The sequence below is a fragment of the Strongylocentrotus purpuratus genome, unplaced genomic scaffold, assembly GCF_000002235.5.
Source record: "Strongylocentrotus purpuratus isolate Spur 01 unplaced genomic scaffold, Spur_5.0 spur5_scaffold_5, whole genome shotgun sequence".
In the NCBI taxonomy this organism is placed as follows: domain Eukaryota; kingdom Metazoa; phylum Echinodermata; class Echinoidea; order Camarodonta; family Strongylocentrotidae; genus Strongylocentrotus; species Strongylocentrotus purpuratus.
Window position 1 is genome coordinate 4,964,545 of NW_022145611.1, and position 72,089 is coordinate 5,036,633.

The window sequence follows — 72,089 nt, forward strand, 5'->3', positions numbered from 1 at the left end:
TACCCGCTCTACCTCCCTACGTCTACTACCACCCTTTCTGTTCTTCCATTCTACCTCTACTACCATCCTACATCCACTCCACCCCCACCCTACCCATTCTTCCATCCTACGTCTACTACCACCCTACCTGTTCTTCCATCCTTCCTCTACTACCACCCTACGTCTACTACCACCTACCTGTTCTTCCATTCTACCTCTACCACCATCCTACCTCTACTACCATCCTACATCCACCCCACCCCCACCCTACCTGTTCTTCCATTTTACCTCTACTACCATCCCACATCCACTCCACCCCCACCCTACCCATTCTTCCATCCTACGTCCACCCCCACTCTACCCCCACCCTACCCCTTCTTCCATTCTACCTCTACTACCATCCCACCTCTACTACCTTCCTACATCCACCCTACCCCCACCCTACCTGTTCTTCCATTTTACCTCTACTACCATCCTACCTCTACTACTATCCTACTTCAACCCCACCCCCACCCTACCTGTTCTTCCATTTTACCTCTACTACCATCCTACATCCACTTTACCCCCACCCCATCCATTCTTCCATCCTACATCCACCCCAACCCTACCCATTCTACCATGATACCTCTACTACCATCCCACGTCCATCCCCTACTCTACCCCCACCCTACCCCTTCTTCCATTCTACTCTACTACCATCCTACCTCTACTACCACCCTACCTGTTTTTCCATTCTACCTCTACTACCATCCTTCCTCTACTACCATCCTACATCTACCCCACCCTCCCTGTTCTTCCATTTTACCTCTACTACCTCCTACGTCCACCCCCACTACCCATTCTTCCATCCTAACTCTACTACCACCCTACCTCTACTACCACCCTACCTGTTCTTCCATTTTACCTCTACTACCATCCTACCTCTACTACTATCCTACATCTACCTATCCTACGTCTACCCTATCCTACGTCTACCTTCTACTTGTTTTCCCAGCCTACCTCTATTACCACCCTACCTGTTCTTCCATTCTACCTCTACTACCATCCTACGTCCATCCCCCACTCAACCCCCACCCTACCCGTTCTACCTCCCTACGTCTACTACCACCCTTTCTGTTCTTCCATTCTACCTCTACTACCATCCTACATCCATCCCACCCCACCCTACCCATTCTTTCATCCTACGTCTACCACCACTCTACCTGTTCTTCCATTTTACCTCTACTACCACCCTACCTGGTCTTCCATTTTACCTCTACTACCATCCTACCTCTACTACCATCCTCCATCTACCCCCACCCTACCCATTATTCCATATTGCCTCTACTACGATCCTATCTCTACTATAATCTTTTGTCAACCTCAATACTGCCTATTCTTCTGTCCTACCTCTATATACCATCCAACGTCCACCCCCAGCCTACATGTTCTTCCATCCTAAGTCTACCCTATCCTACGTCTTACCCTCTACTTGTTTTCCCACCCTACCTCTACTACAATCCTACCTCTACTACCATCCTACGTCCACCCCCACTCTACCCCCACCCTACTCCTTCTTCCATTGTACCTCTACTGCCATCCTACTTCTACTACCATCCTACATCCACCCTACCCCCACCCTACATGTTCTTCCATTTTACCTCTACTACCATCCTACCTCTACTACTATCCTACTTCCACCCCACCCCCACCCTACCTGTTTTTCCATTCTACCTCTACTACCATCCTACCTCTACTACCATCCTACATCCACCCCACCCCCACCCTACCTGTTCTTCCATCTTACCTCTACTACTATCCTACATCTACCCCACCCTACGTCTACCCTATCCTACGTCTACTCTCTACTTGTTTTCCCAGCCTACCTCTACCCCCACCCTACCTGTTCTTCCATTCTACCTCTACTACAATCCTACGTCCACACCCCCCCCCCCCACTCTACCCCCACCCTACCCGTTCTACCTCCCTACGTCTACTACCACCCTTTCGATCTTCCATTCTACCTCTACTACCATCCTACATCCACCCCACCCCCCCCCCACTCTACCCCCACCCTACACGTTCTTCCATTCTACTCTACTACCATCCGTCCTCTACTACCATCCTGCATCTACCTCACCCTCCCTGTTCTTCCATTTTACCTCTACTACCATCCTAAGTCCACCCCCACTCTACCCCACCCTACCCTTTCTTCCATCCTACCTCTACTGCAATCCTACCTCTACTACCATCCTACGTCCACCCCCCACTCTACCCCCACCCTACCCGTTCTTCCATTCTACTCTACTACCATCCTTCCTCTACTACCATCCTACATCTACCCCACCCTCCCCTTCTACCATCCTAGCTCTACCACCATCCTAGCTGTATCACCCTCCTATCTCTACCACCAGTCTCAGATCCAGGGGGAGAAGCGCCCCCCCCCCCCCCCAGCAAAGAGAGAGAGAGAGAAGGAAAAGAAGGGAAACGGAAAGAGAAGAGAAAGAAAGAGGAAGAAGTAAAGAAAAAGGGGGAAAAAGAGGAGATGGGAGGGGAAAGGGTGCCTCCCAGGCTGTTGGACCCCCCCCCTCTTATCTTAAAAATAATAGAAAGGAAAGGGAAATAAAGGGTTGGAAAAAAGGGGGACATCAGTTGCAACAAGTTGTGGATCAGGGGGGGGGGGAGGGGCCAAAAGACCATTGCCTCCCCAGCCCCCACCAACAATAAGAGAGAAGAAAGGGAAAGAGGAAAGCTAAAAGGAAAGAAAAAAAGGGTGAAATGAAGGGGAGATCAGTTGGGATTAATCTGCCCAACAACGTGTGTATCGGGGAGGGGGGGGGGGGAGGCGAAAGGCTGTTGCCTCCCTCCCCCAGCAAAGAGGAGAGAAAGGGAAAGATGGGTTGCAAATTGCGCCAACAAGGTGTAGATCGGGGGGGGGGGCACTGGCGTACTCATAAGATAATGACGTATCAAAATAGGCTAATCTGACCGTGATTGAATGCCAAAAACCCCTGAGCTTCCGGGGCTCTGCCCCGTAGACCCCACTTCAGTTGGTGTCCTACCGGTGTCACAAATAGGGTATTAAAAGAAAAGCTCACCTTACTGTATTTAAACGCCTAAAACCCTTTAGCTTCTGGGGGCTCTCCCCTGGACCCAACCTAGGGCCCTAAAGTGGACCCCTGGATGTTGATATGTCGGTCATATAATGCTTAAAACCTTTCGGATTCAGGGGGCTCTGCCCCCGGGCCCCTAGGCCAATTAGTGACCTGCCAGTGGCACAAAACAGGTATCAAAATATGCTCATTTGACCATAATTAAATTGACCTGATCTTCAGGTGGCTCTGCCCCTGGACCCCATCTATGGCCCTAAAGCAGTCCTCTAGATGCTAATCTGTCGCTAATTTAATTTATTTCCCTTTCTCTCCCTTTCTTTCCTTTCAGTTTTCCCTCCCCTTTTCTCACCTCTCCCGACGGCAGCGTAATTTTACTGACAGTAGCCTAACACCCCCCTTTATATAGCAATCCCCCTGCTCCGCCCCTGGACCTCACGCCAATTAGTGTCCTGCCAGTGTCACAAATAAGGTATCAAAATATGCTCATCTGACCGTAAGTAAACGTCTGAAAACCCTGAGCTTCCGGGGGCTCTGCCCCAGGACCCCACGCCAATTAGTGACCTGCCAGTGTCATAAATTATCAAAATATGCTCATCTGGCCACCATTAATAGCCCATACCCCCTGAGCTTCCTGGGAATGGGTGATGCAGATTTTTTGTTCCCCCCCCCCCCCCCAACGTTTTTGCTCATTACGTCACTGCTGGTCACCATTACGTACCAATATTTGGCTCGCATATTTTCAAATTTCGGCCCCCCCAAGAAATCCTGGATCCGCGCCTGCATAGTGGGTATATACTGGATTAACTTTATTTATTCTTTACATTGTGTATTCAGTGTTTAGACCCAACTGCACTTTTCTAAAAGTTGTACAACCTGAATTAAGAGAGAGAGAGAGAGATGGGGATCGTTTCAATAAAATGGGGTGGTGGTTTTCATATTTTTGCAAAAATGGCATGTGGTTAGTTCACCATTTTTGCTGAAAATGAAAGTTTTTAATTCTCTCCGGTTTCCCCCAGATCCCCCGCCCACCTCCCGCGCAACGCATTGAAGCTTTGACGTTTCATTAAATCATTAGAGAAAGAAGACGATTCGTTGTACCAACTCTTAATCATTGTCTGACTTTTCAAAAACGTTTCTTTGTCTGATAAAAAGTCACAGTTCTTAGGGAAAATAAAATTGCCGGCCGACCAACATAATACATCTCACCGACTTTAAACTTCTGCATTGATATAGTATACGAGGATCGAGCAAGAATGCAGACTCTTACTCCCACCCCTTTTCTCTCAGACTCTTACCCCCTTCTTTCTCTCTCCTCTCTTTCAGCTCCTGTTTCTTTTGTTTCCTTTTTCTCTTTTTTTCTCCTTTCTTTCTTTTCTTTTCTTTTCTTTCCTCTCCTTCCTCTTTTCTTTCTCTTTCTCTCTTCTCTTCTTTCCTTTCTTTTCCTTCTCTCCTTTTCTTTTCTTCTGATTTTCCCCTCCCCCTTTTCTCTTTTTTTACCGACAGCAGCGCAATTTTACAGACAATATCCTGATACACCCCCTCCCTTTAGCTAAGCCCCTGTCTGCTTACATAACTTTATCAGCTCCTTCCTTTCTCATAACTGAAAAAAGCTGGCTTCAAATCCTTCAAATCTTTGCTTGATTTCTTAAAAAGAACATCTGAAAAAATACCTCTACAATTTTTAATTTGTCCTTAGACTAAAAATACAGCGCCTTGTATCCTCTAGAAGAGGCGTTATATAAATCCTATTATCATTAATATTATTATTAACCAGCAATACACCATGAGTCTTTGGACAAAGATTTCTTTCTTTAAAGTTCACACTTTTATTTTCTTATTTCGATGAGAAATGTAAATCAAATATATTGTGCCCTTTTTTTGAGGCACCATTAAAATGGCCCCCCTCGGAAAGTAGTACTATATGGCAGTCATCTTGGAGAATCCATATTTTCAACAGAAGCCTCTCAGTGCATGGTACATTTGATCAATGTTTCTGACAGGGTAATAGTTCTGATTTATATTCCAAAGAGATCAGTTACATCAAAATAAACAAACGATACAATGTTTTTATTGACATCATATTAAGGCGCGCACACACAAAATGTTGCTAGAAAATTAGTGTTAACAAAAAAAATTCTGATCATCGAAACTAAAAAATTGTTTGAAAGATTTGGTCATTGAAAGACTTTATTGAAGAAAATAATATTTTAAGTATTATCGCCCGATGTATATAGTCCATCAAACTGGATCCCCTAAAACTGGTCTACACAAGATTTGCCATATCCCTCTTAGCTTGCAAATGCAACATCACGTACAGGGCTGAAGCATTTACATATAAATATAAAATAATCCAACATATACATAAGATTTATCATTATCTGTTATTGCATATATATTCCAAGATAAACAAGTATCAGCATTCAAAATTCATCTATTAAAACAGTAGAAAAAAGTTAATATGAATAATAATAATTCTGTGTTTTGTAATATTGCAACATACATATATTTCAATTTGTGCTTTAAAATCATACATTATTTTGTTCATTGAATGTGCACATCTCAACGTATCAGCTTAATTTATGGATATTAAGTAGGAGTAAATAAGATATGCAGCATATGATGGTTAATCAACATGTACAGAGTATCAACAATTTCAAATATATTTCTACAGCACTTTGATAGCAGATATCAACATTTCCGTATTTAAATTGTCTTTGCAGAAAGGTCAAATAACAAATGCTGTAATCATCCAGAGTGAATTGGAGTCATCAGATATTCCAGGTAAAAGCAAAAGAAATGACAGAATGCTTCTTAACCAGCGCTATAAAAACGTATCCTGCGATTGTTTGTTGATAATGTTCTCTTCACTTACCAGCGGTTCGCTATCTGTATTACGGTAGTCCCTCGACAACTTTTTGCTCAATTTTTTCTTCAAGCTTCCAGCCCGAGAGAAGCTGCCATTGGTGGCGGTCTTCAGCTGCAATTTGAATGCGACGTTGTCCTTCGACATAAGGTTGGGCGTGGTCACGATGACCGGGATACCAGGAAGACTTGTGGAACGATGGATATTGGTATCTTGCGGGTTTTGATTGTCTTGTGATTGAGGAGGCCTTTGGGTCCAGCTGAGGCCTCGTGTCAAGGGAGACTTGGTGTGCTCCCTGGATGCCTCGCCGTGGCACATGCTCGCAGATCTCTTTGGTTTACATGTTGGATCAGGATACCATCCAGGTTCCTGATTGCTTCCTGCAGGGATATCGCTTAGAGAGTCACTTCTTGAAGACCCGCTTCTCCCTACGTGAAGCAGAGTCGACATCTCACTCGATTGTTCTGTTTCATTAACATGCCTGGTTGGACTGAGGTTATTCATTTGTGATGAATTCTCAGTTACTCCATTATGGCAAGTCCTGTCTTTAGCATCTCCTGTAATGTCTCTTGCAAGACTCCTGAATCCATACGATTTGTTGGTGAGTAGTATCGAAGACGAGTTGAGAGGTGAATGGTCCTGAAACCTCTTCCCATTGTAAGTTCTATCAATCCCTTCATCCTGATGATGAAGCCCCTGTTGGGATGACCCTTCCCCCGTTTGCCCAACCCATGTGGGCTGGTGTGTTGGGGATGGGGTGTGATGGAGGGGCGACACCCTTTGGCTACTGAAGGGTGAAGGCTCGCATGACCTGATGACCCTTTCCACTCTGAGGACAGGGGATCTCTTGGGGTCTGGAGGTCTCATGATTGTCAGCTGTTTCTTCCGTTCAGTCAGCACCTTGGGAAGTGGTGTTTCTAAAACATCTGGGTCCTGCAAACAGTGGAAAAGTTCATACTAAAGTAATTTAGTTGCCCGTCATTATTGTGAATTATCAATTTATCTATTTGAAAGGCTTCCAAAGACAATACATATTCAACTAGATGGAACTTCAACTGCGCGCAGTCGAAATGATGCCTCCGTCATAGAGCAATTTTACAAACAAAAACAGAAGAAATTTTTCAAATTCAAGTTCAATTGTAATCCATTAACAGTTTCTCAGAATATCGTGATTACAAGCAATTTCTCATATACATATATGACCCTTTGATCTTTGACCTCATGACCCTAACATCTACTCAGTTCATTGGCTCTACAAGATGTCCCGAGTTAAATAGTAATCCATTTGTCAGTTCTAATGAGAATGCGTTCACGAGCTATTTTTGCATACATAATGAGCCGCATGACCTTTGACCTTGACCTTATGACCCCAAAATCTAATCAGTTCATCGGCTCTGCAAGTAACATACATGACCTAATTTTGGCAGGAATCCATCAATCGGTTCTTCAGATAACGCGATCACGAGCTGTTTTTGCATACATAATGAGCCCTGTGACCTTTGACCTTTAAACTCGTGACCCCAAAATCTAATCAGTTCATCAGCTCTGCAAGATACATACATGACCAAAGTTTGGCAGGAATCCATCAATCGGTTCTTCAGATAACGCGATCACGAGCTGTTTTTGCATACATAATGAGCCCTGTGACCTTTGACCTTTGAACTCGTGACCCCGAAATCTAATCAGTTCATCGGCTCTGCAAGATACATACATGACCAAAGTTTGGCAGGAATCCATCAATCGGTTCTTCAGATAACGCGATCACGAGAACGGGACGTACGGACGGACGGACGTACGGACGTACGGACGGACGGACGGACAACCCGAAAACATAATGCCTCCGGCTACTTCGTAACGGAGGCATAAAAATCATACTACGTAATTTTCAATTCAGATAGGCGGATAAATAATCTTGTCATGGTAGCATCTTATGATCATTTGAGCCATTAAACATATTTGTGTAAAGAGTCAGACATTTCAGTTCTTCAACTTTGCCAAAGTGATTAATTATGAAGTCCTTTTGATGCCACCACAAGTGAGATACTAGTCAGGCAACCAACATGGTAGAGTATTATCTGAACAAAGTTGCACATGCCTTATTTTCTTTATAAAGGGCTTGATGGAGTAAATATTTTAATATAACTTTTTTTAAATAAAAAATGCAATATTTATTATCACTAGAGCTATATCATCAGGTCTAGTCCTGCACTCACCTGTAAGCAGTAATTGATGCTTTCTAAGATGGTGGTGAATGGTGGTCGATCTTCAGGGATGTGACGCCAGCACTGGGACATCAAATTAAATCTAAGATTCAAAGCGGATCAAAAGGGTTAAAAGAGTTGACTGTCATCGAATGGGGTGAATTATATACCTCTATTTTGATAACTATTAATAGCAAAAGGCATGTAAGAAGAAAGATTAGAGGCAACAGCAGAAAGTTGTCTTTGTTTCCTTCTTCCTGGGGGTGTTTCACAAAGATCCTAAGTCAAACCTAACTCTAAGTTGGACATAAATATTATGGAGAGCCATTTGTAGTCTTATAATGAAATATATTCAAAAGCGAAAATTCAAGTATTTTAGACTTTTCCTAAATTCCACATCAAGAACATGAAATCTCCCATGATAATAGAACATATGAATGATTTGAATCAACATTTTCTGCCTTTTAAAATAACTTTTACAAAATATTTACATAGATGCTAACGGCTTTCCATAATTGTAAAGTCCAACTTAGAGATAAGTTCATCTTATATGATCTTTGTGAAACATCCCCCTGCTCTCTGTCCACAATGTGTCCTCTTTTCACAACACACTCTCCCAACTTCCCCAGCATGTCTAGATACCCCATGATCAAGGATTGCGCCCTACACATCATCACAGAGAGGAACTGGTGGGATTTGGTCGGTGTAACCAAATTCTTTTTTACGTGATCTACTTGAGACTATAACATTTATAATGCAAGAGGGCTTAGAGAGCCTTCCAATATAACTTATTTGGTGGTGGTGGTGGTGGTTATTTTACCTGGCTGCTAAGAAAGCATAAATGTTTGTTAGTAAGCAACCAGACGACCGATGGCTTTAGGTCCTCTCTGAGGGACCTGGTAATGAGGATTAATGCCTTACCAAAAGGCACTAGCGCATCAGAATAAACCTTACAGCCTGACAGAGTTAAGGCACAGCAAATCACCGTTTGTTGAGTTATTACTCAGGACTCCCTCATTCTAACTAACAAATAAAACATCACATGGGGGCAGTGGTGGGATTTGAACCCATTAAGGATGGGTTGCATTTCAACACGTACGATACATCATAGACAGGACAGACATCGGTAGGATGACCGTCAGGAACCATACCAATCTGGTCAGTGTGGTTGAAATTACTGGGCCCAGGATTGAGATTGACATCACCGTACTCGAAGAAGTTTTATTAGAAAAGATGATGTTGGATTAGGATAGTAGGCTGTAGCGAGTCCTAGAAACTTTCTTGAAGGCAGTCAAAAACCATGCAATGTGGATGTAGAAAAATACGGGTGTAGAAAGAGGCTGGTGTTTGAAACTATCACATTGCTGGCGCCAGGCAAGCACAAAATCAACAAAAAAGAAAACCACCCCATTATCCTTAGCATTGACTGTCATTCAGACAGATTTGGTCAATGGAGGCTGAGAGATCATGAATCCATGTAACATTACACATACAGTGTACAGCGACTTACAATCAGCAACTGAAAATGTTGCTCCTTCAAATGCATGAGAAACAAATGAAGAAATCTTTAAAAAAAAATCTTGTCAGCTAGATTCATGGTAAAATGAAGAAGAGACTGTTAACTTGAGCTCACTTTACTATCCAGCCAAATATGTGGAAATAATGAAAATCAAAGAGCTTGTGGGAGACAGCCTATCGGGCATCGATCACACTCTATATCAAGGGATCAGTGACACAAAGTCATAACTCCATATTACGCCAAGATGAGTATTTGATATCAAAATGTTCAGAAAAATGTGGGCTTTCCAGGAAACACAAAGACTTAATTCCACTCAATTGAAGTCAATGGCTAGTGAAACATAGACTTGACTCCTTAAAGATAAAGTTGAGTTCTGGTCATGCAATAACATTGTGAAAGAAAAGGTGTGGAATTGATCAGAAAAGGTTGATCATCTATAGCATTTAAGTATTGGTGTGTACTGCAAGGTTCTGGAATCGTCAAAATGATAACAAATTTGGACCATTATTTGTAAAAATTACATGTACACAAAATGATGTATATGAGGCTACACAAACATGTGGCATAAAAATCTGTCCCGATTTTTAAGTTGTTACATGCCATATTTAGAATATGAAAGCATTCAGAGAGCCATGCTTTTCAGGGAACATTTTTTATCTGATGTTCTTCCACACTTGCATAATAGCAATGATAACGCTCACAAATTATTTGTTCACCTCTTCCCAGAACTCAACTTTCTCTAAAGGCCCAAGTGCTCAGTGACACATAAACCATTTTTTCTAAAAATGGCCAAAATGGAGTTATGACTTTGTGTCACTGACCCCTCAATATAACTTATGCATTGATACTTACACAGGTTGGGGACAGCTTCTTGGTGGGTTCATCCTCTCTCCTGCTGATACAAACTGGATCACCTCCTGATTACTCATCCCAGGATACGGCATGAATCCTAAGGAGATGATCTCCCATAGCAGCACACCATATGCCCTGCACAGAACACAAACACTTTAGAAATGTAGTATTCTGGAACAGCAAAATACCCTACCAAGATTCAAGATTTTATTGTCCATAATATAATACAGAAATTTGTTTTCCATTGGTATAACATGTAATATATAAAACATAAGACAAAAACATGGTGTCGTGTGCTGAAAGCCAGAAGGGCATCAAGACTCTATAAATAAAAAGTCTACCACACAAGTAACCCTAACCCAAACCCAAATCTTGATCCAAATGACCATATTGCTAATCCTAATCCAAATCCCAACCCTTATCCCAATACTTTGTACTGATGCACGGTGGAGTATTCTGCAGTTTATTTAGCCATGGCATATCAATAGCAATAAAACAATACTTAAAATTACAACAGGAAAACTACAATGCATATTTTGCCACCTTGATTTGTTGTTTGGATTACAGTTGAGAATTACAAGTTGCTAGACCCTAAACAATTTTAAATGATAATATACTAGCATGATTTTATAAAATTAATAGATTTGATTGAATTCAAATTGAACTGAAGTTTGATGAAAGTTGGTTGAAAGGAGAATGGTGTAAAAAACCTCCTCAAATAATCAGAACAATTAGATTTGATCTCTGAAGAACAAAAAAGAGACCATTTCAGTGATTAAACTTGTCATAATCACAAATATGCCACTTATATAATAATTTATTATTCCTAACATGATGTCACAGACAGTGTAATCAATTTGGATCTATGATTACAAGTATATAGGACATAAAGCCCCTCTGCACTAGTTTGGCACGGAGGGATTAGACCTCCCTGCAAGGTCACTGGCAGGTGGTTATCTCATCAAATCAGCTCTCAATTAACATAAGAAAAAGGGCATCATGGGGGATCAATGGATACCACTTAGGCATTGTTGGCTATATAGAGGGCCCAATTAGCTATAAGTAGTGCAGTGGGGATTTAAGCGACAAGAAAACAAAATCAACATACCAGACATCTGTTTTCGATGTGAAGATGCCATCTTGGAATGCTTCAGGAGGCATCCATTTCACAGGGAGCAGAGCTTGTCCTCCTTTGCGATAATAATCAGCCCTTTCAAACAAACAAGACACAAGTAAGGAACGTAGGTACATATATAGTCAAACCTGTCTATAGCTACTGCCAAAGGGAAACACAAAAAGTGGTCTTTGCAGACAGGTTCATTTAGTACATGTCTCAATGAGAAACCATTTTCAAGGGAAACAAAAAAATGTGGTCTTTGTAGACAGGTGGTCACTAAAGCAGGTTTGACTGTATATATATTTAGACATAAACTTGAAAAATTGGTTAATAAATCATTTTTTTTAAATACTTCATATCTTAACAGTCATTCTATTTTTTCCCTTTGGAACCCCTCTACCTCTTACTATATAGAATGCCGATCAAGGATTATTTAGGGCTACAGTAAAAGTAAGGAATGAACAAATTCAACAATCATTACTATATTCCTTCAACTACCGTATGAAATAGCTGAAAATGAAAAGAATTTCAAAACTCCTTCATGTTTGTAACATTATCAAGTATCTTGTTCTTTTTTCGGGGGTACATTTGTGGAGCAATCCATCTTCTAGTGCAGCCTCGCATCAAATGCTTGCCAAGACAAATAGCAGATACAAATTCTTACCTGTAAATATCCCTGGCCATGCCAAAGTCTGCAATCTTTGCAGCTCTACCAGACTCCTTGGTGGTGAGTAAGATGTTCCTGGCTGCAATGTCTCGATGGATGAAGCGTCTGGATTCCAAGTAGCGGCATCCTTGAGCTACATCCTGGGTGATCTGTAGCAGGTCTTTCATCGTGATGGATGAAGGCTTTTCCTAAAATGGAATTATAAAGGAGTCATTTTCTTAGTTTACTATAACTTTAACTATTGCAAATTGAATTATTGTAAAAGTCAATGTTATTAGGCTCCTTGTACTGAAATTGTATGGATATATGCATTTGTATGATGAATAATTTATATATGACCCCCCCCCCCCCATTTTACATTTTAAATTGAAGTCCAAGGCATGTATGTGTGCGTGAATCTGTGAGGGTGCGTGCGTTTGTGTGTCTGTGTGTGATAATGTATGTAGTCTTGTTTTTGTTTTTTAAATCTTTAAATGTTTTTCACTTTTTCTTCTTTCAGAATTACCATGTTACAAGCATTTTGCTTTTCAGTATTCCTAACCATAATTTTATTTACTCTTTAAATTGATATACTGTTACTGTTTTTATTTGATGTTATTTTATGGTTTAATAAATAAATCCAAATACAAATAAAACTCTAAAAGGTTCTACTCATATGTCATATAATCCTTGGACATCTTTAACAGGTCTTTCATGGTGATGATAGAAGGCTTTTCCCAGAAGGGAATTCCAGGGGATTCACCTCAATCCTCATGCTACTGAAACGTCCAGGTATTACATATAAAACATAACCCTTTTCTTGCCAAAGGAGAATATTAGTGTTGAACAAGTAGTTTGGACTAAGAGTCGATAAGATTGGATTGGATTGATTCTTTCAAAACATTGAGTGATTTCAAGTTGGGTGTTAGTGTTAGTGTTAGTGTTAAGAGCAGTCAAGAGCTCTTAAATCGAGCGAAAAATTTGCTGATGAAATTAAGAGCCCGATACCGATATCAAAATCGATAGCTTAACACCAGCTGTGATGTCACCACATACTTGATTTCACGACGATGATTTAAAAATAGTACATAAAAACTAAACATTTCATGAAAATAACAGAATAAATATGAACCTATTTTTCTGGTCTTATAAAATAACTCATTTTACACAAAATAATATAAGAATTACCTGTTTCACCATTTTGTATTTGATCGTCAGACAATAAATTAGTGTCGTTCGTGCAATGACTGTTGTGCGGTACAACACTAACACTGAACTGGAAATCAACATTGCTTAATCCCTAGGGGCTAGTGTTAGTGAATAGGACATTTGTACATAAAATATTAACACCAGCCACAAAGGTCGGTTCAGCAGACGACAATTTTGCAAAATCGATAACACTAGCTACCGGAATTTGACGACATTCAGAGGTCAAAGCCTTAACACCAGCTGATTTCCATTTCAGTGTTTAGGCTGGTGTTAGTTTTTATCAAACACTAACACCAGCCTTAAACACCCAACTTGAAATCACTCAATGGCTTATATTTTAAGGTTTTGCTCCACAACTTTTGATTCAGAGCCCTAAAAACACACCAAATGCATGAGTACAACAACAAAATTGCTTAACACACAGTCCTATTTTTGTTACAATACCATGCTCCATTTATTGAGAGGAATTGAGTGGTTCAAAATATTATCAAAACAAACTGGCACTTCTACCACATAGTCTTTGCAAATGTAGACTTTATGGCCCAAATTCACAAAGGAGGTTTACATTTAACCCATGGTTTAAAAATTAGCGCAAAATAAGCGTACCTTGCCTTGCATGCGTCTAATATTGGACCTCTTGACTGTGTTGCGCTTATTTTGTGCAAATTTTAAACCATGGGTTTTGTAAATGAAGGTTTAAACCATGGGTTAAATGTAAACCTCCTTTGTGAATTCGGGCCATTGTGATCTTCAGATACATGACTTTTTATAAGAAAAAAAGATTATTGCCAATCTGACCACTGAATTTAGCCGTTGAATAATTCCTGTTTATCTCAACTCCATACCTCAGTGGGTCTGATGTCCCTGAGGAACTGTTTCAATTCTCCCCCTTCCATGTACTCCAGAACAATAAAATGTGGTTTCTCCTTGAAGCAAATACCCAGCAGAGAAACAACATTGGGGTGGTCAAAGTTGCCCATGATGAGTGCCTCCATTAAGAAATCGAGTTCATCTTGCTCTGTACAATGCTCGGGTAGAGTCTGGAAAGAAGATACAAGAATATGGTATCAAATAAGAATAATGATATGGTTTGATTTACCTACATATGTCAGGTAGCCTCATCTGTGAATACAGGGGAGTGTTTCAAAAAGCTGTGCGTGAAGTTACGAATGACTTTATAAATGACTTGAATATGAAGAGCTAAATGGGATTCTCAATTGCATAAGCTAAAGTTGAAATACAGTATGCTGATGTAGATTAACCTTATCATTATTAACAAAATATTTTAATGCTATGGGTATTTTTGGCTACAATTTAATTGAGATAATGGGAAATACAATCACACTTCGTTAAAATATCAGGAAAAACTTTGGGCATTCCATTTGGCTCTTCATATTCAAATCATTTGTAAAGTCATTCGTAACTTTACGCACAGCTTTATGAAACACCCCCTGGTCTTCCTAATAAAGGGCCCTGCAATTGCTATTACCCTTCCATTGCCTAAGACCCATGGGTATATATACCGGTACACACCTCATCCATAATATAGAACACCGGACCTCTCACATGCGAAACAAGAGCCTTAAAAAAATATATCACAGTATCCTCTCACATATGAATTCATTTCTCACAGAGGTTTCCTCTAAGTTGCTAATGAGGTTTGTACTTAAATACATAAATAATCAATTGAAAGGGTTTCTCATCCTCATATAACAGATGACTAGGAAGAATGATTTAAACATAAATAACAAATAAAATTCACCAAATTACAAATGTGTGTTCTTTAGACATTAAGGTAGATCAATTATTGCTGGATCATACAACAGTTATACACATGTCTAGATTAATTTTCTTAAGGATATTCTTACCTTGACTGCAATGTCAATCTCAGATTTCTGGTGAGGAGGTTGGTATACACCTCGGAAAACTTCACCGAATGCTCCTTGTCCAAGAGCACTAAATGTAATAAAAAAAAAAACATTATGAAACAATTTGGTGAATATTCCTCACTTCAATTACAGAAATGCAATTAATCTAATAAAGAAACTTGTAACTTCTGATGACGTAGGCAACATGTATCTTTACCTTAATGTTGTTTGAGTGTAAATATCAATCTGTACATCCATACTTCTACAATATCAGTAATTGTATCCAATTTGAGGACAGACCGTTTATCTTTCTACAAGCAAACAAATATTGAACCAATCTTTGAGAGATGCTGGATATATGAGTTTAGGAAAAAGTGTCAAATTAAGGTTTCTGTCAAATAATAACGCTAATAAGAACTCTACACAGCTTTATCCATAATAAATGGATCTTGCAAAAAAATGTTCACAATTTTCACGAGTGGTTCACGTATCAGAAAAGTTTCACGCCATTTAAATTGATCAAAATAGAATCAACACAGAAATTGGCAAAAAATGCAAGTAGCTACAAGTAGTACAGTGGGGCTTTAAATTTACCTTATTAGTCTTAGATTTTCTCTAGGTAGCTCTTTAAGGTCATGTGATGTTGCTGGACTGTCCTTTCCTGGGATTGTGTAGCAGGGGTTGACATCAATAGCAAAATTGTTTCGAAGCTGGGATAGCTGGTAACTGGCTTCCATTTTGTTCTCTGCTACTTTCAACTTGTGTTCCTTGTACTTGAACACTGTGGTATAAATATATATATCTATTTCAAATACTATTTCAAACTCATGGCTATCCTAAAATCAATATCCTTCTCTCATTTTTCTGCTTCAGAGCTACTTGCTATCAAGCTTGGAATTTCTGTTTAATCAACAACAACAAACAATATATACATACACCTATCAAAGCCAGGTCAAATGTCAAACCTACAGCTATCTATAGATTCAATGAAATTAGGTCATGGAATAGACAAATTCATTTGGTGCAACAAAGCATTCATATTGTAGGAAGGTAGTCAAACTGTTAAAATGCATTTATATATGAGAATGTTTCACATAGTGAGAATGCATTCATACTGTGAGATTGTATTCATATTAAGAGAAAGAATTCACATTGTAAGAATACATTCATACCATTATAAAGCATTCAAATTGTGATAATGTATTCATACTGTGAGATTGTATTCACATTAAGAGAAAGAATTCACATTGTAAGAATACATTCATACCATTATAATCCATTCAAATTGTGAGAATGCATTCATACTGTGAGATTGTATTCATATTAGGAGAAAGAATGCACATTGTAAGAATACATTCATACCATTATAATGCATTCAAATTGTGAGAATGTATTCATATTCATATCTTACCAAGACAGATTGACATAATGGTCAGGAAAATAAAGATGAGAAGTATGATGATAATACTGATCTTTGATACCGGGAAGGAGTATCCAGGAGGTGAGGCTGTGGTGTCTGAAATAATATAAGACATTGGATAAAAATCAAAAGGAAGCTACTGCATTTAAAGCATGATTATTCAACATACCAGATGCAGAATCAAAGTGTTAACACAGCGTAGCATACTACAGTTTTCCTTGGTACACAGTGTCTATGGGCAGTATTCTTCAAAACTGACTAACTTCAGTCCATGGTTCAATCTTCTGACTAAGTATGAACTGCCAAGTGTCCATATGAATATGTTTTTTGAATAATATGTTTCAGTTACAATTTCTTCTTTCATATAATTGTTTAGCAAGGTACTACAGAGCAAGATCAAGGTGAATTCACACTTGTTTATAATCATATGACAATCCTGAATTCAAGTTTGACTGTCCTACACAATTTTGGGGGGTTTAGGGGTCCTAAGAAACGACTAGTTTTTACTACTTGATGTCTTCATTTTTCAGTTGTATACTCAAAATGTCATGAAATAGTTTTAAATACTTTCAAACAACTTGGTAATAAATATATTACATAATGACACATCACACCAAGAATATATACTCACATAGACAGCTCTGTTTATCAGGTGATCTAAAGGAACCTTCTGGGCAGAAGATAGTACCAACAATCAAAACCTCACCCGCACCGGATCTTGCTCCTGCATTCAAAATGACAAGAATATCAATATTTCATTAGCAATGATATAATAAAAAAAAAAATAGTGGGGAGAGAGGTGTCATACACTAATGTGTTTTGAAAACATTGTTTGAAAACAGTATTCATATTCCACTCAATCATAAGCTATGCAAAAGAAAAGCAGGAAGTAACCTCTTCAGGACAAGAAACAAAGGCTTGTTCTGCACTTTATTTATTTTATTTATTTGTCCTTTTATTTTGACAGGGTAACCCTTTCAGTTATAACTAGATGGAATTTTGACTGCGTGCAGTCGAAAATGATGCCTCCGCCATAGAGCAATTTAAACAAGTTTGGAGTTTAAATCTCCAGTGGTTCTTGAGATATCATGATAACAATCTCAATGTATGGAATTTCATAAGTTGACCTCTGTGACCCTTGACCTTTGACCTACGTGCTCCAAAATCTAATCAGATTGTCTTCCTATGGTGATACACACTATCATTAAGTTTGAAGTTTAAATCTCCAGTGGTTCTTGAGATCTTATGATATGGTGATACATACTATCATTAAGTTTGAAGTGAAAATTCTCCAGTGGTTCTTGAGATATCGCGATAACGATCTCAATGTATGGAATTTCATAAGTTGACCTCTGTGACCCTTGACCTTTGACCTATGTGCTCCAAAATCTAATCAGATTGTCTTCCTATGGTGATACACACTATCATTAAGTTTGAAGTTTAAATCTCCAGTGGTTCTTGAGATATTATAACAATCTCAATGTATGGAATTTCATAAGTTGACCTCTGTGACCCTTGACCTTTGACCTACGTGCTCCAAAATCTACTCAGATCGTCTTCCTATGGTGATACATACTATCCTTAAGTTTGAAGTTTTTACATCTCCAGTGGTTCTTGAGATATCATGATAACAATCTCAATGTATGGAATTTCATAAGTTGACCTCTGTGACCCTTGACCTTTGACCTACGTGCTCCAAAATCTAATCAGATTGTCTTCCTATGGTGATACACACTATCATTAAGTTTGAAGTTTAAATCTCCAGTGGTTCTTGAGATCTTATGATATGGTGATACATACTATCATTAAGTTTGAAGTGAAAATTCTCCAGTGGTTCTTGAGATATCGCGATAACGATCTCAATGTATGGAATTTCATAAGTTGACCTCTGTGACCCTTGACCTTTGACCTATGTGCTCCAAAATCTAATCAGATTGTCTTCCTATGGTGATACACACTATCATTAAGTTTGAAGTTTAAATCTCCAGTGGTTCTTGAGATATTATAACAATCTCAATGTATGGAATTTCATAAGTTGACCTCTGTGACCCTTGACCTTTGACCTACGTGCTCCAAAATCTACTCAGATCGTCTTCCTATGGTGATACATACTATCCTTAAGTTTGAAGTTTTTACATCTCCAGTGGTTCTTGAGATATCATGATAACAATCTCAATGTATGGAATTTCATAAGTTGACCTCTATGACCCTTGACCTTTGACCTACGTGCTCCAAAATCTACTCAGATCGTCTTCCTATGGTGATACATACTATCCTTAAGTTTGAAGTTTTTACATCTCCAGTGGTTCTTGAGATATCATGATAACAATCTCAATGTATGGAATTTCATAAGTTGACCTCTGTGACCCTTGACCTTTGACCTACGTGCTCCAAAATCTAATCAGATTGTCTTCCTATGGTGATACACACTATCATTAAGTTTGAAGTTTAAATCTCCAGTGGTTCTTGAGATCTTATGATATGGTGATACATACTATCATTAAGTTTGAAGTGAAAATTCTCCAGTGGTTCTTGAGATATCGCGATAACGATCTCAATGTATGGAATTTCATAAGTTGACCTCTGTGACCCTTGACCTTTGACCTACATGCTCCAAAATCTAATCAGATTGTCTTCCTATGGTGATACACACTATCACTAAGTTTGAAGTTTAAATCTCCAGTGGTTCTTGAGATATTATGATAACAATCTCAATGTATGGAATTTCATAAGTTGACCTCTATGACCCTTGACCTTTGACCTACGTGCTCCAAAATGTAATCAGATTGTTTTCCTATAGTGATACACACTATCATTAAGTTTGAAGTTTAAATCTCCAGTGGTTCTTGAGATATCATGATAACAATCTCAATGTATGGAATTTCATAAGTTGACCTCTGTGACCCTTGACCTTTGACATACGTGCTCCAAAATCTAATCAGATCGTCTTCCTATGGCGATACATACTATCCTTAAGTTTGAAGTTTAAATCTCAAATGGTTCTTGAGATATCGCGCTAACAAACTCAAAACAAGGAATTTCATAAGTTGACCTCTGTGACCTGTGACCTTTGACCTATGTACTCCAAAATCTAATCAGATCGTCTTCCTATGGTGATAAATACTATTCCCGAGTCTTAAGTTTAAATCTTAAATGGTTCTTGAGATATTGTGATAACGGTCAAACGGGACGGACGTACGGACGGACGTACGGACGTACGTACGGACGGACAACCCGAAAACATGATGCCTCCGGCACCACCTTCGGTGGCGGAGGCATAAAAACTGCTCAACCAAGGGGCCCTGTATCAACATAATCAAAAATATATTTACAAAACATATAAACATACATAAGTTTTATGAACACAAAAATGAAACAAGATAAAATATTGAAATAAATGGGGGGGAGGGGGTAAAATATTCATGTAAGTACTATTTTAAACTATGTGAGAGAAAGGAGTTTGCAGTGTTTTTTAAATGAATCCAGTGAGTTTAATAACCGTAAAGAAGGGGGTAATGCATTCCATATAACGGAGCCTTGATAACAGAAAGATCTTTTGAAATACTCAGTTTTGTGTTTTTTAATGAATAGAGGTCAGGTAGTTGCATACCTGGTATAAACATTTATCGGTCGATAGCACACAATATCCTTCATATATGTCGGCATTTTATTATTTATCACCTTTTACATCCATATTCTAAATTGGTATTGCACTCTCTCAACAACCTACGAGGTGTCATAATATCTAAGTTTAGTATTAAACGGAATAACGATTTTGAAGCTTTTGTAACATATATATTCAATATTTAGTTTCTTGAGTAGGTTTGAGTACAAATTTTAATGCAGATCAATAGTGTGATCGTCTACAATTTGAAGAAGATTTAGACACAACAAAAGACAGGATTTTTAAGTATCCTCAACATTATTTAAAACCTAAAAAAGGAAGATGTAATTTGCTTTGATTTCTAAATTGAATATAATTGCCATTTCTTCAAAAATGGGATCGCAGAAGGGTTTAAAGTGACTCAGTTATCTTTGTCTCAGATTCTGAAACAAAATCCTGGATTTAGCTCATGCTGCAATCATAATTATAAACCTTCAGTCAGGAATCCCATGACTGTTTACAAATCCAGGGCCGTAGCCTTAGTTTTTTTTTTTTTTTTTTTTTTTTTGGGGGGGCACATACATGTAATCCATCGACGTCCTCGGGAGCCCCCCCCCCCCCTCGTGGCGTTGTGCCTGTACAAATCGATCACTAGTCTGATTATCAAGATATTTATGATTGGAAATCGAAATTCAAAGATTTGTGTTCCTAACAGTTTTTATTACACTACGGTCTATTGTGGAAAATGAGTATGTTAAAACCGGTCACTCAAAGATTTTTACTTTTTTGAGGCACTTCCTGATCATTTTGAAGCGCAATTTTTTTAGAGCTCAATACTACACCATAGGCCTATCACAGACACTGATAACACGTAAGGCCATGCATCCCAGATTTAACATTGTTAAACGATGCCTTTAAAGATACTATGTCCCTTTTGCAGCCAACCTAAAATTCTGTAGAACTTTGCAGGAATTATGGATATGTCATGTATGTCCTATATGTGAAATTTAAACATTAGCAGTGTCCTAATATTCAAATTATGCAAGGAAACCTGTTTACTTGCTAGACTTCACTGTCAGACACTATTGAGTGACTGGCTGGCTTATTTTCTTCTTTGGTAATAACATACATGAAAAGAGTTGTAAAGGGTACATGAGTATTTGTCTACATGAATAACCCACTTCTTGTGATGGCCAAGATTAAACTGATTGAATCTTTGCGCAGCATAAAACGTATGACCATTCGGTACAATTGTATGAAAATCAAGACTATTACTTTTGGGCTCTACAGCCCTAAAGTCGATTTGACAACTAATAGTCGTTATTTTCCCACTTGAAGACATTTTCAAGCCCCACCTTTTTTAGGGAAGTTCTAATTAGTATTATCTTTCAAATGCAGTTGGAATTTAACTTTTTTATTTTTTTGGCCTGCAAATGGGACATAGTACCTTTAAAACTTACCAGCTACTGCTACTGGTTCCATGACTGAAGGGTGAATGAAGGACATTCCTCCTTGACCATCGCCCTCTAGTGACTTGACTAGTGAAGCATCGCCTCCTGATTGATCCAAACAAATATCAGAGAAAGATCAAGTTCTATTTTCTCTTAGAAAATATTAAATTATACATGCACCTTAGGAATAATCATTGCAAATGTGCAGTCAAACCTATGTAGCGACCGCCAAAGAGAAACACACAAAATGGTCTTTGTAGACAGGTTCCTTTAGTACATGTTTCAATGAGAAACTTTTTTCAAGGGAAACAAAAATATGGTCTTTGAAGACAGGTGGTTTTTGTAAACAGGTGGTCAGTAAAGCAGGTTTGACTGTATTGGTCTTCCTTCACCAACGACCAAAAAGAGAGGAAATTTATGATGGTTTTAGTATTGGGAAAGCTAGGAGATTAAAAGATTGCTAAATTGTATTTGATGGAATTCGTTTCTAACAATTCTTTCATGTCTTTATATCGGTTAGTCTGTTCTGTTCTCTCATTTTTCTGCTTTCATTGAATCTAATTTCATATCATGATGGACCTTCCTCTTTGTATTGTAGGTTAATTCAGTCAGTCTGCAGATTGGAATACTAAGGGGCAAGCAAACAAGCAGGATTCATCCAGATCCTTTCATGGCCAAATCTTTGATCTTCTCTTTCTTTCTTTTTCCAACATTTGCTTTAATATATTCCCATGTAAATCTTTCACATGTACCCAAGGCATGCTCCTTCTGTTGTGTACATATTGTACAAATAAATGTGACACATCTTAACACCATGCTTTTGAACTATGCTTTTAATACACTGTATATCTCATTTGAAACACTTTGTATAATATGAAAAATATGACTGAGCAGAAAAAATGCTACTTTGAATGAATATGAATGGAATATAATTCCCCTCCCCCCTTCATACCTGTGTAGCCCCCACCACCACCGCCTGTGGTACACGCCCCTCCTCCTCCTCCAAAGCCCCCATGGGTGTTCCATCGGAAGTCCTCATAGGCTAACAAACATTCTCTACCTCCGGTCGCCCCTTGGAGGAACGATCTACCGGTAGGCTCATGATCCCTGCTAGAATTCCAGCCCCCTCCGGCTCCTTAAATGATAGGCAAAACAAAACTGTTTTTTATTAAAAGGAGATATCACTCATGATATAATAAAAACAAAAAAATAGTGGGGACACATTATCATTATAATTGTCATCAATATCGCCTTCAAAATAAGCATATAAAGATAATTTAAATACTATTTTTATCTTCTATGTTATCATCACTATCAATTTTTGCTAGAATTCCACGCCCCCCCCCCCCCCCCCCCCCCCCCTCCGGCTCCTTTATCAAAATAAGTATATAAAGATAATTTAAATACATATTTTTATCTTCTATGTTATCATCACTAACAATTTATTACCATTATTATCATTATCATAATCATTATCATAATCATTATCACTATCTTTATCATTTTTATTATCGATGTTCATGAAGCTAAAAACAATGATATCATCACATTTTGACTATCATTATTTTATCATTTCATGATCATCATTATTATGACCACTTTCATCATCATATAATATCCCTTCATCATGCTGTTTTGAATGCGGATGATGATGACATCAAAGATGATGATCATCATCACTGTTACGATCAAAAGGTAAAAATACTGACCAGCCGTGTCCATTGCTGAGACATTATGCTGTCCAGAGACACCGGTGCCTGGTGACCCCACCCTGCCATCACTATAACTGGTAGACGGGGAGGGGCTAAAAGCAAGACCCCCACCCCCAGCAGCAACCAAGAGAGGAGTCAGCTCGGGTGAAGTTTCACTCTTCTAAAGGTGTCATACAGAAAAATTGATTTAATAATGATGATTGCACAGACTTTTAAGAAATGGACTTGAAAATTTGGATTACCTTAGATTTAGTAAAGAGCAACGTCCATACCATAATGTAAATTCAATAGAAGTCACATTCAGATTACATAATAATATCTACATGACTGTAAAGTTTTCATGTTCCACAGGTGATGGACACAGCTATGGCCTTTTTATGATTTTTCTTAGGATTTTGCAATTGTTTGTTTTTATAATGTGAATGAAATAAAGAGACTAAGCAAAAAAAAATGAAAAAATTAATATAATTGAAAAAGGCATTGCTACTGTTCTGTTTAAAATACAATCATTACACAGCATACTTAAAAGAGAGAAAGACAGCAACTGAAAAGAAAATTCTTGCATTCTGCTGTGATTTCACTCAAAAAGTGGAATATGTAGTAGTAAAAGTGTATTCATGAAATGTTATTTCCATGCATTTTTTTTAGCAGAACTCAATAGATATGTCCTCATCAGCTGGAGATTGCCAAATAGCCCACTATTTCTGATTTGGGAAATGAGCCTGAAGTTACAAATCACGTCATCATCAGCTCAAGACTCGAACTCGAAATCAAAACTTAGCATTCTAGCCCAAGATATCTTGGGATGATTATTTCGTCCAAATATCCCGCTAATTGCAACTGCGGGCTGATGATGACACACATTAGCTGGATAATTTGCGATTGGGATAATTGAAATTGCGAGTTATTTGTCAATCTCGAGCTGATGAGGACAGGCCTATTGTGTCCTTTAGGATAGACTCTAGTTTATCTCCTAGTTACCAGGGCGATGAAAGTTCCTCCTCCACCAGCTCCTCCACCTCCTGCACTCAAGCCTCCCTCAGCCAGCTGCAGTCTGGCTTTCTCATCAACATTCCCAGTGCAGTAGTGAGCAAATAACACATCTGGATCCTACTCGGGCAAAGGCAATAAACCAAGGAGGTGATTACAGTTTTTCATTTAAATATAACAGAACATGGTCAGATTCAGGGCTGAGAGATATCACAAAAGAAAATTTGAATTATTCTTATGGACAAATTTTAATATGAAACACTGAAAATAAGAACTAAATTTAGCAGATCTGAATACTGTACATTCATAAATGTAGGTCCAAAAAAAAACACAAAAAAAAAAACTATTTATAAAATAATATATCATTGAACAATTAAAGGCTAAGTCCACTCCAAAAATAATTTTGCTCTTAATTGATGCAGAGAAACAGAGCAAAACAAAATGTGTAAAATCAGAAAATCACAACACAAATTGCTTATTGGTAATCAGTTTGTGACGTCATTGCCTCACTATTTATCAATTGCTGTGTGTATTTTTATCCTATTAATTTCCCTTTTTATCCCCCAAGACTTGATTTCCCCATGCCTTTGCCCAGGTTATATGAATTGTATCATATTGCATGCATGAAATTTCACATTATGAACTTTGAAGAATTAATACTATTTTCTGAATATTGTATATTCATAATCAATAATATTTACGTAAATATTTTATCAAAATTCAAATGTTTCATGATTTAACTGAAAAAAGATTACCCTATATTAGAGCATGCATATAAAAACACTACGAATATAACTTGGATGCTGGTGTGAGGAAATTAGATTTTAGAGGTAAGATTGGAAATTTATATTATCAATATAAAGAAAACAATTACCGGTAGTGGATAGTGAGGCAATCACATTACAAACTCATGAGTAAGTTGCCAATTTGTTTTGTGATTTTCAAAGTTTTTCATGTCATTAAAAATTCATAACTTTCTTATCAGGTATCCAATTTTGCTCAAACATTTTTTGATTGGTTTGATTGGCTTGTCTGATTTTTCTGCTTCTTTTGAAAGTAAGTTATTTTTGGAGTGGACTTTCCCTTTAAGAATTTAGTTATTTTGTGTGTTGGATAAGAGGGTAGGGTTCTTAGTCCCAACACCAACATTTTGGAATTCCCATACATGTATTAATTACATCTTTCAAAAACTCATGAGTTTCCTATCATTTGTCTGATTTCAATCAAACTTTTCCCAATCTGCTATTCTGATTTTTCTGCTTTCTTTCATCAGAGCAATGTAATACTTAATATTGATTTTTTTTAAAGGACCGATGAACTCACACTGCATGCACTCTCGCCCTCTTGACCGACCAAAATGAAGAGCTGGTCACCTGCAGTCAAATTAAAGATGGCGTCTACCTTGGCTGCCTTGCTTGGCCCAGAGTTCTCCACTCCGGCCCCTCCGCTAGCACCATAGGCAGTTACACTGTAGTTTCAGAATTGATCAATGTTTTAAAAAAACAGAATTGATAACGAAAAATTATTGAATGGTAAACAGCATTAAAAAATATATCACAGGACAATACAATGGCATTAGCGTTGTGTGCCTTACGTATACGTTTATTTTTTAACACATACCGGTAAGCAAGTATGCTCAAAGCTTGTGAATTTTTCTCAACCCCATTTGCCATTTATTCATACCGGTACCTAAAATAGCATATATTTTGTTGTGGCAATTTACTAGGTCATGTGTGAACAATGTTTGGGGATGGAAAATGGCATTAATACACTTTGTTTTAATACAGAACGAAAATTACAGTTTTAATCCCAGATCCAAATTTATAAACAGTAAGACAAAAGATCATTTTACAATGATATATATGTTACTTTTTTAAATAAAATGTGACCAAAACAAATTTCCATGTATTCTTGTGAATTTGGATGAATAAAAGAATTGAATTGAATTGGATTGAATTGAAAAGCACTGAATTAAAATACAGAGTAAGGTCTTCTCCCTCTCTTTCTCCCCCTCTCTTTCTTTCTCTCTCTCTCTCTCTCTCTCTTTCTCTCTCTCTCTCTCTTTCTCTCTAACACACATACACACACACACCCACACACACTCTATTCCTCATCAGAATCAACTGTTCAGAAAATAATAAAGTCAAAGGATAAACAATAAACGATGGACATTATGCTAAAACTATCATTCGCCCAAATAACTGAAAATTCAATGTATGTACACACTGCTATCTTGGACAGCTAGGAAATCATTTCCATACATCTTAATTTTTGTGGTTAACAAATTACACAAGTGCTCCAAATATAATCTAGGACTACATAACAGTAATCCCTTTCAAAAAATCACCTGTAGAGCCTCGTCTCTGGTGCCGTCCAGACTTGCACCCCTGCCAATGAAATGGAATCTTCATGATTAAGCACCCTGACTGTCAGGTTAGTGTAGCGGTAGGCTGCAGTACATCTGGCTTGGGTTGGTCCATAAGGTCCATGGGTGCCACAGGTTGTGAAGGTGAAGTTAACGGTTGGAATGGGCTCCTTTTTAACAGTGGTCGTGGCAGTGGTTGTTGCTCCGTTGGTTGGATCTAGGATCAAATTTCAGATTTTCTTACAAGATGAAGTTGCCAAATTGCAGTTACATGTACATTGTATGTTATCACACCGTAATGTAAATTGCATTAACATGAATAAAAGATACGCTTAATTACTCCAACATGTATAAAAAATGAGGTTTACTCCAAGTAGCAAAAAAAAATTGTTTGCATAAAACATGCCTGTATTTGTTGTATATCTTGTTACACAATTAATCTCCATCTATTTATGATATTAATCATAGTGTTGAAAATGGTAGGGAATTCATAACGGAGAGTGAGAGGGGGACGAGTGCAAGGGCACAGTTAAAGTTACATTTTTTTTTTTTTTTTTAAAGATTCATACAATGAGTTATTCAAACTATTAAAAACCTGAGTCTACTTCTATGTTTAATACAATAATATTCTTTACCATCATCAGGTACATCACGAATGATAAATAAATAGAGTTTCACATGAGAATAGATAGAAAGGAACTTTAACAGTAATTACTCTTCTACATACCTGTCATAACTGTGCTGGGGGTGGGGTATGATGTCATGTTGGTAGTCCTCGGCCCTGAAGACCATGGGTTGGTGTACCCTGCCGTTGACCCTACAGAAGTGTTGTTTTTCTCAAAGCATTCTGGGCTGAGCGAGATATCATCAACGGCAACATCCCCCTTCCAGCCTCTACCTCTTGTCGCTTCAATTTGTATAAAGTATCTGGTCAAAATTGATATTAAAGTTTTAAAAATTCAGAATATAAAGGTGATATTGATTTATTAAAAAAATTAATACAAAATATATATAAGATTAAAGCATAAATATATCTATATGATCGATCTTCATACGATCATAGAATATTCAATACATATAAATTACATATGGAACTCTAACAAAAAATAAATGTTATCTTGGCTTAAAACAAAGTGAAATCTTAATTTAGGATTTGAGTTCTATTCGGGGAGTTGTGTTTGATAATAATTTTGTGCAATAACTGGGACCAGTACTCTACAATGATAAGTTTAGTTGAGTTTCATTTCCATCAAAGAAATAGCATTTCACTTGTATTGGGGTATGCAGAGATGTACCATTGAGGTGAATTTTACAGCAATGACTTTGAGACATGTGACGCACTTTCACGAGGAAAAAACCTCCAGACATGGATCGTCTCTAATCACAAAGCTAGAAAACTAAAACCATACTGTGGCAAATTTAGTTTCACCCTTTAATAGAATTTGAGACACTCAGATAATTGCAAAACATATCCCACCTGTCTGTAATAACATCAGGCATTGGCTGAACAGTCTCTACCCATCTATCGATGTTCCTATTATACTCGCTAAAGAGTTGACTTGAAATTTCTGGATTTTCTGCAGAGATGGCAAAGATTTTAAGCGTGCTGGGCTCCGTACCATACATGTGGTACGCAAAGCGAAACTGGGAAAAACAGAAAATAGCATATAAGACATATATACATGTAGTATCAATAAATGTATCTAAATAAACTTACTTAATACGAACTGTTAAAATTCAGAGGAAAAAGAAAGTGAAATATAACTATAAATTCTGTAAATATTTCGTGAATGCAATTAACACAAAACAAATACATTATTGGTGTGCCTGACTGAGGACTTTTCAACAGATGTTCAAGGTACAATACATGACTTAGATCTAGTGAGAATTCATAATAGACAAAAATGGAAGATAATGGGTACACTAAAAGTGAAATATATTTGCCTAAACCAAATAAATGGTATCATTTATAATATGGGTTTGGTGTTACATCCATCTAAAGTGCTACACTGCAAAATAACACAGAACAATCAATTGACTTAATTCTCCAATAAGTTAAATTTGTCAAAAGTTATGGTCACTTATATCTATTTCTGTTTTCCAAAGGGACAAAAAAGGAGAACAGCAGAGAGAGAGAGAAAAAGAGAAAGAGTAAAGAAACAAATATCTCTTGTATAATAAAAGCATTTTTATTTGCTCGATTCTTTCCACTGTTTTTAAGCAACTTCAAACAAGCAGACTTATTTGTTCAAGCATCTTAAAATGGATTTCCTGAACAACTTAATCACTTCATAATTGTACCTTCCACGGAATATTACCTTGCATGCCTTGTACATGGGATTGGTCCTATTTCTGGTAGTAGCGGGCGGAGCTTCAAACACCGGGCTCCTCATGTACGCCTCATCACCTGTACCAATTCCCGATGTCTCGTAATAAAAGTAGTAACCTGCAATACATGGAGGTAAATGTAAGAATATCTAGGGCTCCTCCAATAATCAATTAAGTCAATGTGATACTTAGAGGTGTACAATGTTTGAGGGTTGGAGCAAGGTACTACATTGCTCTATGAAATGACAGGTTCAAACCAAATTAGAGCTCATATGCCCCTCAACAGATATCGATCACCAAAAAAGTATTTTGTACTTTGTGTGTTCAAAACATGAGCTGTAATACTTCTGCAAAGAGATTTACTGCACGTTCACATACACTCTCAATACACATCAAATATTTTTGTAAGAAGACTCGTCCATGCAAGTTTGAAAAGGATGTTATAGGACAGATGTGGAACCCAAGTTTTGCCTGGCGACGGTGAGCAAGATTTAATATTATCTTTATTTTCTTGGTACTCCTTTACTGCAAACCCATAGAATGTCAGGTAAATTAAGTTATTTGCAGTTAATTTTACATATTCTAGCTGTACACAACTTTTTAAAGTGTAATATTAACCCTTTAAGTTTAATCCTTAATTCCCTAATCCCAAATAGAACCTAGAGATAGATAAATATCAGCCTCCTAGATGAACAACCACACACTTGTCTCATTGCTATCAAAAGCAAAATCCACCATCGTGCAATGGTTTCATTAATGTACCGGTACATCATAAAGTATACACTGAGTTTCAAATGACATGAAATATTGAAAATATAATCAGTAGAAACGTAGTCTCAGCAGAACAACCGTCAATATCAGAGACTGAAGCTTTTGATCCAGGCCAGTCTAAATTTACCCTAGATCTATCATCAATATCATATTTGTAGATTAAATCTACATCAACATCTAAATCAAAATCTTAAGCTATTCATTAAATAGGTGAATTGATCATCATTACTTTTACTCAATACCTAATATTAAAAAGTCTTTGAAATGTTTGAGTGACTGTATAACCATCGGCTTGTTGATAATCTGATCATATACCTTCTTCAGTTCCCAAAGTATGGTCCACACTGGGTCCTGTTCCTGTAGACTTGGTTGATCCATGATGCCTGGTCCAATTCTGATGGTCTTGGCCCACAATGTTGTACCATCCACAGAGTCCTGACTCAAAGTCACACTTGGCCCCATACGGAATGTGACCTGAAGGACAAACAACATTAAGGGTGGTACATTTTGAGATTTATATTTCTTTCAGATCGTAACAGTATCCCGTTTTAAATAAGTGATTTAGTCAACTGACAAGACTATAATATATATTCAGATATTTATGATTGAAAATCGAAACCAAATTTTGCGTTTTCCTAATGGTTTTCATAACACTACGGTCTATTAGGGAACACAAGTATGGTAAAACCGGTCACTCAAAGATTTTTACTTTTTTGAGGCACTTCTTGATCATTTTGAAGCGCAATTTTTTTAGGGCTTCAATATTACACCATCACAGACACTAATAACACGAAGGGCCGTGCATCTCAGACTCAACATTGTTAAACGATGCCTTTAAAGGTACTATGTCCTTTTTGCAGCCAACCTCAAATTCTGTAGAACTTTGCAGGAATTATAAATATGTCATGTATGTCCTATCTGTGAAATTTAAACGTTAGCAGTGTCCTAATATTCAAATTATGCAAGGAAACCCATTTAGTTGCTAGACTTCACTGTCAGACACTATTGAGTGACTGATTGGCTTTTTTTCTTCTCAGGTAATAACATACATAAAAAGAGCTGTAAAGGGTACATGAGCATTTGTCTACATCAATAACCCACTTCTTGTGATGGCCACAATTAAACTGATTGAATCTTTGCGCAGCATAAAACGTATGACCATTCAGAAAAATGGTCTGAAAATCAAGACTATTACTTATTGGCTATATATCTCCCAAGTCAATTTCACAACTAGTAGTCGTTATTTTCCCACTTGAAGACTTTTTCAAGCCCCACTTTCTTTAGGGAAGTTCTAAATTAGTATTATCCTTCAAATGCCGTTGGAATTTAACATTTTCATTTTTTGGGCCTGCAAATGGGACATATAGTCAACTGACAGACTATAATGTATATTCAGTTAGAGGGCGCACTCATGCTTTTTAATAAACACTTTCCCCACATGTTAAAACACTCTTCTGTTCGAGTCAAGAATAACACTTAAACAAACCCAATAATGTAACATGGTGGCAGTGGTGGGATATGTAACACGGATAATGTATGAAATTTTACAAATTGCAGTTGAGTTCATGTACTTGCAATTTGAAAGAAACTGTTTGGAAGCAATTAGAAATTAAGTTTGACCATGTAGCGGATAAGTATTGGAGTATACTGTGAGGTTTTGGAATCATCAAAATTATATAAGACTGGCCTAGTCTTGCTATAAAAAAAAAGACTCAAACAAACAAACAAACAAAAACACTATTCTGCAAGTCTCTAGGGCAAAAGGCTGTGACAGGTTATACTTGTACAATTTTCACTACCGGTATGTGTCGTGAAAGCTAGCGCAAGCATGCTTTTGCTGGGAATTATTCTTTTAAAAAAAATTGTTGGACTTCAGTGGTTTTAGTACATCGTCGTAAGTTTCATGCAAGAATGAAGCTACAACTCAAAATTAAATTTGATAACCCTATATCATTTCATTTGTAAAAAATAAGTAGGTATAGGCCTACTCAGACCGTTTTTGTTTATTCTGATCACACAAAGAACTTGTCCAAAAATACTGTGTATACCATATGCATGCAGAGATGGATTAAATTTTAAATTAAATTTTATATTTTGAAACAATAAGAGGCACTTAAGCAATAAAGCTGTGTGTATCAAACAAACAAAATGCCAATTAAGGCACATAAAGGGTATGGATATTGAGATATATTATAAGATAAAAGATAAAAGAGTCCTCTCATATCAAGTGTTAAAATAATTCAGTGAATGAATTTTAAATAATCTATCTCTGGAAATCAATATAAAGCGCCAATTAACTGGCATTTCTTACCACAAATTGTATTATGCTCATCCTCTCCAAAAAGACAGTCCGGTCGAAGATCACAAAGGTTCTCTTTGGGGATACATTCCAAGTTGGTACATTCAAAGTAGCTATTCGGTGAGCAAGAGGGAGCTACATGATCTGTTGCAAGTAGATTCAGAAAATGAATTAGAAGTTAACCATTTTCTGTAAGCATAACATACAGCAAAAGCTAGGTAATATGGATTTGCTAGAACATCATTAGATATGCATGTACAATCAAAATGGTAATCATCATGATTATCATTTTTTCATAAATCACAAATAACTGATTAACGTGCTTTCAAGTCATTAGATTAAAATAGACCTGTTTAGGCATACTTCATGCATACTTACAAAAATTCTTAACGAATTATCCTCAAATTGCAACTCCTAGAAAAAATGCTTATTAATTTGCTAATGGGGCTTTCACATATACACTCCGGGGCATTTTGGGAATTTTGGGAATTTTCGGCCGGTGTCCGGCCGGCTACCGTAAAGATCCTACGGGCGCCGGGACAGTTTTTGAAGCCGTACGGGCGCCGTGGTGCTGAGTCGGCTGCTCCCAATTCTCCCGGCGTTTTTATCCGACCATTAGGTCGTAGAGAGCCTGTGAAGGGCACCTTACGGGTCCCGGCGGGCTCCGGACGGTGTCCGGACGGGCCCCTCACGATTTTTGGGGGTCAATTCTCATGAAAAATCTTAACGGGAACCTTGAGGTGCGGATTTCAGAGGACACATAGTTCAGTGCACCGCACGGGACCCGGCCGGGCACCTTGAGGACCCCGGCCGGGTCCCGGCAGGGCACCTTCCGGGAGCCACGGGTGCACCTGCTCATCGGACGGAGCACGTAAGCTTACCGGCCGGCATCCTTACGGGCGCCTTGCATTTCACTCGACCAATTTTCACCGGGCACCTCCCGGGCGCCGCAGAATATGTGACCACACATGCCGTAGAAAAGGAAATCGGAAGGTTCCCGTACGGTCTCTAAATCCACGGCATGCCGCCGGGTAGGGAAAATCGTACGGGGCCCGGTTTATATGTGACCTAGGCATAAGGAACATTTGGAAAATGTGTCTAATTGATCATCCAGTAGAAAAGAATGGAAAATATTCATATACACAATTGACTATTTTTTAAATATTTTTAGCAGATGTTTCTGCATTTATTGATAAATCAAATATAAAACATTCAAATAACAATAATAGTATATAATATAATTCATTTACATAAAGAGTGACAACTTGAATACACACAAATAAAAATGCATAATTGAAAGCTTGAAAATATGGAGGTAAGTAAAAAATAATCAAGATAAATGCAGAGGCCAACTATCATAAGCAAGAATGCTTAAGTCGATAGCAGCCGGAAAGGGGGAACATGGTGCTGTCATAGGTGTATGTAGGGGAATAAAGCGTCACGTATAAAGATTTTGTTTAGGAAGTATCTGAATAAAAAGTGGAAAGAAATTAAAGAAAAGAAATTGCATGTGTGTGCAGGTGAAGTAAGTGTTCGATTTGTAATGAACTGGTCATCTAAAATCAATACTTTATGAAAGTGGACAAAACTGTAATGTCCGTAACGCCACAATAATGTTTTTGGAGGGCACATGTAGCATCTGTTTCACAAAATTGAACTTCATTCTAATTTTACATTCCCTTTAAGTTTTGTTGAATTCTGTGGGAACTTATTTTCTATATTTATCAGAACTCAAGAGTATCTTCAACCAAAGAGCAAGGATAATTGGCACATGAATCATTTGATACAAGTGCAACAATATACCGGTAAGTACATGTGTAGCGAAGTTCGGTATTAGTTATTTTTTCTTACCAAATCTAGATATCATCTCAAACCCTATGTAACAGATGATCCAATATACTCAGACAGTAACCTAAACATTCCAATAACAAGGGCTGTCCACTTTCATAATGCCAGCCGCAACAAAAATGCTAAGCGGAAAAAGAACTTGTAATGTGCGGAAGAAAAGAGCATCAGGTCTCTAATGAAGTGATGGATTACACCGAGACGAGTGGGGGAAGAGATAAATGGATATTTATCAGGCGTTCGCTTGCATCATAACACCCCCTCACAGAACCATAGTTATTTATGTAGAGGGTAATAAGTAGAGATGAGAAAGCTTTCAGGATAGAAAGAGATCTATCTAGATAATCTGTTCAGTGGTTGGAGAATCTCTTTGTATGAATTTATTTCTTTCATTACCTTTAATACTCATAACCTTTTTATTAAAGACATGAATATCACTGAAAATACAAAGTCTTATTTGATAACAATATTTCTGATAACATATGGGATGCTAAATATAGGAAGAAATAGGTGGGAACGGTTGGTAAATAATTATAAAATATGATACAAAAGGGTCTTATCATAATTCTTGTTGTAGTTCAGGGTTGATATTATAACATAAGAATTCTCAACACCTCAAAACAAAAAGGCATTTGCTAAAAAAATCAATATCAATTAACCTTATCATGACAATGCAAAGACTATCTTTTTCATATTAATCTTTAAATTCATCTGTTGGCCTTTTGCTAATATTTCACTACAGACTGTGACCAGGCTGTCACTCCTTTCTATTCAATATGTATATTAATAATTTAAATATATATTGCTTTGGAAGTAAACAACTGACAGCAACAACAAAAATTAAAAAACAGAAATCTGAACGTGTAAGTAATGACTAATCTAATTATCTCTCTCATGCATACTTGATCTAATGGCACCAATATTCCATTTGTATCTTAATACATTACGGTATATTGTTTTTTAGAGTACATAGCATACAAGAAAATTGTCATATGAATATGTATCTTTTTGTATGAAAATATTCTGCCTTTCTCTTCTCTTTCTTTCATTCATTATCTTTGAAGTAAATGAATAAACTCTTTACACTTTATATCATACTCAGAAACATGGGATTGTGCTCAAATTCAATAAAAGCATTGAGGGAATTTGGGTAAATTTTAATACATATGGTTAAATGATTGACTAACAAGTTCTAAAATTCACAGAATCATTGTAAAAGTGACTCGGTAACATTGCCTCAGATTCTGAAACAAAATCATGGATTTTGCTCATGCTGCAATCAAATTATAAACCTTAGGTCAGTCAGGAATCCCATGACTTTTACAAAGCAATCGCCTGTCTGATTATCAAGATATCTATGATTGGAATTAGAAATTGCAAAATTTGTTTTCCTAACGTTTTTTATAACACTACAGTCATTTGGGGAAAATGATAACGGTAGAACCGGTCACTCAAAGATTTTTTTACTTTTTTGAGGCACTTCATGATCATTTTGAAACACAATTTTTTTAGGGCTTCAATATTACACCAAATCACAGACACTGATAACACGTAGGGCCACGCATCTCAGATTTAACATTGTTAAACGATGCCTTAAAGACAAACATCGCTCATCCATGGATCCTAACGGATGACAAGTGATGAAATGGAGTGATGAGTATCAGCCTTCATGCTCCTTTACACTATGTACATTCACATTAGGTAGGCGGGTGGGTGCCTAGCAAGGAAGCTCTTAATGGAGAACCTTATTGATTATTAACGACTTAGTACCTTTTTTCTCTGACTTTCACCTTCTCCTCATATCAGTTCATTAATCATTTATTGTCTTCTTATATTTGGTTCCTAAACTTGTTATTCAAAATAGAAAGCATTTACCGTAGTTTATTTTGTAGTAAATAATTTTTTGATTCTGATGTATTTCATTTTAATAATATTTTACATGGTCAATTCACATCAAAACATTAGTTTAGAAGATGTCTTTGTTAAAAAAAGATGAGCGGAATTTCACTGAATGGCGTGATACTCACAGGTATATCATGCCCTTTTGAATCTCCACAGACAAAATGCTCTAAGAGCTCACTAAATTTCTTTATTCTCCTGATAAGAGATAGCACTCTTGACAACAGCTTAGCATGTTTGCATGGCCCATCTAATATATCATCTGCTGAGAGCCAGCAGAGATTCGACTCACTAGGTATGTCCTCATCAGCTCGAGATTGCCAAATAGCCTGCAATTTCTGATTTGGGAAATAAGCCTGAAGTTACAAATCACGTCTTCATCAGCTCGAGCTTGAGAAATTAGCTCGAGATATTTTGCTCAGTGTTTGCGCATAGTGTGAGTCTTCGGGCTGGTGAAGATGCACCGAACAAATAGCAGGATATTTTGCCAAGTAGCCCAAGATATCTTGGGATGATTATCTCGACCAAATATTCCGCTAACTGCAACTGCAGGCTGATGAAGAGGCAAATTAGCTGGATAATTTGCGATCGGGATAGTAAAAATAGCGGGTTATTTGGCAATCTCGAGCTGATGAGGACATACCTATTCACAGGCATTAACATAAGAGTTTCATAGGTCCTTTCTGGATCTCAACAGGCAACATAATGGATTGTACTAAAACCATTTTAAGAACATGAATATAATGCTCTCATCTTTCCACTTAATTCAACCTGAATTGGTTCTAATGGGGCTATTGTCAGATGATATTGAAAAGTTATCAATCACGGTTCTAAATGACTGAAAAACAAAGCAAAAAGGGTCATAAAATACTCTACCTTCTGTGCATGGTGTTGCATGGTTTAGTAATCATTTTTGATTTGTTGAAAAGATAGTTTGCTTATCTGTTTTTGATGTTTTGTGGAATATATGAATTGTCCATTTTTATATTACATTTATGTACCGGTAATGTCCCTTCTATGCCCCTCACCCCCTCACTATCTATCAATCTCTCTCTCTCTCTCTCTCTTTCTCTCTCTCTCTCTCTATCTGAATATAACTGTATCTACATCCCACTTTCCCTCTTTTTCACAATCTCTCTCTCTCTCTCTCTCTCTCTCTTTACCTCTCTCTCTCACTTTCATTCTCTATCTTTCCTTCCCTACCTCTCTCCTTCTTGCCCTCTCTTCCTATCCCTTTTCCTTTCCATGTTTATCTCTTCCAACATTTTCTTGTTATCTATCCTTATTTTTGTTATACACCCTCCTTACTTTATTTTGATGTATATCTCCCTATGAAACTTTTCTTATTTGCAACCTTCTCTCTCCCTGTCTCTCTCACATTTTCTCTCCCTTTCTCTTACTTTCTCATTTTCTCTCTTGCTCTCCCTCTAGATTTATCTATCTGGCTCTTTCTCTCAATATCTTCCTCGTTTGTAAACAAAGAATAAGTAGGCTGCACCCCACTGCTATCTACACTCTCATTCTACATCTATCTTAGCTTCCTCATCCATCTCAACAACATCTTCTTCTCTTTTCCCTTTCTTCTTTATCCAATCCAATCAAATCCAAAATGTATTTGCAATAGTGCCTTTTCCTTGCAGTTTTATCACAAAACTTGACTTCTCCCGTTCCAGGTCAATGTCTCCTCTTTTCTCATTCTCCCCCATCCTTCCCTCAATCATCACCGATTTCAATCCAAAGTGCATCATCTTAACCAAACAAAAATCCTGTGCTCCATTTCTATAAAGGTCACATTTCCTGGCAACCTATAAATCTGCTCAGAATTGCTCATTCAAGCCTTAATGTCCAACAGGCTTAGAAAGAAATCTCTTGCAACATATATGTACATAACATTTGCTTGGAGACAGAAGGGCATTAATAGCTCATAGATCTCAAAGTAGTCACCCAAAGAATCAAAAGTGCTTTGAATTGATGCAAAATTCATATCGTTGTGACGGGGAAGCCTTACTGATCAGATATAACAACTTCCCTCTTCAAAATATGTTTGGGGCCTGCAGTAATCATCTCTCAAAAATGTTTATTTTGAGATCCAGATTTTCTGCTTTCAGCGGTCCTCCAAAGAGCGTCAAGATTAATGACGTCACATGCAAGACACAGCTAGCCACAAAGCATTCTACACCTTTCCATGATATCTATAAGATTTTTCAGGAAATTATTCATGTTTTTCTAGAGAAAATCTTTCCATCCATATAATTTGTCCATAATTATCAATTGTCTTGAATTTTCTTCGGTGACTACTTTAACACAGAGATAATGCCCTTCCATCCCTGGACCGATGAATCATCCCACAGTGAAGAAAACTTAATCAAATTCATATTAGGCATGGGCAGGCCGACTAGAGAGTGGTTATCATCCCTTTTGTGGGTTAGAACCAGAGTTTTCAAACGTGTTTCAGGCAAATTTGCATGGTGATAAATGCAAGCCTGTTTTCAAACGTCTTTAGATATGGGTATATTGAAACGCCCAAAAAAGTGTGTTTTGAATGTGAGAATGAGCCAGAATCATGTTTCTGAGAGATGATAAACGCAAAGCTGTTTTAAAACAAACATACATATCAAATCGTCCCAGATATTTAATACACTCAATACATTTAATACACCTGGGTGAAGAGTGGCATATACAGATAAATATCTTGTAAAAGGACTCAAATTGCTAAAAATGTTATTCCCAGTCCAGCGACATATCTACTAGACCAGGGGGGTGTTTCACAAAGGTCCTAAGCCAACCTAAACTCTAAGTTGGACTTAAATATTATGGAGAGCCATTTGTAGCTTTAAAATAAAATATATTCAAAAGCAAAAATTGAAATATTTTAGACTTTTCATAAATTCCACATCAAGAACATGAAATCTCCTTGATAACAGAAAATATGAATGATTCGAATCAACATTTTATGCCTTTTAAAATAACTTTACACAATATTTTCATAGATACTAATAGCTTTCCATAACTGTTAAGTCCAACTTAATGATAAGTTCAACTTAGGATCTTTGTGAAACATCCCCCTGGTCACCTCTACTATCAACTGACCTGGTGAGCAGTCTAGAAGCTGTATATTATCCAGAGCAATATCTCCTTCACTTCCCCCTGTCATGGTAGCCTCAAACACAATCTGGAATGGCAAGGGCATTGACCTTAACAGTATGACTTCATCTATCCACCTAAATGAAAGAAGTGTAGTTGAAAAGATTAAAAAGCATATTGCATATTTTAATAAATTTCTCTCTTTTTTTCTTCTCCATATCTAATGCAGTTTTTAACAAAATTATTGGGCATACATGATTTAATTGTGATCTTGATAATGATAATACAGTCAAACCTGCTTTAGTGACCACCTTTCTTTAAAGACAACCTGTCTACAAGGACCACATTTTTTGTTTCCCTTGAAAATGGTTTCTCATTAAAAAATGTACTAAGGGAACCTGTCTACAAAGGCCACCTGTCTATAAAGGCCACTTTTTGTGTTTCCCTTGGGCGGTCGCTATAGACAGGTTTGACTGTAATAGCTACATTTATATTGTACACGTGTCCATCCCAGAGGATGCTCAAGTTACCTACAAAGTACTATTGTTTATACCCTGGCTATAACCCAGCAGCTCTGAGGCGCTAAAAGCATTTAAGAAATAAATTCCTACCAGATACCCATTCACCTCACCTGGGTGGAGAGTGGCAAATGTAGATTAATGTCTTGCCAAAGGACATAGGTGCGGTGTCAGGACACTAATGGCGAACAATGTGACTCCCAGCACTGTGGCGTATCCACTAGACCACAACTTTATAATAATAATTTGTTAAAGTCCACTCCAAATTTTATTAAGTTAAACCGAAAATGAAAATTCTTTTTGCCCAATTGATCGTGAGCCCGGCAGCCACTGAGCAGCGCCAGATCGACGTTGCTCTATCCCCTATTGTTGAACGCCAAACAAGGTAGCAGCGACTCCCGTCTTTTAACGTCTTTTGGTATGACGTGGCCGGGGTTCGAACCCACGACCTTCCGGTTGTGAGGCAGACGCTCTACTGACTGAGCCAACACACCGGTAAAATACACCATTTTATCAATAATAAAAAAGACTGCACTATAGAGTACTAACATTAAATAATGTTGAATATTGATTATCGTTCAATTCCGTTTATCTCATGGAAGGTATGAGCTTTGAACAAAGGCCAAGGCTGGAGCTTGCATGTCAGCAGATAGTTACCTGCCATCATCTCTTATCCTTTAACAATCCTCAAAGCTAATCATCCAAATTAAACAAAGTGGCATACCTTGCTGCTTGGCTGCCCAAGCGTTGCCAGATGGGATATCTCTGGTTGTCCATGGCAACCGACAATGTAAGTGTCCCGGTGTCAGTTCCGCTCATGTAGTAGAAGAAGTTGATGCTGCAGAGAGCACCACTCTCTTGGTAAGTGAGGCTCTCCAGTTCAGCCATTGCCCTATCCAACTTTCCTTGAGAACTGACATAGGTGTAGTTCCCTATGGCTATAAAAACAAATATAAAAAGAAAAAGAAACATTATTCTATAAAATAGGCAAACACTGTCTAAAGAAAACATGGTAATCATCATATGATTCAGAAATAGCATTTCACATTTTGAGAGTGCACAAATTCATTTGATTTTGAGATTGCTTAGATCTAATATATTTGACATGAATCAATTTCTATATTTCCAGATCTTTTGCATATTCAACGAGCTATGACATTTGACCCTTGATCTACATACTCCAAAAACAAACGTAAGCTGTGTTTTGAAACCATGTAACTTCATATCAAATTTCATTAAAATCAGTCAAACATTAATAATGTTATTGAATGGAAACCAGATTTGTTACGTACGGAAGGACGGACGGCAGTGTTACCCTGGCCGACTTCGTCGGGGAGGGGATAAGAAAAATTATGTAGTATGAAATTCTATTCAGTGTTCATGTTTAATTTGGGGTATGCAGTATATATTTCTACTCTCTAAAGAAGACTCTAAAGATAACTTCTGAACAAGTGCTCAAAACATGCCAAATGCGCGACTCTTTTTCAGGAGTTCATACAATACTGGATTAAGATGCTTTTAAGATATGAACCTTTAAAAGAGTTGACAGTTCAAAAGGATGATTTTAAAAACCTTGAGAATTCTGGACTTGTTCAAAAGAGTGCTTATCAACACTTTAAACAGGGCTGTTTCTACAAAAAGATGTTTATTGACACCTTTAAAAGTAGTTGCTGGTTCAGCAAGGTGCTTACCAACACCTTAAGCCAATTGCTGTTTCAAAAAGGTGCTATCAAAACCTTTCAATGGAGCTGATCTTTCAAAAAACCGTGCTTGTATCAACACCTTAAAACACATTCAAATTTCAAAATAAGAATAATAAAAATCAAGAGTCTAAATTACATTTTGATGTGCTTTACATACCGGTATAAAGAACTAAATTAATAATTCTCCTTACCAATAGAGTCTTATGAAAAGTCAACAATTTTCCATTTTGTATCAAATTACCTTGAGCATTCATCCATCATAATCTGATAAATATATAGATGATTGTCGCAACCGATCTGTAGATAACGTAATTGCTTATCTTTAATTCATCACTTTGAGATTAGCTCCCTCATCTGTGGGACTTAATCATTGATAAAGATCCGTCACCAGGGTATCAAAGAAAATGTCACGGTTGACACGCTTCCGACAAATTGCTGCACAATGGACAAATTGGTCTAGCATGAAATGCTTTTATGGTTAACATGGTCTTTCCAATTCATTATAAATGCTGACATTCTGTAAAAGAAAATGAAAGGTCCTAGGTTTGGCATATGTTTGTTTATCATGAAAGTATATTGGTCACATCCAAAGTAGATTAGTGTTCACAGTCAAAATAAGGATTGGGGGTTTGTTCGTTTGCTTTCATGTTAAAGCTCGTCTGCACTAGTTTGGCCAGGGGGATTAGACCTCCCTGCAAGGTCACTGACAGGTGGTTATCTCATCAAATCAGCTCTCGAACATAAGAAAAAGAGGATCAAGGGGGACCAACAGGCACCGATTAGGCATTGTTTGCTAGGTATGTAGAGGGCACAAGAAGCTATACCCAATAAGTAGTGCAGTGGGGCTTTAAGTCAAATTATCGACATATTTTTTACCTTTCTCAAAATCAGTTAAAGGCAAGTTATTATTTACCCTTCCTTTTACCATAAGTGGGAATTCTGCCAAGAAATTCTGTCCATAAATTTGGCTGAAGTAGAAAAATTCTTCCAGAGAAATAATGTTAGTCTTCACATTTAGCTTTAAAAAGGTGCTCTTTCTTCCTGAAACCACAATAGGTACATTTATATATCCACAATGCAGTTAAGTTTCAATGAAAAGTGATATAATATACCAATCTAGCATGAAACAAAGGCTCACAAGTCCAAAATGTTACTCTTGAAAGGCCTTAGAATCGCTGGCCGGCACAAAAGAGTTTTAACATTTCCAGCATACTTTAAATACTTGCCCTTTAAAAGTCACTATCATCATTATCAATGTTAATATCTTGGTTTATGCATGGTTTATTCCCATTAGATATTGGCATTTTGGAAGCACCTTTACCTTTGGTACCTTACATTAAAATATATTTACACCTTTCTGGTTCTGCATGTTTTTTATTCACCACAATGAGTTAATGGCCCTCTTCATCTCATGCACATGATAATATCCATGGATGCCTCGTCTTTACTTCAAGTAATTAGAGTTAAGGGCCAGTAGGTAAATGTACATGTATTCATATTCTATTCAGCATGCTTGCGTGGTTATCATTAAATTCTGTTTTTATATGTATGAAGGTATTATTATGCTCATGGAGGCAGTTTTTATGGCAAAAAGTATATATTTTCTCTCCCTTTGGCCATCTATTTCTTTTTTTGATCCTCTTTATACCCCTAAGTCCATCTCTCTACTCTCCTACTCTCTCTCTCTCTCTCTCTGTACCTCTCAAAAGTTTACTACGTACAATACACCCTGCTATTTTTCCAGTGCAGTCCCTTCCTGTCTGTTAAAAGACAGAAGGACATTTATCCGTTTGAACAAAAATAAGAGTTAAAGCCCTCCTGGCTTTAAAACAGAAGATATTTATTCTCATGATAACTGATTGTATTAGGGTATTCTAATTTCAGGAGGAAAATTAGGGGTAGTGGAAGCAATAGTAAATGTGGAAATATTTTCATTATATCAGATGCATACCACAATGAAAATAGTATAGGAAAAAAACAACTTTCTAACACACTAGGCCTGTCTTCATCAGCTTGAGATTGCCACATAACCCGCTATCTTAACTATCCCGATCACAAATTAACCAGCTAATTTGCATCTTCATCAGCCCGCAGTTGCAATTAGCAGATATTTGGTTGAGATAATCATCCCAAGATATCTTGGGCTAGTTTGCAAAATATCCTGCTATTTGTCTGTCGCGTCTTCATCAGCCCGAAGACACGCACTGTACGCGTACGCTGAGCAAAATATCTCGAGCTAATTTCTCAAGCTCGATTTTTGAGTTTCGAGGTTGAATCTCGAGCTGATGAGGAAATACCTCATGAAAAGAGATAAAAAAAGATATAAACTCTTACCTTCTCCGCTCGGATCATAACCTCCAGGGGGTCCTGTGTAAGGGTTGGTCGACGCCCCCTCTCGTACCTCCCATCCTGGAGTGAACATGTCAATAGGAGGACTCAGCCAATCACAGGGGCTCTCAAAGTCACATGACAGGCCTACAATACAAAAGAAAGAGGAGCAGTTAGCATTTCTCAAATGTCTTAATTTGGAAGAAATAGAATTGAAAGCTATGGAAGATGGGGTATATACATCTATTATGTGATAGAAGTTACCTGTTCAGGGATACTGTTAATCTGTTACTAATCTCTGATCTTTTCCTATTTGAAACAATATTTATGAAGGAGTAATAAAATTGACAGACAGCATTAACTCCCTCATTCCGTTATTGGACGACATTGAAAATGATATTCAGTAAGAGACAAAATAACTCGGTTTATAACTAATTAATCCATGCAAATACTCAAATTTTCTCCCCATTCTAATAAAATAGTGTAGGTAAACCATTCTTTTTTCTTTTGCTTCGAACCATAATAATAAATATAATAATAATAAAAACGTTACTTATAAAGCGCTCACCACCAAAGTCTCTAAGCGCTAAGGACATAAGGACATCAACCTATATACTTTTCACAGTTGAAACCCTTGTGGCTCTCAGCGGACATTTTGAATTGGTCATCTAAAAATCTATTTTTAGAATTTCTCAATTTTTTCTTCATATTCCGAAAGAACATGAAAAATAATGTCCAAATGTCTAAAACCAATTGAATATGTTAAGTATTGGCTGAGATATGACCATCTGAATGAATATATGTCCTATGGGAACTCAGTGTTATATGCTCTGGCTCCTAACCATTAGGAGCCAGAGCATATAACACTGAGTTCCTATGGGGAGTATATTTATTCAGGTGGTCATATCTCAGCCAATACTTAACATATTCAATTGGTTTTCGATATTTGGACATTATTTTTGATGTTCTTTCCGAATATGAAGAAAAAATTGAGAAATTCTAAAAATAGATTTTTATGACGTCACAGCTTCGGTACTCTATAAGGATGTTCTTATTTAGAATAGTAGTACACAAATGTTTTCAATTTTCATGTGCCATGTGTGAATGATCCTGAGCAATTTTCATTTCGTTCACTTGAGAGTTTGACCACATCCAGGCTAGATCGATCTTAGACCGAAAATGTCTAAGTTCTTAGTCTTAGTTCGTTAGCCTCTTATTTGGGGAAGGGTTAATTGGCTCCTCTCTTTAGAGAATGATCTTCTGGATCGGTTGTCTGTTCACACTCACAGTTCGACCGATCTAGCCTAGTTCGATCTAGCCTGGATCGGTCTGAGAAGTGAGTGAGAACGGGGTCTTTGACTGTACTGACTGGGCACATTAAAGTCCAGAATCTCAAGCTGGATCAATTATGTCACTCATCTTTAAAGTTATCATAATTTGCATAACTCCCTACAAAATATTCATCATATTTCAACTACCACACCCACTCACTCTCACACCCTTTCCTACTCTCATACACTCAAACAGATGATCCTCATCTATAATTCTGTGAATCCAATTAATGGGTGTTGGGTTGAAAAATCGAAATAACAAAATCCACCTCTGGAGTGTGGTTTTTTAGAAACGTCCGGAGAAATGTTACCGATTTTGGCAGGGGTAAATGCCCGCTCTTGAAACATTGGTTAATGATTCATGTTTTTTGTCACATATAAAGCTCCTCGCTTCTGTGCGATTGTATGCAGAGCAGCGACAAGTCCCGCCTGAGCAAACTCTGACAGCTTTTTATGGGTTTTTCCAGTAGCCTAAATGGCAATCAATTTTTTTCTTCAGAAAGGTGTTTGGGCTGTGTAAATGGGCCCATAGAAAACCTTATTATCGATGAAGATGATAAATAACCACTCTGTATTTCCTTCTCTTCCCCATCTCTTTCACTCTTTGTCTCACCTCCCCCTCTCTCTCTCTCTCTCTCTCTCTTACTTTTTAAAATCTTTTGCTTCCTCACTTTCTACCCTTTCCTCACCTTTTCCTTTTCCTTTCCCCTTCTTTCTCTCCTTTAGTTTAGCCCCTCTCTATCCCTTTATTTATCTTTTAAAACTGTCAATCAGGGAGCCCCTGGACCCCTGCAAGAATTTCCTATGCATTGTATTCTTCTTCAGCTTCTTTTAACCTCTCCTTTTGTTTGAATCTCTCTTTCATTCTCTTTCTCCTACTCTATCCTTGTCCATTGACTCTTTCTCTTTCTCTTTCTCGATCCACAGCTCAAAAATAAAATTTTCTCTTTCTCTCTCTCTCCCATTGTACTTCTCTCTTTTTAACTTCCATCTAAAGTTCCTTTTTTAATTTAGGTGACTGTTCTTACCACAATATTCCTCATCTGTATTATGAAGGCACTCTTGTTTGAAGTTGCATACAGCAGCATGTGAAACACAACTTCCATCCAAACATTGAAGCTCTTGAGTTGGAGCGGGACACAAACCTGCAAATATAATGAAAGGAAAAGACATTGATCAATAATTGAAAAATTCATGTAAACTTTATGAAACAAGAAAATTAGAAAAAACAAGAGTTAGAAGCAAATTCATGTTTTGTATTTTGTTGTCTCCCTTTCTCAAAGTAAATTTGAGTTTAATAGAACTCATTACTTTAAAATAACATGAATTACATGAAAGGCTTATAGTGCTTCTTAGGATTTTGAACAATTCATGAAATATCATGTTTAGAATCACTATTTCACCCTTCCACACATTTTGCCCTATCTCTATCTCTTCTATTTGCTTGGTATTTTTCTTTCTCTTCTTTTGTTTTCTTTTGAAGAACAGAAAGAGGAATACATAGCAGAGCAATTAAATATCTTCCCTTAAAGGCCAAGTCCACTCTAAAAATAACTTACTTTCATTTAGAAGTGGAAAAATCAGACAAACCAATCAAAAAGAGTTTGAGCGAAATCGGATATCTAATAAGAAAGTTATGATTTTTTGAAAAAGTCTGTAAAACTAAGGAACAATGAAAATCACGAGACAAATTGGAAATTCACTCATGAGTCTATGACGTCATGTCCTCACTATCTACTAATTGTTTTCTTTATATTGATATATAAATGTCCTATTTCCCCTCTAAGAATCTTATTTCTTCACAACAGCATCCAGGTTAGATTGAAAGTAATTTGTTTTTGTGTGGATGCACTAATATAGAGTAATTTTTTCAGTTAAATCATGAAAAATGTGGCTTTTGATAAACTTTTCAGATAAAAATCAATAATTCTGAATATACATTATTCAGAAAAAAGTATCAATTCTTCATAGTTCATAAATATTTTGTGCAATGTCATGCACGCAATATGATACAAATCATAAAATCTGAGCAAAGGCATGCCATGGGGAAATCAAGTTTTGGGGGATAAAAAGATAAATTAATGGGATTAAACTATATAAAGCAATTGATAAATAGTGAGGACATGACGTCACAAAGTGATAACTAAATTGGCAATTTGTGTAGTTTTCTATAGTTTTACATACTTTTTCAAAAATTCATAACTTTCTTATCATTAAGTCATCCGATTTTGCTCAAACTTGTTTTGATTGGTTTGTCTGATTTTTCTGCTTCTACTGAAAGTAACTTATTTTTGGAGTGGACTTGTACTTTAAGAAAATGTTCAAACTTACATTCATGATTCAACCTAAATAGGCCTACAATTATTCATTTTATTGCAAATATGTTTTTATACAACCCCTGTATGAAAAAAGTCTATGCTGTAATCAATAACTAAGAAAATGAAAGTTTATGAAATTTCCAGCACAGAGCAAATTAGGGAGGAGCTTGCAAGATATGTCTCAGTGTTGCAAATTTGTTTAATTTCACTAGCTGATGACAACTTTCAAAGAATCATAAACTTTCCTATTATAATCTGATATTGCTCAAAGTACAATCAATTTGTTACTGGTACCGGTATTCTCATTTTTTCTGCTTTTATAAATATCAAGATAATTCCCTGTACGATCCTTGAACCCCGGCCCCCCCACTCAGAGGTCGGAATGACCGCATGCGTGTTGCCAAAATGTCCGGTAAAGGGGTACTTTTCGTGCGACAAAGTCCGGCCCGAGAATTGTAAAAAAAGGGGTGTATTTGACTTTTCACCTGGAGATTTCTTTAAAAAGGGGGTGTTTTTCTTTTTTTCTCTCATCTCTATGGACTCCTGAGAAATTATTCAGAATTTAGGGGGGTACATTGAGCATTTTTCCTGATTTAGGGGGGTCTCCAAGGCAGGAAAAGCCCGCGAAAAGCCCGCGAAAGGGGGGTTCGGAAAATGTTGGCAGTCCTCAGATAGGGGGTGCCTTCAAAAAGAGGGTACGAGCATATGCGTACCCTAAATAACATTGAGTGGGGGGGCCGGGCCTTGAACCCAGCCCTGTCTGGGGCACCCAGCCACCCAAGCTAATTACCCCTCCCCCAAAGAGCTACCCCTCTCCCAATGACCAACCCCAGGACCCAATGCTCATTTGCATACAGCCAGGCCATAAACTCAGCTGGCCCTTTGATCCTACACTATGAACAGGTAACATGCACATACACACACCACACACACAGCACACACCACACCGAGTATGCTGAAACAGGTGCGTGTTATATCTATGTGGGAACGCATACCACATAGGCATCTACACAACACACACACTGTACTAGAACGTGCACAGATTCAACAGCACTTTGCACAATAGCCAGAAGAACAGGATTTAGCTTGGTAAGTTGTGCTTTATTCCTGGACTAAATTTATTCCTCCGATTATAATTAAATCAGATTTATCTTTATGTCTGTTTATATTTATAACTATAGATCATGCAGTTGTTCTTAGTTAGCCTCCTAATCTTACAGTGTTGTTTTAAATCAGACATTTCTTGAGAGTTTGAGCTCGGTAATGATATATACATGAGGAATTACTTGACATTTTGGCATGGGTTTGTGTGTGCTGAATGCTGAAAATGTGTGTAGTCAATGGGCAGATATACAACGAGGTACGGGCATTGGAGTGTGCACAGACTTGATTGCCATGGCCTGGTATACTGACCTGGTATATATATACAGCTTCAAAAAAGTGTATACATTGTAATATGTGCAGTTTTTTATACATGTCTTTTGAAGTTTGACTGTAAACGATGATTAATACCTGTAGGCTGTACTTGAATGGCATTCATTTCTTCAAAGCATAAGACTACATGTATAGCCAATAGGCCTACTTTGTATTTTTTATTTATTCTCTAATCTCTAACCTTCTTGGCATGCTTCTCATCTCTCTCTCTCTATCTCTCTCTCTTTCTTTCCTTCTCTCTCTCTCTCTCTAGTCTCTATCTCTCTCTAGTCTCTATCTCTCTCTTCTCTCACTCTCATCATTTATAGGCTATGTATATCTTTCTTTCTGTTTTATCTTTCTTTTTTTCCTTTTTTTTTTCTCCTTTCTTTTTCTCCTTTCCCTGAATGTCTGTCTGTCTCTCTCTTTCTCTCTCTTTCTCTCTCTCTCCCTTTCTTTCTCTCTCTCCCTTTCTTTCTCTCTCTCTCCCTTTCTTTCTCTCTCTCTCTCTCTCTCTCTTTGTAGCTTTTTTGACCAAAATAATTCTAAATAGGCAGCAATTAATATACTACGAAAATAGCAAAATAAACAGTTATACCTCGATCTGTCTCTGCATAGCTCAAAGTTGCACAAGTCATATCAATTTATGACCAAACTATGCAAAATATGTGTTTATTATTTTCATTTTACAAACCAAAAGAATCAACTTATACAGAGTTAACTGTATGTACAACTAAATTTAATTCAGAGATAAACCATAAACCTTTGAAGATGATATCCTATCCTGATTTTGAATGCGTTTTGTATTCAGTTATTTCTTTTGATTTGTTCTGACATTTAATTTTTTAAGTGTATATTTTTCCATCTCTATTCAAAGTGTATCATCTTTTATGAACTTTGAATAGTTTTAGAAAAATATATCAAATTTATCAAATGAAATAAAAGAAATTTAAAAATCCAACGAATTCCTTTTTATATCTTGTCCAGACAATGATGGAAGAAGATGAATTTGGAGCACGTCGGCCAAGGTCGAGGAACTGGAACACTGCCGAGAAGTTCTTCCTCTTTGAACATGTCAAGAATCGTTTTGACATTATCACCGACCCTAGGAAAGAAACCGCCTCCATCAACGCTAAGAGAAGGGTCTGGGAGCAGATATATCAAGCTATAGCTAAAGAGTAAGATATGTACTACTTTAAAGGGCAGACCCATTCTAAATGTACATTGGTTTTATTAAAAGCATAATGATGGGAGAAATAGATTCGTGAAAATTTGAAGTTGTAATCAATAAAATACAAATTGGCAACTCTGTGATGAACATGTTTTCTTTGAGCCGTGCTTCCATTTGTCAACCATGGAACTGGAAATGTATGGAATTTTCAGTTTAAAGCAAATGGAAGTGGTGCTCAAAAGGTAATTTGTGTTTGATCAATTACAACTTTAAGAATGCATTATCAATTATCAATTCAATATTTCCTTCAAGGTTAGGAGCTGATTTTGCAAGAGTAACTGCTAACACCTTTTTTTCCTTCTGCTTTTCTTCATCTTTAGGTTCGGTCCTCTTGAAGAGCACCTCGTGAGAGGAAAAGGTGGTGAGAAATGCCGCACCCAGTGGAAGAACTTGGTGCAAGCAGCCAGGAAGGAATACAAGCAGTACATGGAAGCCAAGATGGTCGGCAAACGCCACAACATGACGCTCCTCTCCCGTAAGATCTGTCGACTGATGTCCATCGATCTGGACGATGGGCTGGGTGACCAGGACAACGAGGACAATGACTGGACAGAGGACCACCCAGAGTTCCGATACCAGCCTGAACTGTGCCAGGAACTCAAGGAGACCGCCAGGAGGATCAATGAAGAATATCAGCAAGGGGTTTATGAGTAAGACAAAAGTTCTTCTAGAATTGATGATGCATGGGGATGATGCACAGCATTTAAATGGTGCTGTGATTTCTGTTAAATACATTCAAATGTGCTGGCTTGTCAAATTACGTTGCTTTTATTGTTGTTGTTCATTTAAAAAGTTAAAAAATATACATAAAAAAGTGATATAAGGTGCGATACGATATAGGATATTGCAGAAGAAAAAATTGACGTATTTAAATAACCTAGACAAGCTGAGATGAATGATATTTTACTTCAATCTTGACTTTAATAGTTTAATGCATCTCTTAATTTTGCATCTCAGACATAGTGTTCACTGGAGCAGCATGTTTGTAACAATACTGAAAAAGATTACATTTATCATTCTTTTATAACTTGTTTTTTTCAATCCCAGTACGACCCTAGCAATGGATGACAGCCTTGGTGACTATGAAGAGGAAGGAAGCTTTGAAGGAACAATGAGAAGCGATTCCGATGTGGAATTGCCCGATGACGAAAAGGATGAAGATTATGCACCATCAGCAAAGAAGACTCCACGGAAACGCCGCAGGGCATCATCTGGAAGAAGTTCTGGCAAGACACCTACCAGAGTATCTGCCAGAGCTCAGGCTGCCCAAGTCAAGAAACAAGATGAGGAGAAGAAGGCTAGAAAGCGTAAAGCAGCACAGCAGCAAGAGTCAGTGTACCAATCCTATGATTTTCAAGGAGCGGGCGGAAGCGCCATGAGCGAGCACGTCCAGCAGGAAATCCTGAATCTCCACGTTGTTGAGCATAAGAAGAGGATGAATCTGCTCAATACAGAGCACAAGACAAAGATGCAGAATTTGAAAATGGAAAAGGATGTCATGGCTCTCCAGAAGGAATACTGGGTCAAGAAGATAGAGATGTTGTACGACTCCAGGAGTGGTAAAGGAAGGGTTATCGATGACGAGGGTGACGAAGATGAGGATGAGGGACCAGAGGATGATGACGATGATGAAGATGATGATGATGATGATGGTGGCGGACACGAGATGGATACCGCTGAACCTGGTCCTAGTGGGATCTCCGCTCCTACTTCTGTAGTGGTTCCTCCTCCTCCCCAAGCAGATGTCCCTGAGCACCAGGCTCCTGAGAGTGTTGCCCCACCACCCCCTTCAGAAGCCACCCCTCCTGCACCTTCCATCAATGCTTCTACAGCCCACCAGGATGTCTCATCACATATGAACCAGGAAAACATCCAAGATAGATCTACCAATGGTGCTATGGAGGCAGTTCTCCCAAGGCCGAGCCCTCCTGAAGGCTACCCTGGTGCTCCCAACCAAGATATGGTCACTCCTAACCAGCAGCCTCAGTAATCATCACAATCATCTCATCAGCATCTTCACGTTCATGTATCTAGTCCTTTTCCTCACTCTTTTTCTTCATCTTCCTTTCTCAATTGTTCAAGTATCATGTCATCGTAGATTAAAGGCATGTTTCAAATGCAACTCCAAATTTTGCACTGATTAAGGATTACTTATTAATTTGAGCTTCCGTCAAAATATTTTGTACCAGGTATCTATGCTTATTGTGTGTTATATTGTCAAGCTAAAAATATTATGTTTGCTGCCAAATGATTAAGGATTTCAAAGAAATTGAAATGGAAGAGGTGGAAAGAGTGTATAAATTTGTGACACAGTTAATAGAGAAATGTAGCAATTCTATCAATTTTCATGTTTGCTGTCATTTTGCAAAAATATTCTGTATGTATGATTCTAATACAGCTTACATCTGCTAAGAACAAAAACAGAACTCAACATTAACAGGCACCTAGAAAACATTGGTGCATCCCCAACAAAAAGTTATTATGGAGCCACAGAGCGGAGAGATACACAGAACACTAGTCAACACTGCACCCTTGTTCATTAAAGTAATTGGTTGTTGTTCTATAGAGTCAATAGGGACTTTTAGATTCGCACAAAGACAACGTGGATTGCTAAGGTCGATGTCCTTTTAATGCACTGCCTTGAATGGACGTCACACGTATCAGTCCACGCAAATCTAAAAGTCCCTAATGCAAAGGAACTTGAGCTTCAAAGCAGTTGGTTGTCAAATGTCGATATGAATTTCAAAAATTACTCAAGGGGAAGGGGAGGACCTGATGGGGCAGGGGGGGGGGGGCCTGTAACATAATATAAGCACAATATAATTTGATGATGCTTGGTTGATTATGGTATACACTTAAGATCCCTTTTTTGTTGGTAGCTTGGAATACTTGATTTTGTGACAAGTATTTTTTCTTAATTTTCACTAACCAATCCATCTAGATCCTACATGTGATGCCATGAATATGATATTTAATGTGAAATATTGATAGCGTGAATGGTGTAAGTGGTGTACTTGTAGCCAACATATGTATTTGAGTCTCACATAATGTAAATTAAACATAATCATATCAAATCAGCTGCCAACCCCTTGTTTTGACCGTAGTTAACAAGAAGTATTAATATTCAACTCTAATGTTTACAATCATTATACTCATACATAAAATGTGGACTTCAATGTACAGTCAACCTCGCACAATTCAACCTCGCACAATTCAACATCACATGTGTCAAATAACCTCATAGGTTAATGAAATGAAAAAAAGTACATTTAGTACATATGCGTAAGTCATATTTCTACAACTTACGGATAAGCCGAAGATTACGTAAGTCAACAGATTTAACTCTGTCCCGTCAAGGTGACTTACTTACGCGAGGTTGACTTAACTCAAGATAGATGCATAAGGATGACAGTTATATTGCCTAGGTAAACACTGAACATGTATTACATACTTGCAAACCTTATAAGTATTATTCTCCAAAACATTTTGTAGTTCATTTTAGTGTTTGTTTACATTTTTGTGCCAATAAACTTGCTTTCTTTTCTAAATTTCCATATTTGTATTTCATTTTAAGACTTCTAAAAAGTTTGGGAGTATGCAGTTTATCATCTACTAAATTCAACTTAATTCATGTTTTCCCACTTTCTGTGACCTTATTCTGCACAACACAAATAACCATTCATTTCTGCCCTCTACTTTCCAAATCGGATATCAAATGAGCTGAAAAAATTTAATCTATTGCTTTTTTGATCAAATTCAATGAATAATCTAACAACCATACATAACTGTGTACATTACATACATGTAATTGAATATCTTCATTTACAATTGATGGATTGGTGAATATATTTAATACATCTGTAAGAAAGCATTGATAAGCTGGAAAGTAAACAATCAGGTACTACAGAGCTCTGCCTCATTTGATTCCTATTTGAGAGACTTGATAATGATACTTATCCTCTCAATATTTCATATTTTTCATTTTTTGGACCCAGTTCCCCCCCCCCCCTCCTCTCCCTCTCTCTCTCTCTCTCTCTCTCTCTCTTCTTCTTCTTCTCTCTCTCTCTCTCTCTGTACTCTCCCTCCCCATCTCTCTATCTTCCAGGGCTCTCCTTGCTCTCTCTCTATCTATATCCCCTTTTCTGTCTGTCTCGCTCTCTCTCTGTCTCTCCATCTCTCTCTCTCTCTCTCTCTCTCTCTCTCTCTCTCTCTCACTCGTGTTTCTCTCTCACTGTTCTCTATATCTCCTCTATTCTCCCTTTTCTCAAGCATATGAAACGCATCATCCATGCCTCTGCTGTTGATGCACCCCATAACATGAATATCAATATGTTCAGTTTGCTGGAGATTGAACAATCAAGCAAAAAGGAAAGAAAGAAAGGAGAGAGAAAGAAAGAAAAAGAGAGGGAAAGAAAGAAGGAAAGAAAGAAAAAGAGAGGAAAAGAAAGAAAGAAAAGGAGAGGGAAAGAAAGAATAAGAGTAAAAAATGAAATAAACAAAAAAACAAATGTCATAATAATCACACATTAAAAAACATTACAAGCAAGAAGAGAATATTCATTTGTTCAGATATATATATATATCACCACTAGTATATCTTACTCTTTTATAGTGCTGGTGTTTGTGTAATAGTTGTATAGCTTTTTTCCGGGGGGGGGGGATTGGTGTTAGTAGAATAAAGTTCCCCTTTCTTCAATTACACTGATGGCTCTGAGCCCTGAACCATAATGTACTCTCAATTTTCATACCCTTTGGATTAATGATTTTAGTATATTGCTTCAAATTTGGTTGAAGAGCAAGTCACGCACTGAAGGGAACATTAATTTGAAAGGCTGTTCATTCATTCATGAAGGTAGAATCATGCTCGAGGGACGTATTATGCCCCCCCCCCTCCCCTCCCTGCCATTCACATTGCATATGCCTTGCAAATAAAGTGGAACCTTGTCGAAACATACTCTCGAGATCAAGGAAATTGCCTCTGTATATATATAAACCTTGTTATATCTGTGCATAAAACAAAACAAAACAACAAGAAAAGCAAACAAACAAACAACCTGGATTCAAAGAAGTGAGACAGTCACAATCATCATGTTATAATGGTTATTATTTCTTATAATTATTCTACAAATTGAATAATAATATTAATAATAGTGGGTTCTTGTATAGCGCTCATGTCTGTCAGACTTGACGCTCCTGGCGCTCCTGAATAGGTTGAATAAACTGTCATATCAGTCAGCTTACATTTATGGAAAAATATCACTAGCAAAAAAAATCTTTACTTTATTGCCATATTCTATTCCCTGAGCATCTTACACACCAGTGCTCATAAATTATCATCCTAGTGCTCCATGAACTATTCCTCCTGGTTTTATTTCACAATATATATATATAGGGATAGGCTTGCTTTGGGGTTTATGGTTGGGTTTAGAATAAGGGTTATGGATAAATATAAATGTAGCACTTTATAGTCCAGGCTGGAAGTTAAGAATTCTGTTTGTGTAGGATATTGGCCCCAATTGTCACCGAACACTGATCTGTTGAACGATCTGCACTATGGGTTGATGTACAATGTGTTTGAACATAAGGATGTCGGAGCGAATGGCTGTCACACAAGATGGTTTTGTCATCTTCGAGCAATAAATTTATGACTTTCACTTTAACCTTAGAATCCCTGGTGGATATTGTTAGGATATAAATAGGTATGGTATGCATTGAATAAACTACATATACCTGCTATTTATACATCCTCATTCAGATATTGCACAGTAAACCAATGTTTTTATAATGACGTTATTGTATTGCGCTTCACATTTCTGTATCTTATAACAAAAAAGTTAATTGAGTAGAGCACTTTTTCTCAATCCCACTTGCAATTTATTTATACATAAAAAATGGTTAACTACATTGCGGGTGAAGATTTCACTTATATCACTTGTATGCTAGAAACAAAAGGTCTTAATGTTCAACCTGCTATTTCAACCACCTCTACAAAATAAATTGTCTAAGAATAATAGTAAAAGGTAATACAAAGTTTTGGGAAATTTTGAAAATTGGGTGGATAGTGATTCTTTACAATTTGATAAATTTGGATGCCCCTGTGGATGTAGTATATAAGCACAAGCAAAATTTAGCCCCTAAAACACATCTGCTTTCGAGAACAATTGAATATAAAAATTTACAGGTGCTCCCGGTAAATTTTGATAAATTTCAAAAGCGCCTACGGCCATACAATGGTAACTGCGACCATGAAAATCTCAGAGTATGTAGTTGTGATGTATAATTCCCAAACAGGAATAGCTAATCTGTCGATTTTAGTCAAGAAACATTGTTTTATAGCTTAATTAATATCTTGACCTTGTATGGCCTTTATACACAGGTTTGATTGGGTTTGTCAAAAATTATGTGCAGAAATAATTCTTGGTAGATTATGCCCGTACCATATCACTTAATATCACCTACACATCATCCTTGGTCAAGGAAGTATGTGGAACCTCTCAGAACATACTCCTTGGGACAAGAGAAATTGACTTGAAAGAAAGAAAACCATCACAGTTCAAAAAACAAAGGATTAATTACCTGCTATAAAAAGAATTTAATACATGCAACAGTGTTCTTTATAATGGCGTTCCACTGTACGTTTCTCTGTTGATCTACCAAGTACCATTTCCATATTTTTCTCCTCATTAGGTATGTCTTCATCAGCTCGAGAATGCCAAATAGTCGGCTATTTCTGATTTGGAAAATAAGCCCGATGTTTAAAATCGCATCTTCATCAGCTCGAGACTCGACCTCGAAACTCAAGCTTGAGAAATTAGCTCGAGATATATTACTCAGCATTCGCGCATAGTGCGAGTCTTCGGGCTGGAAAAATAGCGGGATATTTTGCAAAATAGCCCAAGATTTATTAGGATGATTATCTCAACCAAATATTTCATTCATTGCAACTGCGGGCTGATGGAGACGCAAATTAGCTGGATGATTTGTGATCCGGACAGTTAAAATGGCCAGTTATTTGGCAATCTCGAGCTGATGGAGACAGACCTAGTGTTTTTTATGGGCAAATTAATGAACGAATCTCGGCCTTTCCAGCCAAACAAGGTCGTGCTTTTCTCTTCTCGGTCAAGGTTTGTTAACCGAGGTGAGAGCCCTCCCTCATTCATCAATAGATACAGGATTAGTTATCTTTAATTCATATCGATAGGTTCATTCTGTAAACATGGAACTGTCTCGGGGTGGCAGGTGCTTATCTACAGACATGTATGGTGATGGTGGCAATGGTGGTATAATGCAGTTGGATGAATTAATAAGAGGCTTAGATTTCCCTATAGTACATTTTCAGAGTATTAATTTATCCTGAGACTTAAAAATAGCAAAGGATTGAGATAATGTGATTAGCCTTTTCTATGATGCTAATTTAGTATCTCTGAGGATTGATATGGATCAAGTTTTAACTCAATTGTTGGGTTGGGCTGGTCGGAAGAGAGGAATTTTGTCGTGTGCAGGGAAGAAGGGTATTCGTAATAAACAGAATTCTTAAAGGTAATATAAAGTTTTGGTAAGGGGTCATGAATTTGGTTCAAATGAACATATTGGAAGCATATGTGATTTTTACAATATCCAATGATCGTTGTCACGGTTGAAATCGAGTCTAAAGTAATGAAATTGTAAATAATAAACTCTTTATGTTGTATAGCTCCTTCTCAAGACTGATATTACTTTAGCTTTAAACAATGTTTCTGGACTACAATCGACCAGTTTGCTATTCCCATTTGCAGATTATATATCAGAACTGCATACTCTGAATTTTCACGGTCGCAGCTAGCATGGAATGGCCTTAGGCGCTATTTGAAATATTTGATATTTACCGGGAGTACCTGTACATTTTTTATTATTCAATTTCTCGAAAGCAGAAGTGTTTTAGGGGCCAAATTTTCCAGTGCTTATAATACATCCACAGGGGCATCCAAATATATCAAAACTTTACAGAATTACTATCCATCCAATTTTCAAAATTTCCCAAAAACTTTGCATTACCTTTAATAGTGTATTAAGAATTCCTCTATCATGCGATGTGATTCTGTCAGGGATGAAAAAGGTTAACAGCCTGCTCTATTCATTCACAGGCTTTCTGCATCAAGTTCCATTGCATTTTATCTCAATATTCGATACCTTTTAGACACACATGGCTATCAACCTAGCTTGCCAGAGCACTTCAAGTTTGCTCACATTCTCATGTGACGTACTTGAATTTGCATATAGGCCCATTATCTTTGTACTTTAAAGGGAAATCCAACCGTGATAGTAAACTACTCTATAGAGGAAAGTGGACAAATTAGAGAAGTAGACTGTTGAAAGTTGGAATTAAATCAGAATAAAGATGAGAAAGTTAAGAATGAAGAAAAAAAAATTGTAATCACTTTAGGTATGAGCTCTTCAAATTGGCTAAATCAGTAATGTTTCTGTGATGTAGTGACAGACAACTTTCGTATTTGTTCCGAAACATATTATTAAATGACTAAAATTTCAACTAAAAAAAAAATACACGACTCAGGAGGGTCTTTTATCTTTAAAGGATCTATAATAATATGCTAACCATAGTAAATTTTGATTAGTGTCCCTAGGGAGAAGGCACTTGAGGAGAAAAACCAGAAATTAATCATATTTTGTATGAGTTGGTACTTGCACACATTACCCATCACCACCTTTCGTCTGTCTTTGTCTTTTTGGCTGTGTGTCTCTCTCTCTCTCTCTCTCTCTCTCTCTCTGGCTTTATATCTCGCCCTCTCTTTCTCCGCCCTCCTTCTCTCTCCCCAACCTTCCTTTCCCTTCTTCTCTTCTTGTACTGGTGTGAATGTCATTTTGCTCTCGCTTTTAGCTAGGTGTATTTTGCTCTCTTTCTGCCATTCTTGATTAAATCACTAATTCCTCTTCCACCTCTTTCTCCTTTTCATCTCCCCATTTAGGCTCTGTACAAGCACTGAGACTAATTTGTTAATGGATGCACACCATTCTTAAATTACCTGATAATGCTTTAAGAACATGGGTACTGTAGCGTCTCATATATTCACACTTTTATTGTACATCAATGTCTCTTAACCCGAACTGGGTATATTTCTACAACTTTTCATCACATCAGAGATGCCAACCTCTTGACACAAAAAACAGACTCAGTATCCTAAAAAAAAAATCAGATTTTGGAGAGAAAATCAGATTTTCACGAAAACTTGACACTACCAATGGCCCGTTGGCCCCAGGCCAGTACAATTTCAGAAAAATATGATACTGGTAAGCACGGTCAAGTAAAATGTTTGCATTTTCATTAAAATTTAAAGAGAAAATTGTAAAGCAAAGTTTTTGTTGATGTTGCGGGGGTTTACTTGTACATGTTTCTATGCGATTCGGCGGTTTTTATGGGTTTAAATTTTTTTTTTTAATTTAAATTTTTTTTTAAATTGTTGTTGTTGTTGTTGAAAAATCGTATTTTAAGAGGTGATATCGTATTATCGTATTCCACTCTTACTATCGTACTAAATACGATTAAATCGTACTGGTTGGCATCTCTGTCACACGACTTATTCATATTCAAATTATTCCAGACTGTGTGCTAATTATCCATCCAATTGAGCAACGTGTTTCCGCCCCGCGTATTTCAACACCTCAAGGTCTTTCTTCACTCCTGCTAATCACAACTACAGCCGAGTCAACACGTTTATGTGATCTTCTCTCCAGGCTCAAGAACCTTCGGTGTCATGTACCTTCTCCATGGCACGTCTAAATATTTGATCTAAATATAATTCAGCAACTGTAAGATTTGCCTCACGGCACCTCTGTCGAATACTTGGAATCCAGGCTGCATACATTACTTGTTGCTATGTCAGGGAAGCCTTGGGAAAGCTTTCAGGTTGTCAAGTACAAGCTTTGTTCAAAAATTATGCAAAATATTTGAATATGTTAGTAAAAGGGCATATTTAAGGGTCACATATTCACTAATGATAGCCCTTCATTATATTGGAATTGAAAGAAAAAAGTTGTTAGTTAGGACTAGCTAGATTCTTCATCCCACATCGATTTACATATTAATGAAAAATTAAGAGCAGGATATCATATTTCTTAGTTTCTCAGCTTTGGGTAATAAATTGCATCCTTCAAAGTTGGCAAACTAATTTGAAGTAACCATCTAGCAACCATAAAATATTGGAATCAAATTTGTGCCGATTAATTGGCTTCAGACAGTCTGAATGTGGTGTGAAGGGAAAATAGACAAAGTAACATTCATTATTGCTATATTGGTTCATCAAACAAGGTCTGACTGAACACACTCCATCTATGTACTAAGAATCATATATCATTCTTAAAGAGAAAGTTGAGTTCTGTTCATGCAATTGCATTGTGAAAGAAACTGTGTGGAAAGGATTGAAAAAGGCTGATCATGTAGCAGAGAAAATTGGTGTATATATATATATATATATATATATATACTGTGAGGTTTTGGAATTATAAAAATGATACATAATTGGCCCAGTTTGCTAAAGGTCGCTGTCACTGTGTATATTGGACTGCACAAAAAGGTGGCATGAAAGTTGTGGTCCAGCCGCAACCTTCATCTGTTACTAGTCATATTTCTAATATAAGTGCATTTAAAGAGCCATCCTTTTACAGGTGCATTTCTTCGATGACACCCTTCCACACTCACATTTAAACAAACAAAAAAATTCACAAATTATTTGTTTACCTTTCCAACAAATCAACCTTCTCTTTTATAGGAAAAAGTTGGGTTCTGGTAAGGAGGGAGAATGCTTTCTCATCTTTTTAACATACCTGCCAACATTTGAAAATAAGAATTAGGAATTTCTAGCACGGTATGCCTTCGAAAATAAGAAATCTGTAACCTTAACAGGCGTTCACACATGCAGCGGCAGTGTACATGTAACTGGCAATACGCAGTAAATCTGTTTCGGATTTTTCTGAATGGTTGGCAGGTATGTTATAATACTATGCAGAAGAATATCATACAGCCTTTTCACACAGGGGTTAAGTAAAACCCATCGTATCTAAAGCTGTTTAGTTTAAAGCTCTTTCACTCAACAGCTTTAAAGTAAATTTTCCCTGTGTGAACATCAAAATGTACGATGTTCGGACAGATACTAACTCGTGATCTAGATACCGGTCAGAGCAGGTCGCATCTAGATCATGTCTATCAGTCTTGACACTCCTGGCACTCCACGATTGAGCTCAAGAATGACTTACAATTTAATTTGCTATGCACTTGTAGGATAAATATTTTTCTGCTACATGGGTAATGCTAAAGTCTTTCTCAAGAGGTTAACAAGCACTGGCAAATATATGTTTAATTCACTTCATCCCTGGAAATTATTGAGAAAAGTATGTATTTGTCACAGATACAAGTTCCTTTAGATACCCATTACTACTAAAGAGGTAGTATCTCTAATAAATTTTGCTCAATTAGCTTTGAAATGCAATACATTATTGTCACAAATTGTTGAATTTATCTAGAATTAAGTAACATATACCTAGTAGGTATATTACAAACACCACTGCCACAGCAATGGTAGAAGCATTTAAAAATAATTTATCAACTTATCAAAAATAATATCGGCATATATATCTCCATGATTGGGTATTAGAACACATCTAAACCTTACATCATGATGTGCAGTTCCATCTTCTTAAGCTGTATAACAGAAATGTTATGTCAAACATAATTTCTTCATATCCAATCTTACTCCCCCATTCCTTCATTTATCTTCATTCATTAATTTATCTTCCCCCCTTCTCCCCTCTTTAATGAAGATATTAGATATTTATTTTTCCTTTGACCCTCCATCCATTACATCTTGCCTGGAGCTTTCTTACATGCAATGCATCTCTTTCAGTGCTGTACGATGGAAAATGCAAGACTTCTTCCACATCTACCTCAGATGGTTTGCAGTAAAAGAACTGATTAACATTTTCTCATTTGCCCGACTATACTCATTCTAGACTCATGAAGGGCTCATATCATTCATCAAGCCATAATATGACCCTACTTTAGCCCTAATGACCCTAATTTAGCCAAATTCATTACGGTAAACAACAGAGGCTATCTAGAATTTCAATAGCGTGTCCTGCACTTAAAATACAGATAAGCAAGTGTGTACAGGACATTTTCTTTTAAATAAATGTAATACTTCCTTGGAGAAATTTCAACAGTTTAAACATATTTGTGGCTTATTTATTTGGTGTAAGCCATAAATATGTTTAAAGAGGACCTTTGTTGTTCACAGCTTCTTTTGTTCATCCCTAGTTGCCTTGCATTAAAACATGACCCAAACAAATTACTATTTGTGAACAAGCCATCAGTGATATTGAGAAATCTATTGCTTCACAGTCAATCTGCAGCATGTGATAATTGATGTCCATTTATTCATTTATATCAATATAAACAATGGTTTTCAGAGTACCGCCCCCTATAGCTAGCCTCCTGGGAGAGCCATGGCAGCCGGGTCCTGACAAAAACAAACTTCATGCAATAGGCATAGTTTTGTGCCAGCTTAGAATTATTTAAGTGTTTGATTTAAATATTTTGTATATTATGCTAAATATTTTGTATTTTTATGCAAAATATGTACTAAAATTTTCCAAGAATACAAACTTTGCCTCAACTTCAACTTGACATATTTTATTCACTAAAATGATCTTTGTAGTAAACCATTTAAATTTAATACAATTTGCTTTTGAAGCTGGGTCAGGAACAACAAACTCAAATCACTACCGGTATGCAAAATCGCTGATGAAAATGTTGCAAAATTACAGTCAAATCATAATGTGAAAATAATACTACACAAATTATGGATAATGTTAATTTATATATAGAAATGAAAAGCAAATTCTGAAGAACCTGAAATGTTTGCATTTTGCCAATACAACTGAAGAAAACGCTCTCTATCGTCACAAAATCCCCCTGAATATCGATCACGCTCAGCGCACGCCAATCAGTCAAGTTTGCAACGAGATGCTGAATAAATCTTCCCTGTATTAAAGCCTCATTAGTATACGCGCTGCAGTCTGACTGTTCAACATTTGCTACTCTAAGAATCAGACTCGAATGGTATGACTAGATTAAGTAAAATGCAGATTTGGTAACTTAATATTGCAAAAACTAATTGGTCAAGACAAGAATCTTGATTTGCTTAAGCCCCTCTGCACTAGTTTGGCATGGAGGGATTAGACCTCCCTGCAAGGTCACTGGCAGGTGGTTATCTCATCAAATCAGCTCTCAATTAATATAAGAAAAAGGGCATCATGGGGGATCAACAGGTACCGCTTAGGCATTGTTTGCTGTATAGAGGGTGTAAGTAGCTATAAGTAGCGCAGTGGAGCTTTAATCAATTGCCAGTTTCTAAATGAAACCTTCTTGGTACACAATGATCTTAAGTCTGATTATGAAGACTAATCATTTGTCCATATAGTGTCATTTTCTTTGCAATCATTTCTCCTGCATTGACATTTATATCAATACACTGTCCCGATGTCAAGAGGCACTTGCATACTTCAGAATTTTACTCTAGCGGCACAAATATCATGTTTGATTAATGGAAATTTAAAATATTTCTATCCTTTTAATTAGAAAATTAAACAATTAAATTTGTGTTAGACAACAATGTCTTTGCACAATGCACAAAAGAACAGCATAGATGCAATATAAAGCAAAAACCACAATATCACCGATGTGACAATGAACAAGGGCACTACAGAAAGATTGCAGTATATGCCTTGCTAATATGACCAGCCCGGAGATGCCAACCTTCATTTAAAAAAAAAATATTTTTGAAAAAATCTCTCAACTTAACATATCGCCCGATCGAGCAGATTCGAAAAAACTGCGGTACCACGTATACGTTCCCGGATCGGAGCACGACGTGCATACTGTACGCGTGGGTTGTTTGCAACGTGCACAGTTTGGGGCCCCATATCACCATCCTGCGTGCATTGTTTGAAGACATAGGTGCATAATACACATACGCCACAAAGCCCATGATAGGAAATTAAGAAAAACATCAATTTACAAAATTAAAAAATTAAAAATAAAAATAAATAAAAAACGTACTGCCGTATTCATAGCCAAGAAACGGAGCAAATACGGCAAACATCTCTGCCAGCCACAAGTGAAACTATCTTGCCTATACACACTGGATCGAGGTATACCAGTACCGGTATGTGGATATGAACATGGCTTCTGATGATGATGATGTAGCACTTCATATTAGCAGAACGTTACTACCATCATTATGCTGACAGTATCGAAATGGAAATGACTGTCAGTCCTGTTGTTTGCTAGGGTCGAGAGACATTTCCGTCCAATCTATTTGAACATCAAACAGAGTGCCTCAGTGATATGTATGCATTTCAACAAACAAGAGCATGCTAATGTTCGGTATATGTAGGAAATCTTTTTCTGTGTGTCTGATTACAGGTTAACTTTTTATAACTAAGAATTATATAGACATAAGTGTATAGACGTACAAGCACAAAGTATTCTGTCGTTCTAATTCTAGAGACACCACATACGACAAAATTAATAGGTTTATTGTTTATTAGACTCCGGATTTTGTTCTATAAGTATAACCCAAAAGGAAAATAGAAGTATATGTAATTATGTATATATTAATAATATGTATTATTGATGTATACATTCTGGTAAAAATCACCTTTTCATGGCATTCAATAACAGATTTTGCTAGCTTAACATCAAATGAACTTTGAAAGCAATGGCAAATCCAGGATATTTTCAATATAGGGGTGGCCAGGCACCTTTGCAATGCTATATTATACTTTAGTGCTTAATCATGAGGGTGAAAAAAGGGGGGGGGGGTGGGTTCAAAATGTTGGTTAAGAATGAAAAAAAGCTTTAAAGCATATCTGCACTGTTTGGCCAGGAGGGATTAGACCTCCCTGCATGGTCACTGACAGGTGGTTATCTCATCAAATCAGCTCTCAATTAACATTTTTTTAAAGGGGACCATGGGGGACCAATGGTCACCGCTTAGGCATTGTTTGCTATATAGAGGGCGCAAGTAGCTATAAGTAGTGCAGTGAGGGCTTTAAATCTAATGTTTTCTTTTTACTTATGACCCCCCTCATTTTCAACAGACTGAGCTTACTACAGGAGTTGGCCAAAAGTCAGAGGGGCATGTGGCTTTCGCACCCCTCCTTCCCCCCCCCCCCACCCCCTCCTCCACCCCATCAATCTAACAATGGTAAACCATTAAAGATCACTCAAGACAGGCTTCCGATGTCAATCCTAGCTTCCGATAATAACTTCCTCTTTATATATTCTCTAATTCTCAGGAAACCGCACAATACTCCGGTATCCGAGATCTGATTTCATTCCCACAATCACAGCTCTTAAAGCCCCTCTGCACTAGTTTGGCAAGGAGGGATTAGACCTCCCTGCAAGGTCACTGGCAGGTGGTTATCTCATCAAATTAGCTCTCATTTAACATAAGAAAAAGGGCATCATGGGGGATCAACGGGTACTCGTTAATCATTGTTGGCTGTATAGAGGGCGCAATTAGCAATAGTTCAGTGGGGCTTTAAATGAAAATTCTGTACATTAATGAAAATTCTGTACAGTATATTGATGAAATCTTTACCACCTATGGAAATTTAAAATTCTTCCAATACCCCTTTTAATTATATTTAGCTAGATAATACTGTGTACCGGTATGTGAAGAATCTAAAATTTGGTGAAAACTGGATAAAACTAGATGGAATTTTGACTGCGCGCAGTCGAAAATGATGCCTCCGCCATAGAGCAATTTAAATAATAGTGAGGTCTCTTGCTTTGCGCAATTTCTCAAGACGCGTGCCAAATTTCGAGGCAATCGGCCCCTCCCCCCCCCCCCCCCCAGTCAGGGAGGTGCTCAAAATAGCCCAGTTAAGTACGGGTTAAGTAACGGAACATATTTCAAGTGGTTCTTGACATATCATGACAAGTCCTATACATGTAGTCTGAAATTTTCAAGTTGACCTCTATGACCTTTGACATACATGTACTCCAAAATCTAATCTGATCGTTTTCCTATGGTGATATATATACTATCCTTAAGTTTGAAGTTTAAATCTCCAGTGGTTCTTGAGATATTATGATAACAATCTCAATGTATGGAATTTCATAAGTTGACCTCTGTGACCCTTGACCTTTGACCTACGTGCTCCAAAATCTAATCAGATCGTCTTCCTATGGTGATACATACTATCCTTAAGTTTGAAGTTTAAATCTCAAATGGTTCTTGAGATATCATGATAACAATCTCAATGTATGGAATTTCATAAGTTGACCTCTGTGACCCTTGACCTTTGACCTACGTGCTCCAAAATCTAATCAGATTGTTTTCCTATAGTGATACACACTATCACTAAGTTTGAAGTTTAAATCTCCAGTGGTTCTTGAGATATCATGATAACAATCTCAATGTATGGAATTTCATAAGTTGACCTCTGTGACCCTTGACCTTTGACATACGTGCTCCAAAATCTAATCAGATTGTTTTCCTATAGTGATACACACTATCACTAAGTTTGAAGTTTAAATCTCCAGTGGTTCTTGAGATATCATGATAACAATCTCAATGTATGGAATTTCATAAGTTGACCTCTGTGACCCTTGACCTTTGACATACGTGCTCCAAAATCTAATCAGATCGTCTTCCTATGGTGATACATACTATCCTTAAGTTTGAAGTTTAAATCTCAAATGGTTCTTGAGATATCGCGCTAACAAACTCAATACAAGGAATTTCATAAGTTGACCTCTGTGACCTGTGACCTTTGACCTACGTACTCCAAAATCTAATCAGATCGTCTTCCTATGGTGATAAATACTATTCCCGAGTCTTAAGTTTAAATCTTAAATGGTTCTTGAGATATTGTGATAACGGTCAAACGGGACGGACGTACGGACGGACGGACGGACGGACGGACGGACGGACGTACGGACGGACGGACGTACGGACGGACGGACGTACGGACGGACAACCCGAAAACATGATGCCTCCGGCACCACCTTCGGTGGCGGAGGCATAAAAATAATGAAGGTGTGAAAATTCAAGCACCGACTTCAGAAAAAACATGAATTAAGCAATATCAAGAGCCTCTGAATTTTGTAAAAAGATGATTTTCAATCAGGAGAATTGTATCTTAAAGGAGACTTAGACCCCATTCTCACTCACTTCATGGACCGATCTATGCTAGATGGATCCATGCATTGGATCACTCCACAGATACAGTTTATTTATATTCACACTCACCGTAGTAGCCTACTCGGTCCAGGGAGTGAATGAGAATGGGGTCATGAACTCTCATGGGTTTATACCATAGTATTCAGTGGAGGGGCAGACTTAAACCAGGATATCTCATCTCATTCCCCTGCTTAACCTATGCACTCTCAAGAGAATCCCTGTTGACATAAATACTATTCAAACAAACACATGCATCACTAAAAGGCTGCTATAAAATCTTTTGAAATAATTGTAATCGTTGCTGAAATTTGAACATCCATATATGCCTCAACAGAAGCAGACTACGCATTACAGGCATGAACAGTCACAATCAGATAATATTTTGATAATTATCTAAATCAAATCGTTTGCAGTCCTTTTCATATAAATTCACTCAAGGCATGCCTGCACTGGTTTAATTAGCTCCTGCATTATTTTTGAGATAGCCATCTACCCCATTCTTTTTTCAAACCTGGACCATTCTCATAAGAAAAATAAAGAGTGATTTCAGCTCAATCACATCAATGAATCACTCTATTTGAGTGCTGAAACAAAACGGTGGATGCTGCTAGCCAGAGTTCTTTATTACATACAAATCTCTAAATTTACAGGAGTGGAAATACATTATCTTAAGAGTTATATTGAAGATCACTTTTTGGATGGGAAACAAACATGCACACAAATAGTGGAACCCTCTCTCAAATGAATAATTCAGACAACAGTTTGGAGAGGATTCAACTATAATTATGATGTGGATTTAACTCATAAACACACCTAGAAAAGTGGATTTTCAGTTTTGAGAGGATTCCACTATAATTATGAAGTGGATTTAACTCCTAAACACACCTAGAAAAGTGGATTTCCAGTCCTTTGCATTCAGAGAGTTGAACTGTAAAGTCAGAAATATTTGCAAGCTTGAAGTCTTCACAAATTTTGTGAGTAGTTCATATCCATGAAGGTTTCCTGCCAGTAAACAACTGAATTACAAATAACACAATACCAAATGTTTGCAATGACAACATTTTTTGTTGTGAAAATGACTGTCCTAAAACAATTTGCCAAAAATGTTTGGTTTTATATTAAATCAGAACAAGGCATGATGTAGTTCCAGCGGTACATATTTGGTTGCGAGAACGGGAACACTCTGAATATATATATATATAGTCCTTACTTTTGAACCCTCTCACCTGGGAATGACAATGACAATGGAGTCTTAGATCCACCCACTTAAAATGTCAGGGGAAAGGAGCTATTATAGATGGAGAGATCTTTCGCATCTCAAAACATAAATCATAAATCAAATCAGTGTATTCAGTCTGGTATGCCTAAATTGATATCCCAAAGGACATGAGGTATATAGGTCTAGATTAAAAGGGGAAGCTTACCTCTGAAAATAAGCAGAAAAATGAAAGTGAAAGTGAAAGTTGACAAAAATCTGATGAATCTAATAAATTTCAAAAATATACAGATCATAAAATATAAAAAATGAAAGTAGAAATCGAAGAATGTCTGAAGAATCAAATAATTTGTTTTAAAAAAATTGAATTATAACCATGAAACCGAAAGTTGAAGAAAATCTGATGAATTCAAATATTATTACAATTTAAAACTAGAAATCTAATGTGACTTCAGGACAGAGAAAACAGAGCTGACAATCACAAGGTTTATGTTTGGATTTCTGTGTTTTAAAGGAAGGGGAGGGGGAGCAGGAAGAAAAGAAATTATTCTATGGAGGATGATACTTAAATCCCGTCTGCACTAGTTTGGTCAGAGGGGATTAGACCTCCCTGCAAGGTCACGGACAGGTGGTTATCTCATCAAATCAACTCTCAATTAACATAAGAAAAAGGGGATCATGGGGACCAACAGACACCGCATTGTTAAGCATTGTTTGCTATATAGAGGGCGCAAGTAGCGATAAGTAATGGAGTGGGGCTTTAAAACATACACTGCCATATTTGTAGTTCTGGAAAGTGGCAACCCTGTTCAAGATGATATAATCTTTTCCTGAGACACCTCATCTGACATAACCTCTTTTGGGGGATTTTAGTACAATTTTTTTTAGTAGAAATCCCATTTATGCTGATCGTGTACACTTTTATGTATTGCAAAAGGAATGACTTCATGAGCCGTGCGATACGATTCAAAAAAAAAAATTCTCTGATTTTGATGCTTTCATTAAAGGGGAAGTCCACCGTGGTATTAATGTGGTTTTAACAGGAGCAGAAAATGAGAGGGAACGGACAGAGTAAGTTTGATCAAATTAAATTTAACATAAGAAAGAGATGAATTTTTGAAGTTGCAATCAATCAAATACAAATTGGAAACACTGTGTCGTATCTTGCGAGGTCCTCTGCAATTTGCTCTGTACATAAAATTTCACAAACTTTCGTTTTCTTTGTGATTGATGATGGGGGTTGTATAAACACATATTTGCAGTAATGAGTATGATTGAACATTTTCTTTAAGGAAAAGGAAATTAAATAAAAGGAATTTAAATTTCAGATTTTTTTTTTAGTACAGAACAAATAGGTTGGGAGCTCGCAAGATACGTCACAGAGTTATAAATTTGTGTTTGATTAATCACAACTTTAAAAATTCATACCTTTTTTAAAGTTAATCTGAATTTGCTCAAACTTCCACGAACATGTTCCTCTCATTTTTCTGCTTCTATTAAAAAGTCAGGGTGAGCTTACGCTTTAAATGCAGCTTATTTCAGGGTCTGACTTCTCCTCTAATAGGATTAATATTTAGAATATGACCCCATGTCTGAAAACACATCTTTGATATCAATGTGGATTCTGTATCAATAAAAAGTGCTAGATGCATGAAATGGATCCACAACTTATCTTGTTGGTCAATTTTATGCCCTTCCAATCAAACTTTTTCAAGAGAAAATGAAACCTTCCCTGTCTTTACACTATATTATCAGCTATGTTACGACTATATTGACTTTGTTATCACTATGTTATCAATATTAACAAGGGAGGAACATATAAACAATGAGATAATGGGGTTCTCTTTTCATCATCCTCACGAGACCTAAAATTCACAGACTTACCTTAATATTATCACTAAAAATATTATGATAATCAAAAGGAAATCATATTGTTACACGGACCAGGTTCAATTACTTGCACATTCTACCATGAAAATAAAACAACCATTGTTCCCTGACTTGATATCAAGTACATGAAAACAGTTGCTGCCTGATTTTAGTTTATCTGATTGTTCACAGAAACTTCAACATATGATCACCAAAAAAAGAAGGAAACACTTACATGTAACAAACACTTGAAAGTTCTTGCTTTGGGGGAAATTTCGATTGACTGCATTGCTCATCATCAAACATAAAAGAAGCAAATAAGGCTTTCGAGAAGAAAATCTATGAGTCATTATAAAAGCCAGTTCCATCACCATTTGAAGTGTACAAATAATATACAATTATCTCTTTCATTTATAACCCAACCTTTATTTCTGCAGGCTGCTGTAGGGAGGCGAGTCTCATCTCCTTGGTTGTACTTGCTCTGTAATTGTTCTTTTGAGAGTCTTGGTGTTATCAAAAGTAAGAGACAGTTTCTACTCTAGGTACTAAGACTGAAGAATCCTTAGCATTCATGAACTGTGTTAAGAAAAGGCTTGAAATTAATGGGGCCCCAAGGGTAAATACATGACAAGGAACTGAAAACAACATTTTATATGTTATTATTCATATCTTATTCATATCATTTTCCATCTCTTGCAAGTCTGACTTCTGCACAAGAATAAGGTTGAAAGATTCAAACATCATTTTTAGAAATTGACTTGCAGGAAATACCACCATATATCCTCAATTGCATGCTTTTGACATTTTTTAAAGCTCATTTGTCATAAGTTAACAAATGAAAATAGGGTTTTTCAGAATGACTGTACTTCCTATAAATGTATTTCAAAATATAAAATTGTGACATATCTTTTGGTTGATTTATCTGAAAATCACCATAACTAAAACATATCAGCTTTAAACTACCTTTGTGAATTTAGGCATTTATCTCCTCTTACTACATTGGCCTAAATTAATAAGATTGATATTTCAAATACACCTATTCTGTCTGAACCACCAATCCGAGGTAACCAGGAGGTAGCCCATAGTTTGATCATTGAGTATTGCTCTTCACACTGCATGGTCTACCCATAATGTACTTTTTCATTAGCAAAAATTCCTAAAGAAACATTAGACCGATCAATGCTTCTCAAGAAAATGATCTGAGTCTAAAATTCAACGTCTCTGAATTGAGCGATCCCCTCTCACAAGGTAAATTGCTATTGATGAGCATATCTCCACCAGTGAATAAGCCATCTATAATCAGTGAAATATCGGACCACTTCATGAGCAAGCCCTAGTTTGGGAATATAGCTTTCAAGAGCTGATATAAAGAGCGTAACAGTGATACCACCTCCTATTTGCATCTTCAATGCACATTAGATCAAATTTACTTGGGATAATGACTCCAGAAAATATAAAACAGGCAAAAGTGAAATCGCTAGCTATCAATTTGCATTTTCAATGTGCATTAGAGTATTAGACAACAAAATTACTTGGAATAATTTAATGGCTCAAAATGATATAAAAAGCACAACAGTGAAATTGCTAGCTATTTGCATCTTCAATGCGCATTAGATCAAGCTAGTCTTCATTGCACTAATTTCCCCCGATCATACTTAGCAGGCTATTTAGGCCTGTCTTCATCAGCTTGAGATTGCCAAATAGCCTGCTATTTCTGATCCTGGATATTGGCCCAATCATGAAATAGCGGGCTATTTGGCAGGTGAAGGCGCAAATAGAGGGCTATTTGCTTGGGAAATCACCCCAAG

At 37.1% G+C, this 72,089-nt stretch overlaps 2 protein-coding genes across 3 annotated transcripts; one reads left to right on the top strand and one right to left on the bottom strand.

The window, feature by feature from the left end:
• Positions 1-5,527: 5,527 nt before the first annotated feature.
• Positions 5,528-46,136, bottom strand: LOC105441992 (leukocyte tyrosine kinase receptor-like). 2 transcript variants are annotated; one of them, XM_030998945.1, is made up of 25 exons: positions 46,023-46,136; positions 43,670-43,810; positions 40,357-40,570; positions 39,121-39,251; positions 32,299-32,430; positions 30,303-30,461; positions 29,207-29,334; positions 28,366-28,532; positions 27,616-27,815; positions 26,871-27,105; positions 25,847-25,991; positions 24,515-24,643; positions 23,531-23,693; positions 22,774-22,956; positions 21,831-21,926; positions 17,398-17,490; positions 16,758-16,862; positions 15,941-16,127; positions 15,347-15,434; positions 14,324-14,518; positions 12,288-12,478; positions 11,615-11,716; positions 10,507-10,641; positions 8,148-8,238; positions 5,528-6,867 (listed from the first exon to the last, which is right to left on the bottom strand). In XM_030998945.1, the coding sequence occupies exons 2-25, from the start codon at positions 43,755-43,757 to the stop codon at positions 5,893-5,895; spliced, it is 4,332 nt and encodes a 1,443-aa protein (XP_030854805.1). In that variant the 5' UTR covers positions 43,758-43,810; positions 46,023-46,136; the 3' UTR covers positions 5,528-5,892. The 2 variants fall into 2 exon arrangements, with proteins under 2 accessions (XP_030854805.1, XP_030854806.1); XM_030998946.1 differs by lacking the exon at positions 21,831-21,926.
• Positions 46,137-48,271: 2,135 nt separating this feature from the next.
• Positions 48,272-53,504, top strand: LOC575041 (actin cytoskeleton-regulatory complex protein pan1). Its single transcript, XM_794625.5, has 4 exons — positions 48,272-48,401; positions 49,713-49,903; positions 50,277-50,606; positions 51,004-53,504. The coding sequence occupies exons 2-4, from the start codon at positions 49,716-49,718 to the stop codon at positions 51,944-51,946; spliced, it is 1,461 nt and encodes a 486-aa protein (XP_799718.4). The 5' UTR covers positions 48,272-48,401; positions 49,713-49,715; the 3' UTR covers positions 51,947-53,504.
• The last annotated feature ends 18,585 nt before the right edge of the window (positions 53,505-72,089 follow it).

Excerpts from the sequence above, each read along its gene's own strand:
- LOC575041 (XM_794625.5), top strand. The coding sequence starts at position 49,716 with ATGATGGAAGAAGATGAATTTGGAGCACGTCGGCCAAGGTCGAGGAAC. Across the intron at positions 49,904-50,276 it reads TATCAAGCTATAGCTAAAGA|GTTCGGTCCTCTTGAAGAGC; the intron begins GTAAGATATGTA and ends CTTCATCTTTAG. Across the intron at positions 50,607-51,003 it reads TATCAGCAAGGGGTTTATGA|TACGACCCTAGCAATGGATG; the intron begins GTAAGACAAAAG and ends TTTCAATCCCAG.
- LOC105441992 (XM_030998945.1), bottom strand. The coding sequence starts at position 43,757 with ATGTTCACTCCAGGATGGGAGGTACGAGAGGGGGCGTCGACCAACCCT. Across the intron at positions 24,644-25,846 it reads AGGGCGAGAGTGCATGCAGT|GATCCAGATGTGTTATTTGC; the intron begins GTGAGTTCATCG and ends TTGCCCGAGTAG. Across the intron at positions 17,491-21,830 it reads GGAACCAGTAGCAGTAGCTG|GAGCAAGATCCGGTGCGGGT; the intron begins GTAAGTTTTAAA and ends TTTTGAATGCAG.